Here is a 61486-nt window from a genome sequence, read left to right on the forward strand (position 1 = left end):
GGCGGGGGCGGGCAGGACGGCCCTGAGTGCCAGCGTCTGCTGGTCCTTCCTTTCTCCTTCTTTTCCTTTGTTTATATCTTTAAATATTTTTTTATTGATTTTTTACAGAGAGGAGGAGAGAGGGATAGAGAGCTAGAAATGTCGATGAGAGAGAAACATCGACCAGCTGCCTCCTGCACACCCCCTACTGGGGATGTGCCCGCAACCAATGTACATGCCCTTGACCGGAATCGAACCCGGGACCTTTCAGTCCGCAGACCGACGCTCTACCACTGAGCCAAACCGGCTTCGGCTTCCTTTGTTTATATTTTTAAATATTTTTTGTTGTTGTTGATTTCAGAGAGGAAGGGAGAGGAAGAAAGAGATAGAAACATCTATGATGAGAGAGAATCATCGATCGGCTGCCTCCTGCACCCACCCCACTGGCGACTGAGCCTGCAACCCGGGCCTGTGCCCTTGGCCGGAATCGAACCCGGGACCCTTCGGTCCTTAGGCCGACGCTCTATCCACTGAGCAAAACCAGCTAGGGCTTTTAAAATATCTTTGTATTGATTTCAGAGAGGAAAGGAGAGGGAGGGAGAGAGAGAGAGAAACATCGATGATGGGAGGGAATCATTGATCGGCTGCCTCCTTCACGCCCCCTACTGGGGATCAAGCCCACAACCCGGGCCTGTGCCCTTGACGGCAATGGAACCATGACCTACTGGTCCACAAGTTGATGCTCAACCACTGAGCCACGCTGGCTGGGCCCATTGGTAGCTTCTTGTATGTCCCTGATGCGGGATTGAACCCCAAACCTTGGCCTATTTGGAGGGAGGGAGGGGGCGCTCAAATCTACTAAGCTACCCAGCCAGGCCCCTTCATTGCCATCTGAACCTGGACTGCTTTGGTCCCACTCTGTCTTCTTATCAGCTAGTCCCCTAAACACTACACCCTGGCCCTAACTGGTGTGGCTCAGTGGATAGAGCATCCGCCTGCGGACTGAAGAGTCCCAGGTTCGATTCCGGTCAAGGGCATGGACCTTGGTTGCGGGCACATCCCCAGGGGGAGTATATAGGAGGCAGCTGGTCAATGTTTCTAACTCTCTATCCTTCTCCCTTCCTCTCTGTAAAAAATCAGTATATATTTAAAACCACACCCTGCCCTAGCCAGTTTGGCTCAGTGGATAGAGCATCAGCCTGTGGACTGAAGGGACTCGGGTTCGATTCCGGTCAAGGGCACAGGCCCGGGTTGTGGGCTCCATCCCCAGTGGGGGGCGTGCAGGCGGCAGCGATCCACGATTCTCTCTCATCATGGATGTTTCTCTCCTTCCCCCTTCCTCTCTGAAATCCATACAAATGTATGTTTTTAAAAAACGATACCGGCTCCCTGTGGAGAGAAGACTCAGGCCTCCGTCTCCGCAGGCTGGACAGCTGCGGCCTCACCGCCACAGCCTGCGGAGACCTGTCCGCCACGCTGGGCGTCAACCAGACGCTGCTGGAGCTCTACCTGACCCACAACGCGCTGGGCAGCGCGGGCGTGCGGCGCCTGTGCCGGCGGCTGCGGCACCCGGGCTGCCGGCTGCGGGTGCTCTGGTGAGCGGGGGCGGGGCGGGGCGGGGCGGGCTGCCGGCTGCGGGTGCTCTGGTGAGCGGGGCCGGGGCGGGGCGGGGCCGGGGGCGGGGCGGGGCCGGGGCGGGGCGGGCCCGGGGGCGGGGCGGGGGGGGGCGGGGCGGGGCGGGGCGGGGCGGGGCGGGGCGGGGGCGGGGGGGGGGCCGGGGCGGGGGGGGGCGGGCCCGGGGGCGGGAGGTGGGTGGGCAGGACCAGAGCATCGCTGAGCGGGATCCGGGTTCCATTCCCCAACGCAGGGGAGCAGGGGTGTGTGCTGGAGGCAGCTGATCAATAGTTCGCTCTCATCGTTGAGGTTTCTATCCCGTCCTCTCTGAAACCAATACAATTATATTTAAAACAGAAGAAAGAAGAGCCCGGGCCGGTTTGGCTCAGTGGGTAGCATGTTGGCCTGCGGACTGAAGGGTCCCAGGTTCGATTCCAGCCAAGGGCCCATGCCCAGGTTGTGGGCTCCATCCCCAGTAGGGGATCCAGGCCACACTCTGCCGGTCAGCCCCGCACTCTGACCAGCTGAGCCAGCGGCCAGACTGGAAGGGGATGGTTTCCATGGGCGGGAACCATGTTAGTTAGATCCGAGGTGGGGCCCAGTGCCCTGACCCGGTACCCCCTGTGCCCCCAGGCTGTTCGGGGTGCCCCTGTCCCCCAGGCTGTTCGGGGTGCCCCTGACCCGGTGTCCCCTGTCCCCCCAGGCTGTTCGGGGTGCCCCTGACCCGGTGTCCCTGTCCCCCCAGGCTGTTCGGGGTGCCCCTGAGCCCTGACCCGGTGCCCCCTGTCCCCCCAGGCTGTTTGGGGTGCCCCTGACCTGGTACCCCTGTCCCTCCAGGCTGTTCGGGGTGCCCCTGACCCGGTGCCCCTGTCCCCCCAGGCTGTTCGGGGTGCCCCTGACCCGGTGCTCCCTGTCCCCCCAGGCTGTTCGGGGTGCCCCTGACCCGGTGCCCCTGTCCCCCCAGGCTGTTCGGGGTGCCCCTGACCCGGTGCCCCCTGTCCCCCCAGGCTGTTCGGGGTGCCCCTGACCCGGTGCCCCCTGTCCCCCCAGGCTGTTCGGGGTGCCCCTGACCCGGTGCCCCCTGTCCCCCCAGGCTGTTCGGGGTGCCCCTGACCCGGTGCCCTCTGTCCCCCCAGGCTGTTCGGGGTGCCCCTGACCCGGTGCCCCCTGTCCCCCCAGGCTGTTCGGGGTGCCCCTGACCCGGTGCCCCTGTCCCCCCAGGCTGTTCGGGGTGCCCCTGACCCGGTGCCCCTGTCCCCTCAGGCTGTTCGGGGTGCCCCTGAGCTCGGCCACCCACAGAGAGCTGACCGCGCTCCGCTGGACCCGGCCCTCCCTGGACCTCGGCTGCTGACCGCGGTCCCTGCCCGGGCGTCCACACGGCCAGACTGTGTGTGTGTGTGTGTGTGTCCCCGAGAGACCCCGCGGGCAGAGCAGCGGGTGGTGCTCGGAGGGGAGGGCAGGGGGCTCTGGGTGTGGGGGTGTGGGCCCCGCCAGGAGGGGGGTGATGCCGCCACCCCCACCCTATCCCCCGGGGACGCTGGGCAGTGTCAGGAGGCCTCCCAATAGGAGGAAGCCAGGCGCTGCACCCACACCCGCCATCCACCGGCAGCCCCCCACACGGTGGAGCTGAACATGGGCCATGTGGCTCAATGGGCGGGACACGGGCAGCCTCACGGGCTCCCGGACGGGTCCCAGTTTGGGGCATGCACTGAGGCTTGGGGTGTCCTTCCCGCGTGCGCGTGAGGCCCAGAGGCGATGGGTGGACGTTTCCCTCAAACCAACTGGGACAATGAGGGGGAGGGAGGCCGGGCCCGGGTGGCTCAGTGGTGGAGCACCAGCCCCCTCCCCGTCAGCCACGCCCAGGTGCTGGGCGCACCAGACCCCGTCGGGGGCGTGCAGGGGGTGGCCAGCCCGTGGGCCCCTTCCCTGCATGGGTGTCTGTCCCTTCCTCTCTGAAGCCAATAAAAAACTCTTAAAAAACCCACAGGCTCCTCGGACCAGGTCTGGGAGAGGTTGGAGACCAGCCAGGGTCACTCTGGGGGACTTAAACGCCCAAACGTCAGCAGAGGGGGTCACAGCGGGAGACTCGACAGGGGGGAGGCGGGAGGGCCCATGGACTCCAAGCCCCACTCCCCACCCTAAGGCCAGGCAGAAGCCCCGGACCAGCTGCCCCAGTTCAGCCCCACGACCCCCCCCCAGGGGGACCCCTTGCAGCCCAGCTCCCTGAGCTGGAGGCGGTGGGGGATGGGGGGGCGGGGAACCCCGAGGTGTGCACCCACGTGCAGATCCTTCCCCAGGCCTGGGAGGTGGGGACCCACCCAAGGTCTTCCCTGGGGCTCAGGGACAGAAAATGGGAGCAGAGGCTGGCGGACCCCACCCTCCAAGGGGACTCCTCCTTGGAGGAGACCAGACACAAGGCGAGCGCGCGGCTAGAGGAACACACAGAAGCCAGGGCTGCAGAGCACACACGTCAATTTTTTAAATATATTTTATTGATTTTTTTTTTTTACAGAGGATGGGAGTGGGAGAGTCAGAAACATCGATGGGAGAGAAACATCCAACAAGCTGCCTCCTGCACACCCCACTGGGGATGTGCCCGCAACCAAGGCAATGCCCTTGACCGGAATCAAATCAGTCCCCAGGCCAACGCAGTTACGGCCTTTCTCGCACCACGATGCCCTGCACCCTGCCGGGCCACGCCCCGGGCCCCGATGGCGATGGCGGGGCCTCCAGGGCACACAATGCAGCGAGCTGTTACCGCCAAAAGGGTGCCAGGGGGCTCTGCGAGGACGATGGCAGGCGGTCGTCGCTGGGACGCCCGCACCAGCCCTCGGCGCCCTCAGGCCTGCAGCCCTGTCTCTCCCTCCACCCACACACCCCGCCCGGTGCTCCCCGCAGACGAGGAGGCTCGAAACGGGAGCACTTTCCTGTCTGAGCACGGCGAGTGCCCCCGTTCGGAGCCGCCCCGTCCGGGCTCAGGTCCGGGCCGGACGGCGATGGCAGATGGTCCACGAGAAGGTGCCGGAAGGTGCCACACAGGCCCGGCGCTGACCGCCCCGATGGGCTGGGGGCCCCGGCTGTGCCCCCCGGCGACACTCAAATGGAGCAGCACTTTCCGCCGGGCATCGGAGAGTGACTGCGCATTTGAGTGCCCCCGGCCGGGCCGTGCGGCCCCCGGGCCCTGGGCGGGTGCCGAGCCACCTCCGTCCGCAGCAGCAGCTGGTCCCGACCGGGGGACCTCAAACCGTGGCGGCACTTTGCCCTCGGCACAGAAAGTGCCCCCACAGTTTGAGTGCCCCAGGCTGGGCATCCTGGGTGTCAGCGCCCGACCAACCGACCGACCGACCGACCCACTCCCAGGGCCTGGCCCAGGGGGACCCGCTGGGAACCCAACGCATGCCGCATGCTTCGTCCTGTGCCCTCAGAAGGCACTGGGAGCAGTGGGGCTTTCAGAAAAAGCCTTCTCTTGTGGGGTGACCAGGGTTCCCACCCACAAGGAGCCTGTGGGACGAGGCACCCACCCACGTGGGTGCCGGTCCCGGGGCCCAGGCGGGAGGGAGGGCGGGCAGGAGAATGGGATCTGGGGAGGGCCGGATGAAGAGCCGCCAGTGGGTTCCGAAGCCCGTGGAGTGAGAGCCTCGTGGATGGGGTAAAACCTGCTGCAGGGCCAGCCGACCCTGGTCCTCAGTCTTCAGCTTCTGCCTCTGCCAGGAACCTGGAAGGTGAGGAGTGCGTTGTGGGGAGGGAAAGTAGGAGGAAGGTGGATGGAGGAGGGCCCGGGGGAACGGGGATGGGAGATCCCAGTGATACTCACAGGCCAGAGGCACGTAGTGTGGCAGCTTCTTTCCCCAAGGCCGAGGAGCCGGGCGCCGGGCCCTTAAATAAGGCAGGGAACCCAATCAGCGCCCCCGGCCGGGCCCCGGGGCCAGACCCCTCCCCTCCCTCCCGTCCCCGCCCAGGCCCACCCTGCCCCTCTACCCCCCGACGGGAGCGCCTCCCCATCCGATATGGCCCCGCCGAATCTTTAAACTTTTTCGCTTAAAACGCTTAGCCAGTTTTAAAGATGATCATGTTAAAAAATAAATAAAACATTGGAGTTGGTTGGCGGCCTGGATGGGGTCAATGGGCGGAAAAAGGGGACACGTGTCATCCTTTCTTCAATAAAGAAGGTTTAAAAATCATCCAAAAAATAAGTACATCCTTTTGCTTGATGGTTAAAAAAAATCCGAAAGAAAGAATAATTGAACAAACCCTATGGCTTGGTGGTTTAAAAAAAACACCAAAAATCCCATGTGGCTCGGTCGTTAAAAACAAATCTGTGCTGTTGACGGTGAGGCCGTAAATGCTTTTATCATTCCACCAGAGGGAACTGGTGGGGATCATCATGGCAAAGTGCAGGGGATGGCCCACTCGGACCTCACCTCCCGAGGGAGGGCTAAGGAATCGTGATATTTAAACACTTAGACATCATCATAAAAAAAATATTAAAAAAAGAAAGAAAAATAAATAAATACTTAGACATCAGCGCTGGCTCTATGGACCCGGCAACGGAGAGACCTGGCATTTAGCTACCCTGTTTCCCCGAAAATAAGACCTACCGCATGGAAAGATAAGACATCTCACCTGAAAATAAGACCTAGCGTCACTTTGGGAGAAAAAAAATTAATATAAGACACTGTCTTATTTTCGGGGAAACAGGGTAGGTCTGTTGGGTGACTGGGGCGGGGGTTTTGGGGTCCGGAGCAGACTTTCCATGGGGGAGGTGATTTTTTTTAATTTTATTTCCTGGATGGGAGACCCTGGGGCATTTTTTCCGCCCTCACACGTGCGGGTGGGGGAGGGACGGAGTGCCAGGGGCCAGGGCTGCGGGTTCACACCCAGGAGGTGGGACCCTCCCTGAGATAAAGTGTCTTCCCCAGGGCCTAGGCAGCCATCCCTGCTGAGGTATTAGGTTATAGGGAGGGAAGGGGGGAAATCTAATCTCTGCAGCAAGGTACTACGACAATTACATTGTACTGACTGTCTGCTGCGAGCGAGGTGGGCACTGAAAATGTAGGACAGGATTGTCCATCCCCTGAAACCAATACAAAGTAATGCACAACGTCTACTCCCAGTGAATGAAACAGAGGGTGGGGAGGCCGGGGAGAGATCCGTGGGGGGAAAAGGAGACGTATGTACTACTTTCAACAACGAAGAGTTTTTAAAAATGGGTTTTTAGAAATTTAAACCCCTCAACTCCAAAAACAACAACAACCCATAAGCACACGCACATATTAATGTACTCCACGTCTCTTTGTTTCTACCGAGGCATTTATATCGAGGACACACTCCTGCGCTTGAAACCTAAGAGGGTGGCCCTGACCGGTGTGGCTCAGTGGGCTGGAGGGTTCTGGGTTCGATTCCCGTCCAGGGCACAGGCCCGGGGTTGTTGTGGGCTCCGTCCCCAGGGAGAAGGCGTGCAGGGGGCAGCCGATCCGTGATTCTCTCTCGTCGTGGATGTTTCTCTCTCTCTCTCTCTCTCTCTCTCTCTCTCTCTCTCCTCTCTCTCTCTCTCTCTCTCTCTCTCCCTTCCTCTCTGCAATCGATGAAATAAAATAAAAATAGACTTAGAATAAATAAATCTACGAGTGCGCTACAAGCACCCACTCAGCCCGATGTGGGCGATGTCGCCACGTGACAGACTCAGTTGCCGGTTGTATGGAAAACTCGTGGTCACGGAAGGAAAGCACACGTGAGGACCAAGAAGATCTGGCGTGTTTCTCAGCCCCGTCACCCTGTCCTGGAGGGAGACACAGGGCCTGTCAGCCAGCCGGCTCCATCCCAGATCCGCTTCTGGGAATGCAGGTCCAGCTAAGTATTTCCTGGTGGAATTATTTCCCCCGACTCCCACCCCCACGCAGTAGCCTGCTAACCAGATAATGGGAGGGGTGTGTGTGTGTGTGAATGTCCTGCCTTCGGCCACCTGGACCCCCTCTAGCCTGCCCCCCCTTCCCAGGCCCTCACCGCCCCATAGATATTGGCCTCATCTGACGATCACACGTTATTTTTATATATTTCTTTTAATTCATTTTTCACAGAGAGGAAGAGAGAGGGATAGAGAGCTAGAAACATCGATGAGAGAGAAACATCCATCCGCTGCCTCCTGCACACCATCCACTGGGGATGTGCCCGCAACCAAAGTACATGCCCCTGACCGGAATCGAACCCGGGACCCTTCAGGCCGCAGGCCGACGCTCTATCCACTGAGCCACACCGGTTTCGGCCGGTCACACATTATTCATGAGACTGAATCTGAAGGAACATCAGAGGCCATACTCTCAAGGACATCGAAAGCCGAAGAGCCGGGGGCACGTCGATTCCCATGATCCCCAGCGCTGGGAGAGGGTGGCCCTGGGCTTGGCCGGGCTTGGCGGGCGAGGCCGGGTCACCTGTGTGTTTAAGGTCACGCGTTAACCCCCTCGGGGTCCTTCCAAAGTCCTTCTCCCCAGCATGCCTGGAGGAGGGCTGACGGGTTAACCATTGGCCTAAGTCACCAGCCAACGTCTTTGCTCTTTAACCAACCACCCTTTTTTGTTTTTAACCAACAATTCTATTTTTTAACCAAACGTTCTTTCACTTTTCATCATTCCTTCTGGTTGAAAGTATGACCTGTATCCCCTTTCCTTCCCCATTAGCCCCCCTCCAGCCTGTCCCTGCCCCCACCCCCACCCCCACCCTCTCACTCCACCCCCCACCCTCTCACCCTACCCCCACCCCCCACCCCTCACCCCGTGTCCTGGGGCCATTGTTATGTGCATATCAGGTCTTTCCAACTAATAATTCTCTTTTTCTTTTTCTTTTTCTTTTAATTAAGGTATTATATGTGCACGTTTTTTCCCATTTTTAATTAAGGTATTACAGGTGTACATTTCTCCCCCATTTTTAAACTTAAGGTATTATATGTGTACTTTTTTTTTTTTTTAATCAATACTAAGGTGACCAGATGTCCTGATTTCTAACAATTTATCCAGCGTCCCGCGGCGTTTTAAAAAAGTCCCAATTTTGGGGAAGATTCTTTGAAATCTTTTGGACTTTTTTTTTTTTTTTTTTAATGCCGTGGGACGCAGGACAAATTGTTAAAAATCGGGACTGTCCTGCCAAAAGCGAGACGTCTGGTCACCTTGATCAATACAAGCGTTGATTGAACAACAGTCCCATGTGGACATGGACGGGACTCCGTGTCGCAGTGACACAGGTGCTGTGGGGAGGGGACACGTGGACGCGGTCAGTACAGCCACTCCTCCTCCTCCTCCTCCCCCCCGGGGCTTCTCACGTGAGACCTGACTCCTCCTGTGACCACATTCCAGTCCCGTCTGCTGCCTCCAGCTGCCTCTCCACCTGCCACAGGTTCCTAAAGGGTTCAAATCCCAAAATATTCCCAGGACATGTCTGCCACCCTTTCATTCCTTTTCTCTTTTTAAATATCTTAATAAATCTTTATTGTCCAGATTATTACCATGGTCCCTCTTTCCCCTCCATGGTTCCCCTCCACCAGGTTCCCGCCACCCCACCCTCTGCCCTCTCCCCGCCCCACTGTCCTCACCCTCAGGGGCACAGTTTATGTTCAGGCTCTTCCCGCACCCCCTCTCCCCTTTTCCCCGAGAATCCTCGGTCCACTCCCCTCCCGCACCTCTGATCCTATTATGGTCACCCGCTAATGCGGTGCATCAGATTGTTTAATTCACCTGTGGATGGTTACGCACGTGCTGTTAATCATTTTTATCTTTATCTCCTTCCTCCTCTGAAAGAATACGTCTCAGCATTTCGTCTTTCCAGGATGCCTTCTTGCCCGCACATTTTTTTTTATAACCTGGGAGGGTGAGCTCAGAGACACTTGCAAATGGCACTCCCAGCCTCGAGGGCCCTCCCCTGTCCTTTTCTTCTGTTTCCCATTCCAACAAACAGCTCTGACATTTCATTTTTAAAAATATATATATTTTATTGATTTTGTACAGAGAGGAAGGGAGAGAGATAGTTAGAAACATTGATGAGAGAGAGTCATCGATCAGCTGCCTCTTGCACAACCCCTACTGGGGATATGTCTGCAACCAAGGTACACGCCCTTGACCGGAATCGAACCCGGGGCCCTTCAGTCCCCAAGCCAGCGCTCTATCCATTGAGCCAAACCGGTCTCGGCTGACATTTCATTTTTTAAAAATAAATCTTTACTGCTCAGATTATTAGAATGGTTCTCGGCCCCCCCCCCCCCCCGCCCCGGGCCAGCGCCCTGACACCCTCACATTTCACTTCATTTCTTTCTCCGAGGAGAGGAGAGGGCTCCAGCCGGAGCCCCTGACGGCGGTGGGCGGCCCGGACGGACAGCAGGAACCCGCCTCCCAGGACGTCTCCCCGCTGCTCGCACGCTGCAGGGCCTTCATTTGCAAATCACCGGCTCCCCCTCCCTCCCAGCCCCTCCGCGGGGCCAGCGAGGTTCCTCCCGCCGTCCGGGCCCCTGGCGCTGGGGTCCTCTCCTCGGAGAAAGAAATGAAGTGAAATGTGAGGGTGGCAGGGAGCTGGGGGGGGGGCGGGGAGAGGAGAAACCATTGTGATAATCTGAGCAATAAAGAGTTATTTTAAAAAACGAAATGGTAGAGTTGTTCGTTGGGATGGAAAAAAACAAATAAAAAAGCACAGGGGAGCGCCCTCGAGGCTGGGGTTCCGTTGGGAAGTGTCTCTGAGCCCGGTGGGCACCCCGAGCTCAGAGTTTAAAAAAATGACTTGGACAGGAAGTCATCCTGGAAAGACGAAATGCTGAGACGTATTCTTTCAGAGGAGGAAGGAGATAAAAATGATTAACAGCACGTGCGTAACCATCCACCCGTGAATCTAAAAAGCCAAGGGAATTAAACAATCTGGTGCACCGCATCAGCGGGTGAACATAATAGGATCAGAGGTGCGGGAGGGGAGTGGACGGAGGATTCTCGGGGAAAAGGGGAGAGAGGGTGCGGGAAGAGCCTGAACATAAACTGTGCCCCTGAGGGTGAGGACAGTGGGGGGGGGGGGGAGGCGGGGAAGGGCGGAGGGGGGGGGAACCTGGTGGAGGGGAGCCATGGAGGGAAAAGAGGGACCATGGTAATAATATAAACAATAAAGATTTATTTAAAAAGAGAAAAGGAATGAAAGGGTGGCAGACAGGGCCAGGGAATGTCACGGGGTTTGGTCCCGTTAGGAGCCTGTGGCAGGTGAAGGGGTGGAGAGGCAGCTGGAGGCAGCAGACAGGACTGGACTGCGGTCACAGGAGGATCAGTATCAGAAGCCTCAGAAGGAGGAGGAGGAACGGCTGTAGTGACTGCTCAGCTTCCTCGGGCCGGTCCCCATTCCAGCCAGAACCAGTTTCCTGGGTCCCAACTCGGCCGCCTCGAGGGTGGAATCTTTCCGGGGCGGCCCTCCCGCCCCCCATTCTGTGGGGCTCTTATCTGCCCCCCGGGGGCCGCGGGCCGATAACCCTGTCTCTGAAGCGGGAAGGGAATTCGTCCCTGTTATCTGCATCGGCTGCTGGGAGGGAGTCTGGGGGGAAGGGGGTGGGGGAGGGCTCTTCCCCCCATCGGCCGCCTCTGGGGGCACCTGGGGCCGGCGCCTCGGCGTGCTGGCGGCTGGCACCCCCAGTCAATCCACATGGGACGCCCGGGGCCGTCTGCGCCAGTTCCTGCAGGGCCTGCGTCCTCATTCCTGAGGGCTGGGCGGCCCGGTTAATGAGTAAAAAGACACCAAAGGGGAGAGGGGTGTGAGCTAGAAGGAGTCACTTTGAAAACTGTATTTTATTCTTATTTTTAAAAAACATGTTTTGTTGATTTTTTTACAGAGAGGAAGGGAGAAGAAGGATCGAGAGTTCGAAACATTGATGGGAGGGAAACATCTATCAGCCGCCTCCTGCACACCCCCTACTGGGGATGTGCCCGCAGCCAAGGCACAGGCCACACTGTGATTCCGCAAACCACGGCCGTGCCTGTGGTCTCAGGGCTGCCCCTGCCCCTGAGGGAGACTGTGTGGCACCCCCTTGCTCCCCAACTTCCTCAGGCTGCCCCCTCTCCACACACACACACACACACACACACACTCTCTCGTGCAACCCAGCTGAGCCTGAATCCAAGGCCAGTGAGCTGGAGAGAGGAGGCCTGGCTCCCCAAGGCCCGGGTCCCGAGACTAGCCCTCCCCCCCCGCCCCAGGCGTGGCCCCCAGGCTTGGAGGAGCAATAAACCTAAATGGTCCTAAATGCTTCATGGCCTGGCCCATTTTCTCCTGTCCGGAGGCGGTGGCCCGCCTGGCTGGCTGGGGCCCAGGGGGCAGGCTGTTTGCACAGCTGAGAATTTTGCTTTTGAAAATTGATGGGGCGGGGGGGTTGTAGGAGGGGAGATCCCAGAAGCGGGGTACACATTTCAGGACTGGTGACCCTGTTGGGGAAATTCACATTTCCATGTTCGTAAAGAAAGTGTTATCGGAGCCCTCACCGGTGTGGCTCAGTGGACTGAAGGGTCCCGGGTTCGATTCCGGTCAAGGGCCTGTGCCTTGGTTGAGGGCACATCCCCAGTGACGAGTGAGCAGGAGGCAGCTGATCGATGTTTCTAACTCTATCCCTCTCTCTTTCTCTCTGTAAAAAATCAATAAAAATATATTGGGGGGAAAAAGAAAGTGTTATCAGAACACAGGCACATGGAGCCGCCTCTGTGTCCGCCTGTGGCTGCCCCCGTGTGGCCTCGCAGAGCTGGGTGATGTGTGTGGCCCGTGGGCCCCAACCCTGAGACATTCGCTCTGCGGCCCCTGCACAGCGCCCGGCGGCCGGCCTGGGTGTGAGGGGGGCCGTGACTGGACTCGGGGGGCAGGGCCCTCTCCCTCGAGGGCCGCGGTGTCTAATCGAGGGGCTGAATGGAACGTAGGGCTGGATGTTAAGACCACAATAGGCCAAAACCGGTGTCGCTCAGTGGATGGAGCCTCAGCCTGCGGACTGAAGGGTCCCAGGTTCGATTCCGGTCAAGGGCAGGTACCTTGGTTGCTGGCACATCCTCAGTGGTGGGGGGGTGGGGGGTGGGGGTGCAGGAGGCAGCTGATGGATGCTTCTCTCTCATCGATGTTTCTAACTCTCTGTCCCTCTCCCTTCCTCTCTGTAAACAATAAATTATATATAATCATAATAATATATTATGATTTCAGAGGAGAAACATCCATGGTGAGAATCCCTGATGGGCCGCCCCGTCACGGGGACGGAGCCCGCGGTCCCGGGGTGCGCCTGCACTGGGAATCCCACCCTGACCTCCTGGGTCATAGGTCGACGCTCAGCCGCTGAGCCGCACCGGCCGGGCTCCTGTGCCTGTCCGTCTGCGGGGCGGTGGCCGCTGGGGGGGGCTGCTCCTAACTAACTCCTTCGGGGTCAGGCTGCCTGGAAGGGGGGCCGAGGGAGCTCAGCTCTCCATTAACGAGGAGGAATGCCTGTTTGCAGACAGAGAGGCGGGTGGAGGGGGCCCGTGGGCTGCGTTACCGAGACGCCGACGCCCAGAGGGTCCCCCTGGGCCGTCCTCCTCGCAGGATCCGAGCAAGAGGCAGGTCAAGGCCACGGGCAGAGCGGGCTGGAGGGGGAGGAATTTGATAGTGGGACTGAGCAGATAGGAAGGGTGGAGGGAACCATCTAGCTAAGCCTGGGCTGGGCAGGCCAGGGGCAAGGACGGGGAGAGGTTGAGCTGTGGGGTGGGGTGGGGGGTAGGGGTGGGGGTTTGGGAGAGAGCTGATGGGGTGGGGATGGGGTGAGGGGAACGGGAAATGGGGACCGGGCGGCCGGCATTCCGCCCTCCCCAGGACTCAGGAAAGACGCTTAGCCCCTCATTCAGGGGGAAGAATGGACTGGACGGGCCGCTGCTGAGAGGATGGGTGGGTGGGCTCCTTGGGGACAAAAGAGCTGGCTGCCCAGGCCCATAATGGCACATTCAAATGCGGCTGATGCCTGGGGCGGGGTGGGGGCGGGGGCACCCTCCCACTCACTGGATTTCTAAGAATTTTCAAGCCCCAAGGGAACGAGGGTTTTCCTTGTTTCAGGACTTGGGAGACCCAGGGATTTTATTATTTTGGAAGGTTTTATTACAACACAAAATTTCATTTTTTTTTAAAGTAAGTTCTAATTGACAGGAAAGCTACAGAGCTTCCATCAGACCTGTCAATCATTCGTGTCCTGTTCATGAATATGGTACGCTTGTTACAGATCATGAACCCATATTGTCATGAACTACAGCCCATACTTTATATATATTTTAAGGTGTTTTGTTTTTTAACCTAATGTCCTTTTTCTGCCCACCCAGGAGGCCACATTCAACTTAGTTGTCATGTTTCTTTCTTTTAAAAAAAAAATTATTGATTTCAGAGAGGGAGGGAGAGACAGAAACACCACTGATGAGAGAGAATCACTGATCTGCTGCCTCTTGCACACCCACCTGGGCCGTGGTTGGCAAACTGCGGCTCGAGAGCCACGTGTGGCTCTCGGGCCCCTGGAGTGTGGCTCTTCCACGAAATACCACTGCCTGGGCGAGTGTGTTTTGAAGAAGTGGCGTTAGAAGAAGTTTACGTTTAAAAAAAAGTTTGGCTCTCCAAAGAAATGTCCATCGTTGTCCTGTTGGTATTTGGCTCTGTTGACTAATGAGTTTACTGACCACGGCTTAAGGCATTACCCTTACCCAAGAGTTTGGACTTCAGGTTAAAGACATCAGAACATTATTAAAATGTTGTTTTTTTTAAGTTTTTCCCCCTAAGGCAGTGGCTGGCAAACTCATTAGTCAACAGAGCTGCAGTGTGCTGACCACTGCCCTGGGGGATCAAGCCCGCAACCCGGGCCTGTGCCCCTGGCCGCAATCAAACCCCAGACTCTTCAGTCTGCAGGCCGATGCTCTGTCCACTGAGCAACTGGCCAGGGCACCCTTTTTCTTTCAATTTAAATTTTTTTTAAATTGATTTGATAGAGAGAGATCCTGACTGGGATTGAACCTGCAACCCTGACATGTCAGGACGGACGATGCTCTAGGTAGGAACTGAGCTACCCGGGCAGGCCTCCCTCACCCTTTCTAACAAGCCTCCTGTGGACAGCTTTTCCTTTCATTGTTCATGAGCCTAGCTGTCAGAGTCCTACAGTTTATGCACATGTGTCAAACACATGTGCATAATCCGTCCCGCCAGGCCTTGCAATGTGGCCCGCACCGCGCTGTCATCATTGCACTCCGCTGCGTTTCCATCACAATGACAGTTTATGACTGTTCAGTAAACCATTCGGCCCGCGATTTAGGCTGGATTTTAGATTTTGGCCCCTTCTCTGATTGAGTTCGACACCCCTATGCTAAGGTCACAGGCTCAGGCATGTTTTACAGAAGGGGTACTTGTTTAAAAAACCCGAGAGTCTGTGAGGAGGGGGTGGGAGAGGGCCCTGGGGGAAGAGGGGAGGGGATATATATAATACTCTCAACAATAAAGATTTATTTTTTTTAAATATCCGAGAGCCCATGGCAAGAGGAAGCAGGGCAGAGAGCGGTGGGGGAGAGGGGCTGGCGGACTGGTCGGCGCTGGGAAGCTGCTCTCGGCCCAGCTGTCCGCCCTCTGCCTCCTCATCACCAGCCGGGTGTCTGGGAGGCAGGTCCCACGGAAAGGGCTAGAAAACACGATTCCACTCCAGGGCTGAGCCCACACTCCCAGCTTCTGGGGGGGAAATGTCAGGCTTCTCACTTCAAAGAATATGTTCTGATGGTTGTCTGCTTATTTTTTTTATTTTTTTTTATTGGTTTCCGAGAAGAAGGGACAAGGAGAGAGAGATAGAAACATCAAGGAGAAGGAGTCCATTGTTTGGCTGCCTCCCGCACACCCCACCCTGAGGATGGAGCCTGCAACCCAGCGTGTGCCCCGACCAGGAATCCAACTGTGACTTCCTGGTTTACAGGAAACGCTCGACCACTGAGCCAAAAGCTGATGTTTATGCCAATAGATTTTTTCTTTTTTCTTTTAAACATTAAGAATAAAGTTCTACTATTAAAACAATTGCAAACAATGCAAACACCAAACCGTGTACACGTTATCATTTTTAAACTTGAACGCCAAGAGCAAAACTCTGGCTATTAGATATTGACGAAAGTGCCAATGGAAAACGGCAATGAGAGAGAAATCAAAGCCACAGACATGCTCACGTTTTTAGCTACTAAATCAAAGTTTCTTTTGCTGCTTTATATGTACTCAGAGTTCTTCTTTTCTTTTCTTTTTTTTTACAGAGTAGTGACGGGAAATTTCTATTTCTGTAGAATCTAAAGATCGGGGGTGCTGTGTAATCTCAGGTTCTCTACCGAGTGTTTACGAGGCAGGATGGGACTGAGTGTATTTTTAATCTTGTTTTCCCTGTTTTTTTTTTTTGTTTTTTTTAATTCTCTCTCTGTGTCCTGATGCATTTACTTGTTGAGCAAGTATTAGTTGAAATCAAGCCTTTCCCGGGCCCCAATCCCACCAGTAGAATTCCTTAGTCCTGGGGGCCCAGGATACAAAGCTGGAACCGCTAAAGCCTTTGGCAGTTGTGACGTTGTGGGGTTGTATTTTGTGGGGTTTTGCGGTTGTGGGGAGGGGAGCCAGGCCGGGGCTAGCCCCCCCAAGATCTGGCGGGTCTTATGAAAGGAACCCTAAAGAAGACGTTGAAAGAAATAAATGTTCCTCTTCCAATTGGGGCCTGCCGGTCGGGGGCGGGGCGGGGAGCAGGGGCCCAGAATTAACTGACAATGCGCCGATTAACAGGAGAAAAGGCGCGGCCGGGGGGACCTCCGAGTCAATGGGGCCCGGACGAGCCGCCCGGGGGAGAGGATTTGGCCATCAGCCTAACAAAGGCGGGTGTGAGGCCTCCCGGGGCCGGGCCGGGCCCTGGGCCTTTGTGATGCTCCCGGCTCCGGGCAGTCTGCCGGCGCTGGCTCCCCAGGAAGCCAACTCGGAGGGGGGTGCAGCTGCTGGCTCTTGGGGGGCCTGCGGGGAGGGAGCCCCTGAAACCCCAGATCCTCATCTTCCACTTCCCCAAGGGAGAGATTTTTTATTAATTTAGATTAAGCAGGTGAGTGTTATTATCAAATGTAAGTCTCCTACAGAAACTCAGCAGTGTGGTAATATTACTTGCCTGTCATCGTCTTTCAGAGCTTTGGGGAGACAGCATCTTAAGGCAGCAGGTATGAGAACGCTTTTCTGATCTGCAGTGCCGGTCATCACCCACACCAAGGGAGAGACTGTGGGACGTTAACCGAGGTGGTGACATCTCCCGCCTGCTCCTGCACCAGGGAGAGGCCTCGGAGACTCCAGCAAAACCCAGCCGGAGGGGAGCCTGGAGGGAGAGGGAGAGAGCGGTAACCGCCCCAGAGGAGAGAAATGCAGGAAGGGAACAAGCCACAGAGGTAAAAAAAGAAAAAGAAAAAGAAAAAAAAGAGAGAGAGCCTTGGAGCTTAGGAAGGCAGGCACAGAAGGAACATTCCAGAAGGGAGACAGGCAGACAGCTACGATTCCTTCCTGCATCTCCTGTGGCCCAAATGGTTTGGGGATAAAGACGACAAAATGACCTTTAAAAAATACATAGTATTTCTTTCTCTTTTCAAGTGCTTATTCCAGTTATTCACTTTTAAAAATAGATATACTTTATTGAATTTTTTTTTTTTTTTTTTTACAGAGAGGAAGGGAGAGGGATAGAGAGTTAGAAACATCCATGAGAGAGAAACATGGACCAGCTGCCTCCTGCACCCCCCCCCCCCAACTGGGGATGTGCCCTCAACCAAGGTACATGCCCCTGACCAGAATCGAACCTGGGACCTCTTAGTCCGCAGGCCAACGCTCTATCTACTGAGCCAAACATACACACACACACACACACACACACACACACACACACACACATCTTTTATTGATTTCAGCGAGGAAGGGGGAGAAAGAGACAGGAACATCAATGATGAGAATCATGATCGGCTGCCTCCTGCACGTCCCCCCCTGGGCATTGCAGTTGGCCGGAATCGAACCCGGGACCCTTGACTCCGCAGGCCGATGCTCTCTCCACTGAGCCACACCGGGGAGGGCCACTTTGTTTTTTTATTACATTTCCCAGGATTCCCAAGACACAGGCCACTTGGAATAGTTGTAACGGGTTTTCTGTGGAGAGCTTGATTTCATTACAAAATAATCTTTGAAAACTAATTTTCAAGGAAAAAGAGAAACATCCATGTGTTTCGCCGTTTATTTATGCGTTCATTGGTTGGTTCTTATAAGTGAGCCGACCGGGAATCAAACCGGCAATTTTGTTGTGTTGTTTTATATATATTTTTTTTTAATTGATTTTTTTACAGAGAAGAAGGGGAAAAGATAGAGTTAGAAACATCCATCAGCCGCGCCCCGGCCTCCCCCCCTCCCCCCCCCCCCCCCCCCCGCACACCCTCCAATGGGGATGTGCCCTTGACTGTAACCGAACCTGGGACCTTTCAGTCCGCAGGCTGATGCTCCATCCACTGAGCCAAATTGGCCAGGGCTTTATTGATTGATTTTTGAGAGAAAAGGAAGAGAGAGAGAGAGAGAGAGAGAGAGAGATTGATTTCGTTGTTCTACTTATCTGCGCATTCATTGGTTGATTCTCGCATGTTCCCTGACCAGGGGATTGAACCTACAACCTTGGTGTTATCGGGATGATACTCCAACCCACGGGGCCACAAGGGCCAGAACGAGAATAATTCTTTTTTTCTTTTTTTTTTTAAATATATTTTATTGATTTTTGTACAGAGAGAAAGGGAGAGAGACAGAGAGTTAGAAACATCGATGAGAGAGAAACATCGACCAGCCGCCTCTTGCACACCCCCCACCGGGGATGTGCCCACAACCAAGGTACATGCCCTTGACCGGAATCGAACCCGAGACCTTTCAGTCCGCAGGCCGATGCTCTATCCACTGAGCCACACCGGTTTCGGCTTCATCACATTTTTAAATGGAAGTGGAGAATAAAAGAAATCCAAGGGGAAGTGTCGGAAACCTACATCCTCCTCCTGGGAGATTCCCAGGGCAGGGTTCGAGGAGGAGAAAAAATCCAAACCTGTGTGACTTCATTTTTCCCATTCTTTCCAGAAATCCTGCTCTTTCCCTTCCTCTGGCTGCGCTGGTCTGCTCGTCTGGACCTTACAGACAGCAACCCGAGCGGGGAGTTTCCAAGAAACGGGCATGTGATCGCCTGGGGCCAGCACACGCCAGCGCTGTCTTTAAGGTCATCGGTGTTTTTTTATTTTTTATTTTAAATATATTTGATTGATTTTTTTACAGAGAGGAAGGGAGAGAGAAGGATAGAGAGTTAGAAACATCGACGAGAGAGAAACACCGATCAGCTGCCTCCTGCACACCCCCCACTGGGGATGTGCCTGCAACCAAGGTACATGCCCCTGACCGGAATCGAACCCGGGACCTCTCAGTCTGCAGGCACACGCTCTATCCACTGAGCCAAACCGGTTTCAGCAGGTCATCGGTGTTTTAAAAAAAAACCCTCATATCTCAAGGGCATGTGCCTTGGTTGTGGGCACATCCCCAGTAGGAGGTGTGCAAGAGGCAGCTGATCAATGATTCTCTCTCATCGATGTTTCTAACTCTCTATCCCTCTCTCTTCCTCTCTGTAAAAGATCAATAAAAATATATTTAAAAAAAACCCTCATATTTATCCCACAACTTACCAGGGTTTGATTGGCCCATTTTATAAAAGGAGAAAACGAAGCATAGAAGATATTAAAGAAATGGGGGGGGGGGGAAAGGGAAAGAACTGGCTAAGTGGGGGTTTTGAACCCAGGACCCTGGCTCTGAGAGGATTCTCTACCTCCAGGTCCAGCCTTCGCAGCTCAGGTTTGGCTCCTCCCCCGGAAGAGGAAATGTTTGCAGACAGCGGGTCAGCTTCGCCGCAGACGGCCTTGCCCGGAGCGCCCCCTCGTGGCCGCCGTGGCAAAGCGCGCCTCTGGCTGATGCCGTTTTTGTGTTTGTGAAGTCCCTGGGGATGGAGGTCAAACTTGGTTTACCGACCTGCATCCGTAAGATCTTTTTTTATTTTTTTATTTTTTATTTTTTTAAACTCGATTGTTGAAAATGTTACATTGGTCCTCCTTTTCCCCGTTCACCTCTTCCCGCCCCTCCCGTCCTCCCTCCCCACCCCCACCCCCAGGCCCTCACCACCCCGTCTGTGTCCACGGCTTATGCATATACACCGAGTGGCCAGATGATGATGATCTCTGAACACATAATAACCTGGACACTCAGTGTCTATCCTGTATAATCAAAGGCTAATATGCAAATTGTCTCCTCAACCAGGAATTCGACCAGCAGGCAGGCTAACCAACCACCCATGTTCTCCCCCCTGGCCAGGCTGGCCAGATCCCACCCATGCATGAATTCATGCACTGGGCCTCTAAAACACACACACACACACACACACACACACACACACACACATATATGCCAGAATATTATGCGTTCAGAGATCATAATCTGGCCACTCAGTGTATACATATATTATTGATTTCAGAGAGGAAGGGAGAGGGAGAGAGATAGAAACATCCATGATGAGAATCCCTGATGGGCTGCCTCCTGCACGCTCCCCACTGGGGATCCAGCCTGCAACCTGGGCATGTGCCCTAGATCGGAAATCGAACCTGGGACCCTTCGGTCTTGCAGGCCGCCGATGCCCCATCCACTGAGCCACACTGTCCAGCTGTTCAAAGCTTTGGATGGGTGAGGGAACACAGATCGGAGACCTGACCTCCCCCTCTCCTTCCAGTCGGGGCCTGGGTGACTCCAGCAGTGTCTTCCAGGAAAGTGGAGAATGTGTGGTGGTTCAGGATGAGTCACCCCCAGCCATGCCTGTGGAATGCGGAATTTCCTTTTTTTTTTTCTTCCTTAGGTATGTTTCTCCATTGTCTTCAGAGAGGGAGGGGGCGGGCGGGGCGGGAAGGAGCCGGAGGAGAGAGAGAACATCTATGACACGTCCATTGGTTGCCCCCCTACACACACCCCTACCGGGATGGGGCACTGAACCTGCAGCCCAGGTGTGGGGCCCTTGACCGGGATCGAACCTGCGACCCTTCGGGAGGTGGGCCTTCCCACTGAGCCCACAGGCCCGGGGCGGTATGCAGAGTATGTAAGGCCCAGAGGCTGGCGATAGCCTTTGGCCTTTCCCACTTGCTGCCTAAAGGAATGTGAGATAGAGACCTACCTGCTTGGGGGCGGGAAGGAGATGTCCCTGTAGATGAGCGAAGTTTAGTGTAAAATCCTTCGGGTCCAAGTCCTCCCTGGCCCCTTTGTTCCAAGATGGGCCAGCAACCGGCTGAGAAATGTTAGCTCTTCAGCCCCTATCAGCGGCCTCAGTGCCTCTGGAGCCCAGGCCCCTGCCTTCCCCCTCCCCCTCCCCCGTCCAGAAGGACACACGCACCCGAGGGCCTTCCTGTTTTGGGAATCTTTTTTTATTTATTTAAAATTAAATATATTTGTATTGGTTTCCGAGAGGAAGGGAGAAGAGAGAGATGGAAACATCCACGATGAGAGAGAATCACGGATCGGCTGCCGCCTGCACGCCCCCTAATGGGGATCCAGCCCGCACCCCGGGCCTGTGCCCTTGACCGGAATCGAACCTGGGACCCTTCAGTCTGCAGGCCGACGCTCAATCCACTGAGCCACACCGGTTTTGACTCTCATTGATGTTTCTAACTCTCTATCCCTCTCCCTTCCTCTTTGTAAAAAAATCGATGAAAAAAGTATATAAAGAATTTTAGTGAGTTTATTTAAGCCAAACACATGCCGAGAAGCAGCACCTCAATGAACTGATAAAGCCCCGGAGAATGGCGGGCTATTTCATTGTCTGCATTCACACAGGCCATCGGGGGGGACACGGGGTGACGTGACACCCATGCGTGACGGGTTCAGGAGGGGGACAAAGTGCACCGCGGACACATGGAGCTGGAACCCACCTTCCTTCCCGCGGGGCCCGCTCTCTCTGGAGGGCCCGGGTGCTCTGGGGGGCCATGTCCTTCCTCCATGTCCTCCCTCCCCGGGGCCGGGGTGCCCTCTGGGGGGCCATGTCCTCCCTCTCCGGGGCCTGGGTGCTCTGGGGGGCCATGTCCTTCCTCCATGTCCTCCCTCCCCGGGGCCGGGGTGCCCTCTGGGGGGCCATGTCCTCCCGCCCCGGGGCCGGGTCCTCTCTGGGGCCATGTCCTCCCTCCCCGGGGCCGGGGTCCCATCTGCCTGGCGTGGGGAGCGCATCCCCACACCTGGCACCGTGTGCGCTCTGCGTCCCCGCCTCTCCATGGGGACAGGAGCCTGGCCCGGGGTCCCCCACCCCTAGAGAGGTCCCCCCACCCCAGGGAGGCCCCCCCCACCCCAGGGAGGCCCCCTCACCCCCGGGGAGGTCTGGGGCCCCCCTCATCCCCGGGGAGGCAGGGCCCGGGGACAGGAGATGCTCGGGGCCGGAGTCCGGGTCCCTAGAGCCGGGTCTGCGCCCGGGCGGCCTCCGCGCTGTGCCGGATCCCGTAGCCGAAGTAGATGGCGGCGCCTGGGGGACACGGCGGTGAGTGGGGACCCCGGAGATGGCTGGGGGGGAGAGGGGAGCTGGGGGAGGGAGGATCTGGGGTTCAGTCCCCCTCCTTTCCCCCCGGAGGCCACGTACCCATCGCCATCCAGACGCCGAACTGCGCCCAGGTGTGGGCGGGCATCTGCAGCATCAGGTACAGGTTCACGAAGATGCTGGCGAGGGGCAGCGCGGGCAGCGCGGGCACCTGGGGCGAAGGTCACCCCTGAGCGCCCGGAGGGAGACCCCGTCCCTGGGGGGGCGGGAGGAGCCCAGTCCCGGCAGGCCACGCCCTCCACGCCTGGTAGACGGGGTCTCCCAGCGCATGCCGCTGAGTGGAGTGTGGGTCAGCGTGGTCCTTTTATTTTATTTTATTTTATTTTATTTATATTATTTTATTCAGCTGCCTCCTGCACACACACACACACACACACCCACTGGGGATGTGCCCGCAACCAATGTGCATGCCCTTGACCGGAATCGAACCAGGGACCCTTGAGTCCGCAGGCCGACGCTCCATCCACTGAGCCAAACTGGCTTTGGCTATTTTATTCTTTTTTATAGTTCTGTGTTTGAGGAGGATTTTAGTTCATAAACAACTTCTGGTTGTTATTTGTTTCATAAGTTACGGAATCATGTCACTGTTGTTTAAGTTCTTAGCTTAATCATTAAAGTCTGTTTCATTTATAATGTATCTTAAGAACCTTAAGTACTGCCGAAACCAGTTTGGCTCAGTGGATAGAGCGTCGGCCTGCGGACTGAAGGGTCCCGGGTTCGATTCCGGTCAAGGGTATGTACCTCGGTTGCGGGCACATCCACAGTAGGGGGTGTGCAGGAGGCAGCTGATCGATGTTTCTCTCTCATCGATGTTTCTAGCTCTCTATCCCTCTCTCTTCCTCTCTGTACAAAATCAATAAAAATATATTTTTAAAGAATCTTAAGTACCATGTGTACCAATCTTTTTTTTCCTCTTCATTTCTTAATTGATTAAGGTATCACATATTTGTCCTCAACCGCCCATGCCCACCCCGCTGTTGTCCTCGACGCCTGGTTAGGCTCCTAGGTGTGCACACAAGTCCTTTGGTTGATCTCTCCCTCTTACCCCCACCCTCTCTCTGAGGTCCAGCCGTCTGACCCCTGGCTCCTGGTCTCTGCTCTGTTCCTGTCCATCCCTCCATGTTGTTCCGGTCCCTTCATGCCAGCCCTCCCCCTGCCTCCCCGTCCAGCGAGGTGGGCAGACTCCCCCCCCCCCCGGGGGTCACAGGTCACCCACCTTGAAGCGCAGAGCAGCGGGGTTCTGGGGCTGCCTCCAGAGGACGGCCGTGAGCCCCACCACCAGCAGCAGCAGCAGCCCCGTCACGGCAGCGGCCAGGGGGTCCCCCGAGGCCAGACGGCCGGGCCACTGGGCCAGGGCCAGGCTCAGGGCGGTCAGCAGCACGGCTGCCGGGGCGGGCGGGCGGGCGGGCGGGGGGAGAGCAGGTCAAGTTCAGAGGCCAAAGGTGTCGAGGGCTCGGGTCACATCCCACCTCAAACCGCCCACATCCACCTGGGCCTTCCTGCCCGGCCTGGGTAGCTCAGTGGTTAGAGCGCCGGCCCTGCACCTCAGGGTCACGGGTTCGATTCAGGGACATGCACCCGGGTGGCAGGTTCGACCCCTCGTGCGGGAGGCATCGGGTCTGTGTGTCTCCCTCACGTCAGTGTTTCTCTCCCACCCCCACCCCCAGGTCCACTCTCTCCAAACATCAATGGGATGCCCTGACCGGTGTGGCTCAATGGATAGAGCGTCGGCCTGCGGACTGAAGGGTCCCGGGTTCGATTCCTGTCAAGGGCATGTATGTTGGTTGCGGGCACATCCCCAGTAGAGGGTGTGCAGGAGGCAGCTGATGGATGTTTCTCTCTCATCGATGTTTCTAACTCTCCATCCTTTCCCCTTCCTCCCTGTAAAAATTCAATAAAAATATTTTTTATTTTTTAAACATATATTTTATTGATTTTTTTACAGAGAGGAAGGGAGAGGGATGGAGAGTCAGAAACATCGATGAGAGAGAGTCATTGATCAGCTGCCTCCTGCACACCCTCTACTGGGGATGTGCCTGCAACCCAGGCACATGCCCTTGGCCGGAATCGAACCCGGGACCCTTGAGTCTGCAGGCCGACGCTCTATCCACTGAGCCAAACCGGTCAGGGCAATAAAAATATATTTTAAAAAATAAAGTAAAAACCCATGGGATGACATCAGGAACAAAGCGATGGGCCCGCATCTGTCCAGGCACCCGCGCCCCCCCCTCCGGCCCCCCCCCCCCCCCCCCCCCGCTCACCCAGCGCCAAGGCGCAGCCGTAGACGGCGCGGCCGGACCGCGGGGTGGGCTCGGCGCTCCCGGGGCTCCACAGGCCTCGCAGGGCGCCCGCCGCGCCCGCCTCCGGCTCCGGGTCCGGCCCCCGCTGCACCTCCGTCATCTCCTCCCCCGGCTTCTCCTTCTCGCCCGGATGCTGGTCCGGCTGGTACCTGGTGAGACAGGCCTGCCGCCTTCACACGCCCCCCCACCTCCCCATCACAGGGCCCTTCCCTGCCCGCGTGGGCAGCACCCGAGGAGGCCGCTCGGAGGCAAGAGGGGAGCAGCTCCCCCATCAGGGCCCCGGGTTCGAGCCCTGGCGGGGGGCTCCGCCGGGCGAGCATCCTCCAGGGCAGCTGAGACCCCCGGTGCCATGTGTGGTCAGCGCGCGGGCCCAGCTGGGGGGTCGTCCCCAGTCGGGGTGCCTATGGGAGGCAACCACGATGTCTGTCTGTCTCCGTCTGTCTCTTCCTCAGGAGCCCAAGCCCGGGTGGCTCACGTGGTTGAGCGTGGATGACCCAAGAACCAGGAGGTCCCGGTTCGATCCCCAGTCAGGGCACACGCCCAGTCGGGGTGTCTATGGAAGGCAACCAAGATGTCCCCCTGTCTCTCTGTCTGTCTCTCTGTCTCTCTCAAATCAACAAAAACATCCCTCACCGGTGTGGCTCAGTGAATTAGAGTGTCGGCCTGCAGACTGAAGGGTCCCAGGTTCGATTCCGGTCCAGGGCATGTATTAATACTTGGTTGCAGGCACATTCCCGGTAGGGGGTGTGCAGGAGGCAGCTGATGGATGTTTCTCTCTCATCGGTGTTTCTAACTCTCTCTCCCTCTCTTCCCCTCTGTAAAAAAAAAAAAAAAAAAATCAATAAAACATTAAAAATAAAAAAAATTAAAAAGATGCCCATTGCTCCCAGTCCCCTCATTCGAGACTCAGTGGAGCCGAAGCCGCAGCGGCTCGGTTGCTGAGCGCCTACAGCCTGGGAGCCACGCACGAGGTCCTGGTTCGATTCCCGGTCGAGGGCACAGGCCCAGGTTGTAGGCACGGCCCCCGTCCCCCGAGGCCAGGCGTGCAGGAGGCAGCCGATCCGAGATTCCCTCTCATCGCGGATGTTTCTGTCTCTGCCTCCCCTCCCTTCCTCTCTGAGATCCATACAAAGAAATAAAAACAAACCTCGCGGGGCCTCACCTGAGAACCAGCACGGAGAAGGCCACCAGGGAATAGGCTAGCAGAGTCCCGATCAGCATGAGGTCCACCAGGTTGTTGAGCTCGAAGAGGAAGGCCATGAGGGCTGCACGGAGGGGGCAGACACGGGGGGTGTGGAGGGGAGCGGCAGACAGGGGGTAGGGGGGAGAGGAGAGGGCAGACACGGGCGGGGTGGGAAGGGAGCGGGTGAGGACCCACCGGGGACATCCCAGCGGAGGGAGTTGGATGGGAACAGGGATAGGTTTGGGGTTTGGCTTACTCACCTGTAAAAATCCCGGACACTACGGTGGCCACGATGGGGGTGTGAGTCCGGGGGTGGATCCGGGCCAGTGCCCGGAACAGGAGTCCGTCCTCGGCCATGGCCAGGATCACCCGGGGCACAGGGAACATGCCGCCCAGCAGGCTGGCGGAGGCAGGGGAAAGGAGTGTGGGTATGGCACCCATGACTGGCCCACACTCTGCCGTTCATCCTCCCCTGAGGATATTTTTCCATTGGGTTTTATTCTATTTTATTTTTTTTAAATATATTTTGATTTTTTTTTTTTTTCAGAGAGGAAGGGAGAGGGAGAGAGAGTTAGAAACATTGATGAGAGAGAATCATCCATCAGCTACCTCCTCCTGCACTCCCCGCACTGGGGATGTACCCGCAATCAATGTACGTGCCCTTGACTGGAATCGAACCTGGGACCTTTCAGTCCGCAGGCTGACGCTCTATCCACTGAGCCACGCTGGCTAGGGCTCCGTGGAGTTTTAGAGAGAGTGGGAGGGAGGAGGAGAGACACACACAGAGAAACATCAATGGGAGAGAGACCCATCGATGGATTGCCGCCTGCCCCTGCCCTGAACAAGACTGGGGATCGAACTTGCAACCAAGGCGCATGCCCTAGACCGGAACTAAACCTGTGAGCCTTTGGCCCACAGGCCGACGCCCGAGCCACTGAGCCACGAACTGCGGCTCACGAGCCACATGCGGCTCTTTGGCCCCTTGAGCTTTTAGCAGAGGCCGGCTTAGGCGTCCCCTCATTAAGTTAATGTACTTACCTGTACAGTGTAAGTTTAAAACATTTGGCTCTCCAAAGAAATGGATATCGTCGTCCTGCTGACGAATGAGTTTGCCCAACCCCGGGCTCCCGGTGTGTCTCCCTCGGTCCCTCCCCCGGGCGGGGCGGCTGGGCACGGGGAGGGGGGGGGGAGCGGGGAGGGGGCAGCCGCCGGCACTGACCTGGACGAGAGGGCGCAGAGGGTGCCGGCGGCCACCACGTAGCGGGCCCAGGGCCAGCCCACGTGCAGGAAGGCGTCGGGCAGGGGGCTGTGGGGGCTGAGCTGGTAGTAGGGCACCATGAGGGTGAGGGCGGCCGACACCCCGCAGTACGCCAGGAAGCAGATGGAGAGCGAGGCCACGGTGCCCAGCGGGATGGCCCGCTGCGGGTCCCGCGCTTCTTCCCCTGCGAGCGGGAGGGCGAGGGTCAGGGACACAGGCCGGCGGGGGCACAGAACCCTCCTCCTGGGGAACTCCCCGAAGCCGGGCCCCCCTCCACCAGCCCTGTGTCCCCTCCCACCAGCCCTGTGCCCCCTCCCACCAGCCCTGTGCCCCCTCCCACCAGCCCCGTGCCCCCCACCAGCCCCGTGCCCCCCCCACCAGCCCCGTTCCCCCCCCACCAGCCCCGTTCCCCCCCCACCAGCCCTGTGAGCCCCCCACCAGCCCCGTGTCCCCCTCCACCAGCCCCGTGCCCCCCCACCAGCCCCGTGCCCCCCTCCACCAGCCCCGTGCCCCCCCCACCAGCCCCGTGCCCCCCCACCAGCCCCGTACCCCCCTCACCAGCCCCGTGCCCCCCCACCAGCCCCGTACCCCCCTCACCAGCCCCGTACCCCCCCACCAGCCCCGTACCCCCTCACCAGCCCCGTGCCCCCCCACCAGCCCCGTGCCCCCCCACCAGCCTCATACCCCCTCCACCAGCCCCATACTCCCTCCACCAGCCCCGTGCCCCCCCCACCAGCCCCGTGCCCCCCCACCAGCCCCGTACCCCCCTCACCAGCCCCGTGCCCCCCCTACCAGCCCCGTGCCCCCTCCACCAGCCCCGTGCCCCCCCACCAGCCCCGTGCCCCCCCACCAGCCCTGTGCCCCCCCACCAGCCCCGTACCCCCCCCACCAGCCCCGTGCCCCCCCACCAGCCCCGTGCCCCCCCACCAGCCTCATACCCCCTCCACCAGCCCCATACTCCCTCCACCAGCCCCGTGCCCCCCCAACAGCCCCGTGTCTCCCCCCACCAGCCCCGTGCCCCCCCCACCAGCCCCGTGTACCCCCCACCAGCCCCGTGCCCCCCCCACCAGCCCCGTGTACCCCCCACCAGCCCCGTGCCCCCCCCACCAGCCCTGTGCCCCTCCACCAGCCCCATACCCCCTCCACCAGCCCCGTGCCCCCCCCCACCAGCCCCGTGCCCCTCCACCAGCCTCATACCCCCTCCACCAGCCCCATACTCCCTCCACCAGCCCCGTGCCCCCCCAACAGCCCCGTGTCTCCCCCCACCAGCCCCGTGCCCCCCCCACCAGCCCCGTGTACCCCCCACCAGCCCCGTGCCCCCCCACCAGCCCTGTGCCCCTCCACCAGCCCCATACCCCCTCCACCAGCCCCGTGCCCCCTCCACCAGCCCTGTGCCCCTCCACCAGCCCCGTGCCCCCCCACCAGCCCCGTGCCCCCCCCACCAGCCCCGTGCCCCCCACCAGCCCCGTGCCCCCCCCACCAGCCCCGTGCCCCCCACCAGCCCCGTGCCCCCCCCACCAGCCCCGTTCCCCCCCCACCAGCCCCGTGCCCCCTCCACCAGCCCTGTGCCCCCCCCCACCAGCCCCGTGCCCCCCACCAGCCCCGTGCCCCCCCCACCAGCCCCGTGTCCCCCCACCAGCCCCGTGCCCCCCTCCACCAGCCCCGTGCCCCCTCCACCAGCCCCGTGTCCCCCCCCACCAGCCCCGTGTCCCCCCACCAGCCCCGTGCCCCCCCCACCAGCCCCGTGTCCCCCCACCAGCCCCGTGTCCCCCCCCACCAGCCCCGTGCCCCCCTCCACCAGCCCCGTGCCCCCCCCACCAGCCCCGTGTCCCCCCCCACCAGCCCCGTGCCCCCTCCACCAGCCCCGTGACCCCCCCACCAGCCCCGTGTCCCCCCACCAGCCCCGTGCCCCCCTCCCCCAGCCCCGTGCCCCCTCCACCAGCCCCGTGCCCCCTCCACCAGCCCTGAGCCCCCCCACCAGCCCCGTGCCCCCTCACCAGCCCCGTGCCCCCCCACCAGCCCCGTGCCCCCCACCAGCCCCGTGCCCCCCCCACCAGCCCCGTGTACCCCCCACCAGCCCCGTGTCCCCCCACCAGCCCCGTGCCCCCCACCAGCCCCGTGCCCCCCCCACCAGCCCCGTGCCCCCCCCACCAGCCCCGTGCCCCCCCCACCAGCCCCGTGCCCCCCCCACCAGCCCCGTGCCCCCCCTACCAGCCCCGTGTCCCCTCCACCAGCCCCATACTCCCTCCACCAGCCCCGTACCCCCTACCACCAGCCCCGTACCCCCTCCACCAGCCCCCGATACCCCCCGGCAGCCGGACCCGGTACCTGCGGTGGAGATTCGGTCAAAACCCACGAAGGCGTAGAAGCAGGTGGCTGCCCCGCGGAGAACCCCCTGGAAGCCAAAAGGCACGAAGCCCCCGGCGCCCAGCGGGCCCAGGCTGTGGGGAGAGGAGGCAGGGGAGGAGGAGGGTGAGCAGCTGAGCCATCTCCCCGGGACCGCAGCCCTGGTCCACCCCCCACCCCACCCCCAGCCCATCCGCCCGCACCTGCCTCCCACCGCACTCCCAGCTCTGCACTCCCAGCTCCGCACTCCACACACGTCTGCGGCCAAGAGTGCCCTCCCCCCGGCCGGTGTGGCATTGACCTACCAGCCTAGAGGTCAAGGTTCAATTCCTGGCCGAGGGCACCTGCCCGGGTTATGGGGCTCACTGGATCCCCAGTGTGGGGCGTGCAGGAGGCAGCCGATTATTGGTTCTCTCTCATCATGGATGTTTCCCTCTCCCTCTCCCTTCCTCTCTGTAAAAGAACAATAAAATGTATTAAAAATAATTGCCCTCCTGACCTCACAGTGCCATTGGCCTCGGACTCGGCCAGCGCGTAGTCCTGCCCCGTGAGCTGCCAGTGGTGCAGGCGCCCCGTGAGGAAGCCGGAGAGAACGATGAAACTGAGCACCAGGAGGTTCACGCTGGTAAACACTTTGGTCACCAGGGCCGACTGGCGAGCTCCCAGGACCACGAGACCTGGGGGGAGATGGGACGGAAATCCAGACAGCAGGCCGAGGGGTGGTGCCCAGGGGCAGGCGGGGCGGGGGCTGCTCAATGATGCAGGTTTCCCCTGGAGGCCATGAAACTGTGCTGGAACTGTGCCTGGCCGGTGTGGCTCAGTGGATAGGGCGTCGGCCTGCGGACTGAAGGGTCCCAGGTTCGATTCCGGTCTCAAGGGCATGTACCTTGGTTGCGGGCACATCCCCGGTGGGGGGCGTGCAGGAGGCAGCTGATCCACTGAGCCTAAGCAGTGAGGGCAGATTTCTTTTCTTTGAAGAATTACTCTATTGGGCCCAGGCAGAGGGTTGCGTGTCGTCCTACAAACCGCCAGGTCACGGTTCGATTCCCAGTCAGGGCTCAGGCCTGGTGTGGGGGGTGGATCCCCAGTGTGGGGGCATGTAGGAAGCAGCTGATCGGTGATTCTCCCTCATCACTGATATTTCTAGCTCTCCCTCCCTTCTTCTCTGCAATAATTATATATATATATTAAAAAAACAAACAAATGAATTTTAAAAAATCTATAAAATAATAAAAGTATAATATGCTAATTATACTGGGCAGCCGAACGACCCCCTTTCTGGCCTTCCATCTCCCCACCCCTTCGCCCCAGCCAAGCCTCCCCCGCCCCGGCCGCTCCCCCCCACAATGCCCCAGCCCAGCCCACCCCCCGGCCGCCTCACCCGTGAGCAGCAGCACCAGGCCCAGCGCGAAGAAGTCCAGGGAGCCGGCCAGGAGGGGCAGGCGCAGGGGCACGCTCTCCTGCAGCGCCCGCGACATGTGCTGCCCGGTCAGGCTGTCAATGGTGGTGCTCCAGGCCCGGGCCACACTGGCGCTCCCTGCGGCCGGAGGGGACACGTTCACTCCCAGTGACCTGCCCCCTGCTGGGCGCCAGGGCGCAGGTTTGTGGGGAAACAGACAGGCAAGAGCCACCTCACAGAGTTTCACTTCTGCTTTCTCCCTTTTTAAAAACATTTTTTAATTTGTTATTTTAGAGAGAGGAAGGGGAGAGGGAGGAAGAGAGAGAGAGAGAGAGAGAGAGAGACCTCAAACCAGCAACCTTGGAGGATGAGAACTCTCTAATCAACTGAGCTCCCAGCCCAGGACTCTGCCTCCCCATGGGGCGGGGAGAGGAGACACAATGGTGTCAGGTGAAGTATGGGATTTGTTAGGAGTGCGCATTATGCAAAGAAAGAAAGCAGGGGAGCCAAGACCGGTGTGGCTCAGTGGATAGAGCACCAGTCTGTGGACTGAAGGGTCCCGGGTTCGATTCCTGTCAAGGGCATGTACATTGGTTGCGGGCACATCCCCAGTTGGGGGGGGGGGTGCAGGAGGCAGATGATTGATGTCTCTCTTTCATCAATGTTTCTAACTCTCTATCCCTCTCCTTCTTCTCTGTAAAAAATCAATAAAATATATTTAAAAAAAAAAAAAAAGAAAGAAAAGAAAGGGAGAAAGAAAGAAAGAAAGAAAGGGAGAAAGGGAGAGGGAAGGAAGGAAGGAAGGAAGGAAGGAAGGAAGGAAGGAAGGAAGGAAGGAAAGCAGGGGAGTAACCCCCGGAGGACTGGAAGGTGAGGGGTGAAATTTTAAATCGGGCCCAGCCGGTGTGGCCCAGTGGTTGAGCGTCAACCTATGAACCAGGAGGTCATAGTTCAATTCTGTTAGGGCACATGCCCGGGTTGCGGGCTTGATCCCCATTGTGGGGAGTGGGGGAGGCAGCCGATCATTGACTCTCTCGATGTTTCTGCCTCTCCCTCTCCCTTCCTCTCTAAAATCAATAACAATGCGTTCTTCTCTTCTGCCATGCTGTCGCCTGAGTGTGACAGAGCCCATGCTAGCATGGAAGAGGCTCTTTTGTTTATTGCATCGGACTCGACTCCCTGGTGATCCTTGGGGATCACGAAGTCTGGGTGTAACAAATCGCAACTAAGAATCAGTGAATAAAGTAAAAGTAGGTTCTACTTTTGTTCCATTTTCTGTCCAGTTATGTCTCCCAGTTTAGCCTTCTACAACTTAATATTCTATATTATAAAATTTGTACTGCGTAATTTATTAAATGGTTTAAGAAATCAAAAAAAAATAAATAAATAACAATGCGTTCTATTTAAAAGAAATATGAAATCAGGTGGTCGGGGGGTTGGGGGGGTCTCCTGAAGCCAGCGGCAGCCGAGCAGAGCCCTCATCTTAGAGAGGCATGAGCCTTGGGCCACGTCTCTCACCCAGGGGACCCTTCCCTGGTGCCTGCCCTCCCACTGCTTCCTGGTCCTGGTTCGGTGATTTAAAGAAAGCAGCCCAGAGTCAGGTAGAATCAAGTTTGGGTTTTTGTTGTTGTTATTTTATAATAGACTAGAGGCCCGTCGCACAAAGATTTGTGCAAAAATAGGCCTTCCTGTCAAAACTGGATTGGCTCAGTGGATGGAGCGTCGGCCTGCGGACTGAAGGGTCCCAGGTTCGATTCTGGTCAAGGGCATGTACCTTGGTTGCAGGCACATCCCAAGTAGGGGGTGTGCAAGAGGCAGCTGATGGATGTTTCTCTTTCATCGATGTTTCTGGCTTTCTATCCCTCTCTCTTCCTCTCTGTAAAAACTCAATAAAATATATTTTTTAAAAAAAATAATAGACCTTCCTTCCCCTGGCTTTGCTCCAGGCCGCCCGGGAGCCTGAGTCCCCGCTCCCGGCTGGGGTGCCGCTCCTGTAGCTCCCTCCACCCCACCACTGCCCTCCCTGTCATACAGGAGTCCCGCCCCACCCTCTGCTCTGCTCCTGCGTATGCAAATTAACCCAACAGTCTTTGTTGGGTTAATTTGCATGTCAACTCCTGATTGGCTGGTGGGCACCACGGATGCATGGTCAATTTGCATATATCTCTTTTTATTAGTGCCGGTTTTGTTGATTTTACAGAGAGGAAGAGAGAGGGGTAGAGAGTGAGAAACATTGATGAGAGAGAAGCATCCATCAGCTGCCTCCTGCCCACCACCCACTGGGGATGTACCTGCAACCGAGGTACATGCCCCTGACCGGAATCGAACCTGGGACCCTTCAGTCTGCAGGCGGAAGCTCTAGCCACTGAGCCAAACTGGCCAGGGCAACCGTGTGGGGGTTTTCCTCACCGTTACCCACTTCCCCTCACAACCTGGACCTCGAAGTGCTCATGACTGAGGACACAGACCCCAGCCCCCCTCCCGCGGTCCCCCCGGCAGCCCCACTCTCACCGATGACGTAGGAGAGGATGAGGTTCCAGCCGGTGACGAAGGCGCACAGCTGCCCCATGGTGACGTAGCTGTAGAGGTAGGCGGACCCCGAGCAGGGCACCCGCGCCCCGAACTCGGCGTAGCACAGCCCCGACAGCACGGAGGTCACGGCGGCCACCAGGAAGCACAGCACGATGGCCGGGCCCGCCTGGTCCCGGGCCACCTCCCCGGCCAGGACGTACACGCCCGCCCCCAGGGTGCTGCCCACCCCCAGGGCCACCAGGTCCAGGGTGCTCAGGCACCGGGCCAGGCCGCCTCCGGAGCCCTCCTTCCACTCCAGGGGCCGCCTGCGCACCAGCTTCTGGCCAAACCGGGCGAGGGCTTCGCACCGCATCTCGGTGGAGCCGAGTCAGAGGCGGGATCTGCAGGGAAACAAGACAGGAAGCCGTCATCGGGAATGTCCGCCCAGCCCAGCTGGCCTGGCTCCGTGGCTGAACATCAGCCTATGAACCAGGAGGTCACAGTGTGATTCCTACTCAGGGCTCATGCCTGGGTTGTGGGTTTTATTCCCACTGGGGGGGAGGGGGGGGTGCAGGAGGCAGCCGACCAATAATTCCCTCTAATCACTGATGTTTCTCTCTCCCTCTCCCTTCCTCCCTGAAATCAATAAAAGGATATTAAAAATTAGAAAAACAAACCAACATCGAAGTGAGAGAGACACATGGATGGGTGGCCTCCTGCACGGTCGCACCCTGACTGGGGCCAGGGATGGAGCCTGCAGCCGAGGCTCCATGCCCTTCACTGGGGATCGGACCCGGGACCCTCCTTCATCCACAGGCTGATGCTCCCACCAGGGAGGCAGACCTGCGAGGGCGTTTCTGTTTCTGTTTTCAAAGCGAAATGTTCTCAGAATGCGCACCTGGGGCCGGAGCGGGAGAAGATGGGACCTGCAGGGAGAGATTCCAGCCCAGATCACAGGAAGCCAGGAGCAGGCATGGCCTCCAGTGGCCTGGAGGGAGAGAGACAGAGAGGGAGGGAGGAAGAGAGGGAAGGAGAGAGGGAGAGATAGAGAGGGAGGGAGGGAGGGAGAGAGGGAAGGAGAGAGGGAGAGAGGGAGGGAAAGAGAAAGAAGGAGGGAGAAAGAGAGGGAGGGAGGGAGAGAGAGAGAGCGGAAGGGAGGGAGGGAGGGAGGGAAGGAGAGAGGGAGAGAGAGGGAGGGAAGGAGAGAGGGAGAGAGAGGGAGGGAAAGAGAAAGAAGGAGGGAGAAAGAGAGAGAGAGAGGAAGGGAGGGAAGGAAGGAGAGAGGGAGAGAGGGAGAGAGAGGGGGAGGCAGGGAGGGAGAGAGGGAGAGAGAGAGAGGGAGGCAGGGAGGGAGGACAGGCCACCCTTCGCTCCAGACCAGAAAAGACCGGGCAGTTTCCCAGGCCCCTGGGACCAGACGTGTCCTGGCTACATCTCCCTGAAGGAACAGCAACAAAAGCCTTGAAAAGGAAGCGGGTTTGGACCCCAGCCACCACAGGAATGAGCCTGAGGACCTAGGCTGAGTGAAACGGGCCGGTCACCAGGAGACAGGCCCTGTGTGAGTCCACTTCTGAGAAGCCCCCAGAGCCCTGGCTGGGTGGTTCAGTGGATAGAGCGTCGGCCTGCGGACTGAAGGGTCCCGGGTTCAATTCCGGTCAAGGGCATGAACCTTGGTGGCAGGCACATCCCCAGTGCGGACTGTGCAAGAGGCAGCTGATTCGATGTTTCTGGCTCTCTAGCCCTCTCCCTTCCTCTCTGTAAAAATATTTTGAAAAATAATAAAACTCAATCTCCTTCATATATAGATAGATAGATAGATAGATATAGATATAAATATAGATATAGATATAGATATAGATATAGATATATTATTGATTTCTTACAGAGAGGAAGAGAGAGGGATAGGTAGAAACATCGATGAGAGAGAATCATCAATTAGCTGCCTCTTGCACACCCCCTACTTGGGATGTGCCCTCAACCAAGGTACATGCCCTTGATCAGAATCGAACCTGGGACTTTTCAGTCCGCAGGCTGACGCTCTATCCACTGAGCCACACCTGATACACCAAGGTTGTAGCTTCAATCCCCAGTCAGGGTCCGTACCAGAAGCAGCCCATGCATGCAGGTGTGAGCGGAACCACAAATCTCTCTCAAATAACAAAACAAACAGCCCCAGCCAGTTGTTCAGTGGTTACAGCCAGTGGTTCAGTGGTTCAGTGGCCCATGGGCCGAACGGTCTGGGTTTGAGTCTCTCTCACATCGATGTTTTTCTCTCTGCCTCTCCCTCTCCCTCCCACTCTCTCTAAAAAAGTATATGAGAACCAGCTGGCAAGGCTCAGGGGTTGAGTGTCGACCTATGAACCAGGTTCGACTCCCCGGCAGGGCCCATGCCCACCAGGTTGTGGGCTTGATCGCCAGTGAGGGGCGTGCGGGAGGCAGAGGACTCACGATTCTCTCTCCTCATGGATGTTCCTATCTCCCCCTCCCCCTTCCTCTCTGAAATCAATGTTCTTTGTTTGTTTGTTTTTAACATATTTTATTTATTTTTCACAGAGAGTAAGAGAGGGGGATAGAGAGTTAGAAACATCGATCAGCTGCTTCTTGCACACCCCCTACTGGGAATGTGCCCACAACCAAGGTACATGCCCTTGACCGGAATCGAACCTGGGGCCCTTGAGTCCGCAGGCCGACGCTCTATCCTAGGGGTGTCGAACTCAATCAGAGAAGGGGCCAAAATCTAAAATCCAGCCTAAATCGCGGGCCGAATGGTTTACTGAACAGTCATAAACTGTCATTGTGATGGAAACGCAGCGGAGTGCAGTGATGACAGCGCGGTGCAGGCCACATTGCAAGGCCTGGCGGGACGGATTTGGCCCGCGGGCCTTGTGTTTGACACATGTGCTCCACTGAGCCAAACCGGTTTCAGCTAAAATCAATATGTTAAAAAAAAAAAAAAGGCCCCCGGGCCCCCAGATACACAGCTGCTCACCTGCAGCTCTCACCAGCTCCTCTCAGCTCACCCCACCCTCACCTGCTCCTCTTAGCTCACCCCCAGCCCTCACCTATAAAATAAAAAATAATAAATAAATAAATAAATAAATAAATAAATAAATAAAATCTATGGGGAAAAATATATCCTCACATGAGGATTCATAAAATAAATAAACAGTAAAAATCAGAAACCAAAAACACCAGCCTCAGGGCCTGTGGACACACATCCAACCTCCCCCACTCCACCCCACCCCTCCTCTGGCACACAGCTGCCAGCTCCTGCTTTCCCCTGGGAAATGGGCCTTTTCCAGCCTCGGAATGGAGCCGGGCCGACATCCCGCTGCCCGCTCAGGCCCCCAGGCCCCTGGGGATGTCTGAACCCACAGCCCCGTCTCCTGCCCAGGAGGGTCAGGCGCCCGGACCTACCGGACGGACAGACAGACTGCGGCTGGACCTGCTCCTCGACGGTCAGTGAGGGTGAGCAGAAGCCCGGAGCTGGAGCCAATGAAGATAAAATCTCTACCTCAGCGCTGGAAACGCCCAAGCCCACCCCCACCTGGCTGGCGGGGGCGGGCGGGCGGGCCAGGAGGGGTGGGGCCTACGGCAGCAGCATTTCTGTGGAGGGAAGGGACCCCATGCTGACTTGATAAGCTCGGGGCGGCCTGCACAGCGGGCTTGCAAACTCAGAGACCTAAAGTCCCCACCAAGGACGGTCTGAAATGAAACTTCATTTTTTATTTTTTAAAGATATATTTTATTCCCGAGACCGGTTTGGCTCAATGGATAGAGCGTCGGCTTGGGGATTGAAGGGACCCGGGTTCGATTCCGGTCAAGGGCATGTACCTTGGTTGCGGGCATATCCCCAGTAGGGGGTGTGCAAGAGGCAGCTGATCGATGACTCTCTCTCATTGATGTTTCTAGCTTTCTATCTCTCTCCCTTCCTCTCTGTACAAAATCAATAAAATATATTTTAAAAATATATATTAATTTTTAAAAAAAGATATATTTTATTGATTTTGTACAGAGAGGAAGAGAGGGATAGAGAGTTAGAAACATTGCTGAGAGAGAAACACTGACTAGCTGCCTCTTGCACATTCCCTACACCCCCTACAGGGGATGTGCCCGCAACCAAGGTACATGCCCTTGACCGGAATCAAACCCGGGACCTTTCAGTCCGCAGTCCGACGCTCTATCCACTGAGCCAAACCAGTTTCGGCTGAAATGAAACTTTAATTAAACGCCATGATGGTGGCAGTCACCTCCTATGCACCTTCCCCTTCCCTGAGCCCACCGGTCTGTTTGCACCTGTGATGACACACCCCTGAAATATCTGGGTCACGTGTAACCTCCCCTTTCTGGAGCCCCTGGGGCCCACCCTAACGGGCTGGGAGCCGGGACAGACGCCGCAAATTCCTTCATTATCATGTTAATTGTCCCTGCACCCACCTGGGTGTGTGTCCGTCATTTCACTTTTTATCCAGCCCCAGGGGGTCCCCCCCACCCCCACTTTGCTTCCTCCCACCTCTGGTCTATCACCAATGGACTTCAAACAGCCCATCTGCATCCCTTTCTTACTTTTTTAAAATATATTTTATTGATTTTTTCCAGGGAGGGAGGGAGAGGGACAGAGAGTTAGAAACATCCATGAGAGAGAAACACCGATCAGCTGCCTCCTGCACACCCCCAACTGGGGATGTGCCCGCAACCAAGGTACATGCCCTTGACCGGAATCGAACCCGGGACCCTTCAGTTCGCAGGCCGACACTCTGTCCCCTGAGCCACACCGGTTTCGGCCGCATCCCTTTCATTGATGGCAGGTATAGCCCGCCATTCTCAGGAGCATCAGCTCAGTCCGGTGAGGCCCTGCTTCCCAGCCTGTGCTAACAGGCCAGCCGTTCGGCTCGGATGAGCTCAGACATTCCTTGCAGGTCTCCGTGCCTTTTTACGTTCAAACCACGGGCAGGAGGCGGCTGGGCTCGCCCGCAGGGCACTGCTCCAAGATGCTTCTCTAGTTGGAGTGAAATGCTCCTGACGTGACCGGTTCCACCTGAGCCGTGTGGAACGGTCCCGGGGGGCGGTGGTACTGCCTGCCCCTGGCGGCGCCCTCGTGCCCGGGAATTCTCCTCACCTCGCACAACCCGGGCCCTGTCCCCGCCAGACACTGACCCCCGCTCCCGTCCTGCCAGCCTCTGCCCCCGCCGCCCACCTCCTTCTGTCTCTCCGGCTGGGACCACTCTCCATACTGCAGGGAGTGGGAGCAGAGCCTGGCCAGTGTGGCTCAGTGGTTGAGCATCAACCTATGAACCAAGGGGTTGCATTTTGATGCCTGGTCAGGGCACACGCCCAGGTTGTGGGCTCCATCCCCAGTGTGGGGACTGTGGGAGGCAGCCGATCCATGATTCTCTCTCATCATTGACGTCTCCTCTCTCTCTCCTCTCCTCTTCTCTCTCTCTCTCTCTCTCTCTCTCTCTCTCTCTCTCTCTCTCTCTCTCTCTCTCTCTCCCACTTCATCTCTGAAATGAATAAAAATATATTAAAAGCTTAAGTGACTCTCACAATCGAAACAACCAAATGGATGACTGAACAGGCTGCATAGAGTGATCAGGCTGGCGGGGGTGGAGGGGGCGTGGAGAGCAGTTGGGGATGATCAGGTCAGCAGCGGGGGAAGTTAGGGGCTATCAGGCAGGCAGGCAGGTGAGCAGTTAGGAGCCAGGGGTCCCGGATTGTGAGAGGTGATAAATCCTCCCTTCCCCCAACTGATGGATGGAGAATGAAGAATGATGTAAACTCCACCTGCAGCATGGACATTCCTGAGCCCCTAACCAGGCACCTGACATGGACTGTACATTGAACCACCCATCAGCACCTGCCAAGTACCCTAAGCCCTCGATTCCTAAGTCCTTAGGTCCCTAATCATGTGCCTTACATGAAGCCACCAATCAGTGTGTGCTGAGTGCCCTAAGCCCCACCCCTTCCCATCCCTCCCCTCAAAAGGCGTGTCTATCCCTGACTGGTGTGGCTCAGTGGATAGAGCGTTGGCCTGCGGACTAAAAGGTCCCAGGTTCTATTCCAGTCAAGGGCATGCACCTTGGTTGCAGGCACATCCCCAGTGTGTGTGTGTGGGGGGGGGTGGGGTGCAGGAGATAGCTGATCAATGTCTCTCTCATCGATGTTTCTAATTCTCTATCCCTTTCCCTTCCTCTCTGTAAAAAATCAATAAAATATATATTTTTTAAAAAAGGCGTCTTCACCCCAGCTCTTTTCCCTCTGGGAGGCAGCCCGGCAGGGGTCTTCTCTCCAATAAAGCCTGTGTCCTGGCCCTGGTCTCGGCCCTCTGTCTCATCTTTCATTATCCTCCAAGGGGTCCCGGGTTTGAGAGGGTGCAGGCAGGGCTGAAGGGACCCCCCCCACACACACACACACCCCATGCACGAATTTTGTGCACCAGGCCTTTAGTATTAAAAACATAAAAGTTGCAGCAGAATGCATGGGAGAATAGTCAGCCAACATTCTAAAGGAGGGAAGTGTAACCTTTATTCCTCAGGTCTGCTAGTCCAGGGGAATTCTGGACCCAAAGCCTGAAGTGAACTGTGGGGAGGCTCTGACCCATAGATCTTCCCCGGGAGAAAGACAGGGTCCCGCTCAATTCCTCTCTGTGTAAAATCAATAAAATATATTAAAAATAAAAAAAATATGTTTTATTGATTTTTTACAGAGAGGAAGAGAGAGGTAGAAACATCGATGAGAGAGAATCATCGACCAGCTGCCACTTGCACACCCCCTACTGGAGATGTGTCTGCAACCAAGGTACATGCCCTTGCCGGGAATCAAACCTGGGATCTTTCAGTCCGCAGGCTGACGCTCTATCCACTGAGCCAAACCGGTCCCGGCTCATCATGGATGTTTCTATCTCTCTCTATCCCTCTCCTTTGCCCTCTAAAATAAAATAAAAAAAATTTTTTTTTAAATTAAGATCAGCGGAGACCTGTTTGGCTCAGTGGATAGAGCATTGGCTTGGGGACTGAAGGGTCCCGGGTTCGATTCTAGTCAAGGGCATGTACCTTGGTTGTGGGCACATCCTCAGTAGGGTTGTGCAAGAGGCAGCTGATCAATGATTCTCTCTCATCGATGTTTCTAACTCTCTATCCCTCTCTCTTCCTCTCTGTAAAAAAAAAAAAAAAAATCAATAAAATATATATAAAAAAATTAAGATCAGATCTGGAATAACAATTAAAAAAAAACAAAAAAAACAGAAAGCTATCAGGTTTCAGGCAGAGAAACCGGTGGCCCGTGAGCTCCCTTATCGCGCAGGCGAGGACAGGGAGGACATGATGACAGAGATTTCCCTGTTCGGCAGCGGAGGGAGACAGAGCGAGGTCTGTGCGGCCTCGGGCGGCTGAGGCGCCTCACCAGCTGAGCCAGGCCGGCCGGGCTGGGGGACATTCTCATTTCGTTGTACTTAAGTTCTCACCGAAGGATATTTTCTTCCATTGATTTGAAGGGAAACGTGGAAGGTGAGAGAGAGAGAGAAACAGCCTGGGAGCGAGACACATTGATTGGCCGCCTCCTGTGCCAGGGATTGAACCTGCAAGCAAGGTACATGCCCTTGACCGGAATCGAACCCGGGACCTTTCAGTCCCTAAGCCGACGTTCTATCACTGAGCCACACCGGTTTCGGCCAGAAGTAAAACTCTGTGAGGTGGCTCTTGTCTGTCTGTTTCCCCCAAAACCTGTGCCCTGGCGCCCGGCAGGGGGCGGGTCCCTGGGGGTGAACCTGCCTCCTCCGGCCGCAGGGAGCGCCAGTGTGGCCCGGGCCTGGAGCGCCACCATCGACAGCCTGACCGGGCAGCACATGTCGCGGGCGCTGCAGGAGAGCGTGCCCCTGCGCCTGCCCCTCCTGGCCGGCTCCCCGGACTCCTTCGCGCTGGGCCTGGTGCTGGTGCTCCCGGGTGAGGCGGCCGGGGGGTGGGGGGGGGGCATTGTGGGGGGGGCGGCGGGGGGGGGCATTGTGGGGGGAGCGGCGGGGGGGGGCATTGTGGGGGGAGCGGCGGGGGGGGCATTGTGGGGGGGGGCTGCTGGGGGGGGATGGGGTGGGGCATTGTGGGGGGAGCGGCGGGGGGGGTGGGCTGGGGGGCAATGTTGGGGGAGCGGCGGGGGGGGTGGGCTGGGGGGGCATTGTGGGGGGGGCTGCTGGGGGGGGATGGGGTGGGGCATTGTGGGGGGAGCGGCTGGGGGGATGGGGTGGGGCATTGGGGGGGAGCGGCCGGGGAGGGGCTGGGGTGGGGCATTGTGAGGGGAGCGGCCGGGGGGGGGGGGCTGGGGGGGCATTGTGGGGGGAGCGGTGGAGGGGGGGGGATGGGGGGGCGTTGTGGGGGCAGCCAGGCGGTGGGATGGGCTGGGGCATTGTGGGGGGAGCGGGCTGGGGGATGGGATGGGGATGGGGCATTGGGGGGGGGTGGGGGGGTGGGATGGGGGGGCATTGTGGGGGGGTGGGGGGGATGGGGTGGGGCATTGTGGGGGAGAGGCTGGGGGGATGGGATGGGGTGGGGCATTGTGGGGGGGTGGGGGGGTGGGATGGGGTGGGGCATTGTGGGGGGGTGGGGGGGTGGGATGGGGTGGGGCATTGTGGGGGAGAGGCTGGGGGGATGGGATGGGGATGGGGCATTGTAGGGGGGGTGGGCTGGGATGGGGCATTGTGGGGGGGGTGGGATGGGGTGGGGCATTGTGGGTGGAGCCGGGCGGGTGGGATGGGGCGGGGGAGGCTTGTCTGGGGGGATGGGGGGGGGATGTGAGGCCAGAAAAGGGGATTTCCCGTGGGAGAAGCAGAGAACAATGTAGACATTGTTCCCACCCTCAGAACTCATTTTGAGCTGGACCTTTTATTTATTATTATTTTTTTAAAATTTATTTTAAAAAATTATATATGTATATAATTGATTTTGTTACAGGGAGGAAGGGAGAGGGATAGAGAGCTGGAAGCATCGATGAGAGAATCATCGACCAGCTGCCTCCTGCACGCCCCCTACCGGGGATGTGCCCGCCCTTGGTCCATGCCGCTGACCGGAATCGAACCCGGGACCCTTCAGTCCGCAGGCTGATGCTCTATCCGCTGAGCCACACGGTTAAGGCTACTTTCCTCTTTGAGGTCAATAGGAATAGGGACCGGTTTGGCTCAGCGGATAAGGCGTTGGCCTGCAGACTGAGGTCAATAGAAATGCTCCAAACCCGCCCGCGAGGCGGCGCTGGGACGCCTGGAGCCCCAGCCGGACAAGCACGCCCCTGGCGGCGGCTCCTCCGCAGCGCAGCGCAGCGCAGCGCAGCGCCCACCCCGCCGGGCAGGGCCCTCTCCCCCAGGGGGCGCCCCCCAGGCCCAGGGGGCGGGCGGCGGGGTCCCGGGCCCTCTCCCCCAGGGGGCGCCCCCAGGCCCAGGGGGCGGGCGGCGGGGTCCCGGGCCTTCTCCCCCAGGGGGCGCCCCCCTGGCCCAGGGGGAGGGCGGCGGGCTCCGGCCCGGGGTGAGCCCTGAGCTCCCGAAGCTCCAGGAGGGGCCGAGGCCCCCTCAGGGCCGGGGACCAGCTGCCCCGCGTCCCCGCTCCCGACGCTGCTCCGGACACAGCGGCCCCGCGGCCCCCTGGGCGCCCGGCCCCCCAGCCCCTGACCCTGTGCGGCCCCAGACGCCCCAGCCCCGACTCAGCCTGCTGCTCCTCCAGCCCCTCCTCCTGGTCCCTCACGGGACCTTCCTTCGTGGCACAGTGGGACCGCTGTTGTACATTCCGATCGATCGGGGATGAGCATCGCCATTTAATTACCAATATTATTGAATGCCGTAGAGGAGCCCTGCAGAGCCTGACAGAAAAGTTCTGTTCCAGCCTCCCCTCCCCCCCAAAAATAAGAAAAAGAAAAACGCCAAAACCGGTTTGGCTCAGTGGATAGAGCGACGGTCTGCGGACTGAAGGGTCCCGGGTTCGATTCCGGTCAAGGGCATGTACCTTGGTTGCGGGCACATCCCCAGTGGGGGGTGTGCAAGAGGCAGCTGATCGATGATTCTCTCTCATCAATGTTTCTAACTCCTATCCCTCTCCCTTCCTCTCTGTAAAAAATCAATAAAATATTAAAAAATAAAAACAAAAAAAAAGAAAAAGAAATCAATAGAAATACATCTACACTAATAAAAGAGAAATATGCAAATTTCTGTCACTTCACAATGCCCACCAGCCAATCAGGAGTGAGTATGCAAATTAATCTGACAAAGATGGAGGCCCCATCCCCAGTGGCTCCAGGCCTCTGGGCAGCATGCATGCAGGTGCATAGTGGCTGGGCTGGGCAGGGTGGCATGACTGCTCTGAAGGGGGCAGAGGGAGCTGCAGGAGCGATGCTCCAGCTGGAGCAAAGACTGAAACCCCCGCTGGAGTGCAGATGGAAGGCGGTGGCCAAGTGAAGGCCTGGGTCCCAGGTGCTGGAGGTAAACCGGTGCCCGCAGCCAGGGGAAGGAAGGCCTAGTACAGGAATCTTCATGCAACGGGTCTCTGATAGATGATAGATAGATAGATTCTTACTTTGTCGTTGGTGTTTGCCAATTTAATTTAAAAAATAAAAATAAAAAAAGGGTCCCGGCTGGTTTGGCTCAGTGGATGGAGCATCAGCCTGCAGGTTCGATTCCAGTCAAGGGGCACATGCAGGAAGCAGCCAATGAATATTCTCTGTCGTCATTGATGTTTTTATCCCTGTCTCTCCCTCTCCCTTCCTCTCTAAAATCAATAAAATATATTTTAAAAAAAAAAAAACAAACAAGGAAGGAGATTCTGCTCTAGCCAGTTTGGCTCAGTAGAAAGAGTGTCGGCTGGCAGACTGAATGATTTTGGGTTCGATTCCGGTCAAGGGCACGTACCTCAGTTGCAGACTTTATCCCTGAGGCAACCAGTTGATGCATTTCTCTCCCATATATGTTTTTCTCTCTCTCCCTCCCTTCCATGCTCTCTAAAAAAACAGTGGAAAAATATCCTGGGGTGAGGATTACACACACACACACACACACACACACACACACATTATGCTGAGGGGAAATAAGCCAAATATTGTATGCTCCCACTTCTACTCCCCTCCTCCTCCCCCCCGGCCCTGGATATATGATATTTTTTTCTGACCCGCAGTTTTCTTTAAAAAAATTCCAACCTATTTGGGTTAAAAGAATAAATATCATACATACATATATCCAGGGCAAACCCTACTTCTACTTTTATTTGTTTTTTATTTTATTGATTTCAGAGAGGAAAGAAGAGGGAGAAAGGGAGAGAGATAGAAGCATCAATGATGAGAATCATGGATCGGCTGCCTCCTGCACGCCCCCTACTGGGAATGGAGCCCACAAGCTGGGCATGTGCCCTGACCGGGCATCAAACTGCCACCTCTTGGTTCATAGGTTGGCACTCAACCACTGAGCCACACCGGTCGAACTCTGCTCCCACTTCCCTGAAGTATAAGGTGACCAGACGTCCCGCTTTTGGCGGGACAGTCCCGATTTTTAACAGTTTGTCCCACGTCCCACGGCATTTTAAAAAAGTCCTGGTCGAAACTGGTTTGGCTCAATGGATAGAGCGTCGGCTTGGGGACTGAAGGGACCCAGGTTCGATTCTGGTCAAGGGCATGTACCTTGGTTGCGGGCACATCCCCAGTAGGAGGTGTGCAAGAGGCAGCTGATCGATGACTCTCTCTCATCGATGTTTCTAACTCTCTATCTCTCTCCCTTCCTCTCTGTACAAAATCAATAAAATATATAGAAAAAAGTCCTGAATTTTGGCGAGAATGCAAGACAAGCTAGGGAACAGCGGGAGAACGGAAAGGGAATATATGGTTTTCGGTGACCGTGTGGCTGTTTAGCCAGGATATGAGTTTTATATTATTTTTGTTAATTTTATAATGTCCAACTTTAATAGTAACAAATAATTGTGGAGAACTGATTATCGAGAACTGCTTATCAACGTTCGCATTGTTGATCAGTTGTTAGAATTCACTCAAATGAGAAATATGCCAAAGAATAAAATAAGACTATACATAATTTTTTAATTAATATTTGTCAATTGTACTTACATTGAAATTTTTAAAAAAATATATTACAATACTATTTTTGCATTCTATGAAAATTTTTGTTGCTCCAAAATATAGACCAAATGTTTAATCAAGAACTCCTCCCCACCCCCATTGGTGTCCCGCTTTACCAAGGTTAAAATCTGATCGCCTTCAGTTAGAAACATCCATGAAAGAGAAACATCGATCAGCTGCCTCCTGCATACCTGCCACTGGGGATGTGCCCACAACCAAGGTACATGCCCTTGACTGGAATCGAACCCGGGACCCTTCAGTCCGCAGGCCTATGCTCTATCCGGTCAGGGCGGGATTCAGTGTTTGGGGAGGACAGAGTGTCTGGGCTTGGGAGCCTGAGTGTGCAATGGCAGGAAATTCCGGGCGTTTTCATGTGGTTGTTGGGTCACGGGTATTTTCCTTCAATACAAGGAGCGCCTTCAAGCGGTGCCTCAGGGCAAGCACAGCAGCCTCCTTCCTGGAGCGTCACTGCAGGCTGGGCCACCCAGCCCTGCCCAGCCCAGCCCACCCGGTGGGGGAGGTGGGCCTGGGTGTGTCCAGCTCCACGTGGAGAGATTGTATCAGCCCTTCCTCACCGGACTTCCTCTAACTCACAGACTGCGGCCAGGAGTGCGGTCCCACAGCCTGCAGTCCGGGGGGGTAAGTCCGGGGGCCTGGCCCTCCTCGGGAGGAGACAGGGCGTGAGGGCTCAGAGACATCCTGGGGCCTGGGCGATCGGCCTGTGGCGGGATGGATGCTCAGCCCGGCTCCATTCATTCCAAGGCTGGGATAGACCCATTTTCCAGAGGAAAGCCGGAGCTGGGAGCTGTGTGTGTTAGAGGAGGGGAGGGGGTGGAGGTGGGGGAGGCTGGTGTTTTTGGGGTTTTGATGATTTTAAAAAAATAACATGTTATTGATTTTTCACAGAGAGGAAGAGAGAGGGATAGAGAGTTAGAAACATCGATGAGCGAGAATCATCGATCAGCTGCCTCTTGCACACCCCCTACTGGGCATGTGCCCACCACCGCCACCACGGTATCGAACCTGGGACCTTTCCGTCTGCAGTCCGCCGCTCTAGCCACGGAGCCCAACCGGTTTCGGCTGGTTTTTGATTTTTATTTCTGTTAGGAAATCCCCGCTTGAGGATATCGTTCCCCCGACAGATTTTTAGAGAGAGGTGGAGTGAGAAAAGAAAGATTGGTCTTAGATACATGGGTTGCCTCCCGCCTGTGCCTAGACAGGGGCTTGGGATGAGCCTGCATCCGAGGTAGGTGTTCTGGGCCGGAATCAAACCCGGGGCCCTTCAGTCCATGTGATGAGGGGACGCTCTGAGCCAGGGGTCCTCAAACTTTTTAAAGTGGGGGCCAGATCACGGTCCCTCAGAGAGCTGGAGGGCCGGACTATATGAACTACTAATTCCTACTGTAACCCCTCGGCTGCGCTCACTGCCCAAAAAACCTGGCGGGCCGGATCAGACTCCTCTGCGGGCCGCATGTGGCCCGCGGGCCGTAGTTTGAAGACGCCTGCAACCGCTGAGCGACCGGCTAGCACTATTTACTAATTATTATTTTAATTAAAAAAAATAGATTTTAATAAATTTTTTATAGAGAGGAAGGGAGAGTTAGAAACATCGATGAGAGAGAAACATTGATTAGCTGTCTCTGCACACACACACACACACACACACACACCCCGACTGGGAATGTGCCCGAAACCAAGGCACATACCCTTGACCAGAATGGAACCTGGGACCCTTCAGCCCACAGGCCGACGCTCTATCCACTGAGCCAAACTGGTTAGGTCTATATGTCATGTTCTATCCATGATGAGAGAGGATCATGGTGCGTGGGCTGCCCTTCGGCAAGTCCCCCTCTGAGGATTGAGGGCACAACCTGGGCTGGAATCGAACCCGGGACCCTTCCGTCAGGGCTGAAACCCTTTCCCTCAAGGCTTTGATTGTGGCTGTTCCTTCAGGGAGGGGTGGCCAGGAGACATCCCCCGCCCCAGGGGCGGGACACAGCCCTGTCTTTTCTCCTCTGGAATGAAGAGGAGCCCTCCCTGCCCCACTTCCTCCTTCCCTCCCTCTTTCCCTTTCTCCTCCCTGCAGGCCCCTGGGAGGCCGTTCTGGGTGGTGCTTCCTGTGGGCGGGGCTGGATTCGGTCCCTGCCAAGCCCATCACTTTTTCACCAGGGCTCCAAATTCCAAGTCCGTTTCACTTGGAAAACAGAAACAGAAACGCCCTCGCTGGTCTGCCTCCCTGGTGGGAGCATCAGCCTGTGGATGAAGGAGGGTCCCGGGTCCGATCCCCAGTGAAGGGCATGGAGCCTCGGCTGCAGGCTCCATCCCTGGCCCCCGTCAGGGTGCGACCGTGCAGGAGGCCGCCCATCCATGTGTCTCTCTCACTTCGATGTTTGTTTTTTTAAAATTTTTAATATACTTTTGTTGATTTCAGAGAGGAAGGGAGAGAGAGAGAGAGAAACAACGATGAGAGAGAATCATTGATCAGCCGCTGCCTGCACGCCCCCTACTGGAGATCGAGCCCGGAAACCCGGGCCTGTGCCCTTGACAGGAATCAGACCTGGGACCCTTCCGTCTGCAGGCCCATGCTCTATCCACTGAGCCAAACCAGCTAGGGTTCACAGCGATGTTTTTCTGACTCTCCCCCTCCCTTTCACTCTCTCTAAAAAATCAACGGGAACACATATCCTTGGGTCAGGATTAACAAAATAAATAGGTAAATAGAAGTAAAGCTCAGCCCTAGCCATTTTGCCTCAGTGGATAGAGCTTGGGCCTGTGGACAGGGTCCTGGGTTCGATTCTGGTCAAGGGCACATTCCTGGGTTGCCTGCTCGATCCCCAGTAGGGGGTGTGCAGGAGGCAGCTGATCAATGATTCTCTCATCATTGATGTTTCTTTTTTTTTTAATATATTTTATTGATATTTCACAGAGAGGAAGAGAGAGGGATAGAGTGTTAGAAACATCAATGAGAGAGAATCATCGACCAGCTGCCTCCTGCTCACCCCCTACTGGGGATGTGCCCGCAACCAAGGTACATGCCCTTGACCGGAATCGAACCTGGGACCTTTCAGTCCGCAGGCTGACTGCTCTATCCGCTGAGCCAAACCGGTCCCGGCTCATCATGGATGTTTCTCTCTCTCTCTATCCCTCTCCTTTGCCCTCTAAAATCAATAAAAACAATTTTTAAAAAAATTAAGATCAGCCGAAACTGGTTTGGCTCAGTGGATAAAGCGTCGGCCTTTGGACTCAGGGGACCCGGGTTCGACTCCGGTCAAGGGCATGTTCTCTGGTTGCGGGCACATCCCCAGTAGAGGGTGTGCAGGGGGCGGCTGATCAATGTTTCTGACTTTCTGTCCCTTTCCCTTCCTCTCTGTAAAAAAAAATCAATAAAATATAGATATATAAAAAAATTAAGATCAGATCTGAAAAAACAATAAAAAAACACACAAAAAAACAGAAAGCTATCAGGTTTCAGGCAGAGAAACCGGTGGCCCGTGAGCTCCCTTATCGCGCAGGCGAGGACAGCGAGGACATGATGACAGAGATTTCCCTGTTGGGCAGCGGAGGGAGGACAGAGCGAGGTCTGTGCGGCCTCGGGCGGCTGAGGCGCCTCACCAGCTGAGCCAGGCCGGCCGGGCTGGGGGACATTCTCATTTCGTTGTACTTAAGTTCTCACCGAAGGATATTTTCTTCCATTGATTTGAAGGGAAACGTGGAAGGTGAGAGAGAGAGAGAAACAGCCTGGGAGCGAGACACATTGATTGGTCGCCTCCTGGGCCAGGGATTGAACCTGCAAGCAAGGTAGGTGCCCTGGACCAGGAATCGAACCCGGGCCGGAGCCCCGTGGGTCCGCAGGCTCTGACCGCCTAGCCACATTGCCGGAAGGGCTGGGGACATTGTTATTTTATTTTATTCAAATTCTCACCAAAGGATATTTTCTCCCATTGATTTGTAGGGGAAAAGTGGAAGGGAGGAGAAGGAGGGAGGAAGAGAGAGAGAGAGAGAGGAACAGCCTGTGAGAGAGATACATTGATTGGTCGCCTCCCAGGCCAGGGATTGAGCCTGCAAGCAAGGTAGGTGCCCCTGACCACTGAGCCACACGGCCGGCCTGACGGCTTCCTGACTGGCTTTCCCTGTAGATTCCCGCCTCTGACTCTGCTCCACCCAAGATGCGGTGCGAAGCCCTCGCCCGGTTTGGCCAGAAGCTGGTGCGCAGGCGGCCCCTGGAGTGGAAGGAGGGCTCCGGAGGCGGCCTGGCCCGGTGCCTGAGCACCCTGGACCTGGTGGCCCTGGGGGTGGGCAGCACCCTGGGGGCGGGCGTGTACGTCCTGGCCGGGGAGGTGGCCCGGGACCAGGCGGGCCCGGCCATCGTGCTGTGCTTCCTGGTGGCCGCCGTGACCTCCGTGCTGTCGGGGCTGTGCTACGCCGAGTTCGGGGCGCGGGTGCCCTGCTCGGGGTCCGCCTACCTCTACAGCTACGTCACCGTGGGGGAGCTGTGCGCCTTCGTCACCGGCTGGAACCTCATCCTCTCCTACGTCATCGGTGAGAGCGGGGCTGCCGGGGGGACCGCGGGAGGGGGGCTGGGGTCTGCGTCCTCTTTCGTCGTCGTCTTCTTCTTCTTCTTCTTCTTCTTCGTCGTCGTCGTCCTCTTTCTCCTCTTCCTCCTCCTCCTCCTCCTCCTTCTTCTTCTTCTCCTTTTTAATATATTTTATTGATTTTTTTACAGAGAGGAAGGGAGAGATAGAGAGTTAGAAACATCAATGAGAGAGAAACATCGATCAGCTGCCTCCTGCACACTCCCTATTGGGGATGTGCCCGCAACCAAGGTCCATGCCCTTGCCCGGAATCGAACCCGGGACCTTTCAGTCCGCAGACCGACGCTCTACCCACTGAGCCAGACCGGTTTCTGCATTCACCCTCATTCTTGAACACTTCGGGGTCCAGCTTGTGAGGGGCGGTGGGTAACAGGGAGGAAAAAACCCCCAGTGTTGCCCTACTAGCCATAGTCAGCAAACTGCGGCTCGCGAGCCACATGCGGCTCTTTGGCCCCTTGAGTGTGGCTCTTCCTCAAAATACCACGGCCTGGGCCAGTCTATTTGGAAGAAGTGGCGTTAGAAGTTTAAGAAATGTGGCTCTCCAGAGAAATTCCAATCATTGTCCTGTTGATCTTTGGCTCTGTTGACCAGTGAGTTTGCCGACCACTGGCCAGTTTGGCTCCGTGGCTAGAGCTTCGGCTTGAGGACTGAAGGGTCCCGGGTTTGATTCTGGCCGAGGGGATGTCCCTCAGGTGCAGGCTCCTTCCCCCATAGGAAGGAGGCAGCTGATGGATGCTTCTCTCTCATCGATGTTTCTGGCTCTCTATCCCGCTCTCTTCCTCTCTGTAAAAAATCAATAAAATATATATTAAAAAAAGGAGGGGAAAAGGAGAAGTGAAACTTTTTTTTTTTTAATCTAATATATTTTATTGATTTTGTACAGAGAGGAAGGGAGAGAGATAGATAGTTAGAAACATCAATGAGAGAGAGTCATCGATCAGCTGCCTCTTGCACACTCCCTACTGGGGATGTGCCCGAACCAACGTATTATACATGCCCTTGACCGGAATCGAACCCGGGACCTTTCAGTCCCTAAGCCGACGTTCTATCCACTGAGCCAAACCGGTTTCGGCCAGAAGTGAAACTCTGTGAGGTGGCTCTTGTCTATCTGTTTCCCCCAAAACCTGTGCCCTGGCGCCCGGCAGGGGGCGGGTCCCTGGGGGTGAACCTGCCTCCTCCGGCCGCAGGGAGCGCCAGTGTGGCCCGGGCCTTGAGCGCCACCATCGACAGCCTGACCGGGCAGCACATGTCGCGGGCGCTGCAGGAGAGCGTGCCCCTGCGCCTGCCCCTCCTGGCCAGCTCCCTGGACTTCTTCGCGCTGGGCCTGGTGCTGCTGCTCACGGGTGAGGCGGCCGGGGGTGGGCTGGGGTGGGGCACTGTGGGGGGGAGCGGCGGGGGGGGGGGGGCGGGATGGGGTGGGGCACTGTGGGGGGAGCGGCTGGGGCGGGGGGAGGCTTGGCTGGGGGGATGGGGTGGGGGATGTGAGTCCAGAAAAGGGAATTTCCCGTGGGAGAAACAGGAAGGCAGGATGTAGACATTGTTCCCACCCTCGGAACTCATTTTAAGCTGGACCTTTTATTTTTATTTTTTTTAATTTATTAAAATATATATATATATATATATATATATATATATATATATATTATTGAATTTTTTACAGAGAGGAAGGCAGAGGGATAGAGAGCTGGAAACATGAGAGAGAAACATTGACCAGCTGCCTCCTGCACACCCTCTACCGGGGATGTGCCCGCAACCCAGGTACATGCCCTTGACCAGAATTGAACCTGGGACCTTTCAGTCCTCAGGTTGATGCTCTATCCACTGAGCCAGACTCATTTCGGCTAGACCTTTTATTTTTAAAATATATTCTTATTGATTTCAGAGAGAGAGAGAGAGAGAGAGAGAGACATCAATGATGAGAATCACGGATCAGCTGCCTCCTGCACACCCCCTACTGGGGATGTGCCCGCAACCAAGGTACATGCCCTTGACCGGAATCGAACCTGGGACCCTTCAGTCTGCAGGCCGACGCCCTATCCACTGAGCCACACTGGTCAGCACATCTTCATTGCCTCCCGGGGAAACCTGCACCCTTCAGCAGCCCCCGCCCCGCCCCTGGGGATCACTCTTGGCCTGCTGTCTAAATTTCCATTCCATCTTCTCACAGGTGTGCTGGTCCTGGGAGCCCGTGAGTCGGCCCTGGTGACCAAGATATTCACGGGCGTGAACCTCCTGGTGCTCAGCTTCGTCATCCTGTCCGGCTTCCTCACGGGGCGCCTGCACCACTGGCAGCTCACGGGGCAGGACTACGCGCTGGCCCAGTCCGAGGCCAATGGCACCGATAGGTCCGGAGGCTCTTTATTTTTAATACATTTTATTGTTCTTTTACAGAGAGGAAGGGAGAGGGAGAGAGAGCCAGAAACATCGATGAGAGAGAAACACCGACCAGCCGCCTCCTGCACTCCCCCTCCCGGGGATGTGCCCGCAATCAAGGCACATGCTCTTGACCGGAATCGAACCCGGGACCCTTCAGTCCTCAGGCCGACGCTCTATCCACTGAGCCACACCTGTTTTGGCCATTTTTTTTTTATTAAATATATTTTTAAATTGATGATTGCAGAAAGGAAGGGAGAGGGAGAGGGAAACATCCATGATGAGAGAGAATCAATAATCGGCTGCCTCCTGCACGCCCCACACTGGGGATCCAGTGAGCCCCATAATCCGGGCCTGTGCCCTCGACAGGGAATTGAACCTTGACCTCTAGGTTGGTAGGTCAATGCTCAACCACTGAGCCACACCGGCCGGGGGGAGGGCACTCTTGGCCGCAGACGTGTGTGGAGTGCGGAGCTGGGAGTGCAGAGCTGGGAGTGCGGTGGGAGGCAGGTGCGGGCGGATGGGCTGGGGGTGGGGTGGGGGGTGGACCAGGGCTGCGGTCCCGGGGAGATGGCTCAGCTGCTCACCCTCCTCCTCCCCTGCCTCCTCTCCCCACAGCCTGGGCCCGCTGGGCGCCGGGGGCTTCGTGCCTTTTGGCTTCCAGGGGGTTCTCCGCGGGGCAGCCACCTGCTTCTACGCCTTCGTGGGTTTTGACTGCATCGCCACCGCAGGTACCGGGTCCGGCTGCCGGGGGTGTGGGGGGCTGGTGGGGGGGGCTCAGGGCTGGTGGAGGGGGGCACAGGGCTGGTGGAGGGGGCACGGGGCTGGTGGGGGGGGCACAGGGCTGGTGGAGGGGGGCACAGGGCTGGTGGAGGGGGCACGGGGCTGGTGGAGGGGGCACGGGGCTGGTGGAGGGGGCACGGGGCTGGTGGGGGGGCACGGGGCTGGTGAGGGGGGCACGGGGCTGGTGGAGGGGGGCACAGGGCTGGTGGGGGGGGCCCGGCTTCGGGGAGTTCCCCAGGAAGAGGGTTCTGTGCCCCCCCCCGGCCTGTGTCCCTGACCCTCGCCCTCCCACTCGCAGGGGAAGAAGTGCGGGACCCGCAGCGGGCCATCCCGCTGGGCACCGTGGCCTCGCTCTCCATCTGCTTCCTGGCGTACTGCGGGGTGTCGGCCGCCCTCACCCTCATGGTGCCCTACTACCAGCTCAGCCCCCACAGCCCCCTGCCTGACGCCTTCCTGCACGTGGGCTGGCCCTGGGCCCGCTACGTGGTGGCCGCCGGCACCCTCTGCGCCCTCTCGTCCAGGTCAGTGCCGGCTGCTGCCCCCTCCCCGCTCCCCCCCCCCCTCTGCTCCCTGTCCCCAGCCGTCCCGCCCAGGGGGAGGGACCGAGGGAGACACACCGGACACAACGGGAACCATGCAGATACCCAAGCCCGGGGTTGGCAAACTCATTAGTCAGCAGAGCCACATACCAACAGTGCAGTGATTGACATTTCTTTTGAAAGCCAATTGTTTTAAACTTAAACTATTCAGGTAGGTACATTGTTATTAACTTAGAGGCCCAGTGCACGAAATTCGCGCATGGAGGGGGAAAGGGGAGGGTGTTCCTCAGCCCAGCCTGCACCCTCTCCAGTCTGGGACCCCTCAAGGGATGTCCAACTGCCTGGTGGGATAGTGTCTAAACAGGCAGACATACCTCTCACAATCCAGGACTGCTGGCTCCCAACTGCTCGCCTGCCTGCCAGCCTGATCACCCCCTAACCACTCCCATGCCAGCCTGATTGATGTCCAACTGCTCCCCTGCCAGCCTGTTTGCCCCCAACTTCCCTCCTCTGCTGACCTGGTCACCCCTAACTGCCCTCCCCTGCAGGGTTGATTGTCTCTAACTGCCCTCCCCTGCAGGCTTGATCGCCTCCAACTGCCCTCCCTTGCAAGCCTGGTGCCTCTCAACTGCCCTCCCCTGCTGGCCATCTTGTGGTGGCCATCTTGTATGCACATGGGGGCAGGATCTTTGACCACATGGGGGCAGCCATCTTGTGTGTTGGAGTGATGGTCAATCTGCATATTACTCTTTTATTAGGTAGGACTAGGGGACTCCTAAGCCGGCCTCTGCTAAAAGCTCAAGGGGCCAAAGAGCCGCATGTGGCTCGTGAGCCGCAGTTTGCCAAGCACTGCTCGGCCTTCGTGGCTCAGTGGCTAGGGCGTCGGCCTGTGGACTCAGGCTCCCGGGTTCCGTTCCGGTCAAGGGCATGTGCCTCGGTTGCAGGTTCGATTCCCAGACTTGTTCAGGGCAAGGGTGGGAGGCGATCCATCGATGTGTCTCTCTCATGTTGATGTGTCTCTCTCGGTCTCTCTCCTTCCCTTCCACTCCCACTAACACTCAATGGAAAAATACCCTCAGGTGAGGATGAATGACAGCATGTGGGCCAGACGGGCAGCCCAGGCCTGCCTGCCTGTGATCGCCACACACGTCTCTCCTCCCTCCGCCAGCCTCCTGGGCGCCATGTTCCCCATGCCGCGGGTGATCCTGGCCATGGCGGAGGACGGACTCCTGTTCCGGGCACTGGCCCGGATCCACCCCCGCACTCACACCCCCATCGTGGCCACCGTAGTGTCTGGGATTTTTGCAGGTGAGTAAGCCAAACCCCAAACCTATCCCTGTTCCCATCCAACTCCCTCCGCTGGGATGTCCCCAGTGGGTCCTCACCCGCTCCCTTCCCACCCCGCCCGTGTCTGCCCCCTCCGTGCAGCCCTCATGGCCTTCCTCTTCGAGCTCAGCAACCTGGTGGACCTCATGTCGATCGGGACTCTGCTAGCCTACTCCCTGGTGGCCTTCTCCGTGCTGGTTCTCAGGTGAGGCCCCGCGAGGTTTGTTTTTATCTGTTTTTATAGATTTCAGAGAGGAAGGGAGGAGAGGCAGAGGCAGAAACAACTGTCCTGAGAATCTCTGATCGGCTGCCTCCTGCACGCCCCCCACTGGGCACCAAGCCCACTGTCTGGGCGTGTGCCCTGACTGGGGATCGAACCGGGACCTCCTGGTTCTTGGGTCATCCGCGCTCAACCACGTGAGCCACCCGGGCTTGGGCTCCTGAGGAAGAGACAGACGGAGACAGACAGACATCGTGGTTGCCTCCCATAGGCACCCCGACTGGGGACGGCCCCCCAGCTGGGCCCGCGCCCTGACCACACACGGCACCGGGGGTCTCAGCTGCCCTGGAGGATGCTCGCCCGGCGGAGCCCCCCGCCAGGGCTCGAACCCGGGGCCCTGATGGGGGAGCTGCTCCCCTCTTGCCTCCGAGCGGCCTCCTCGGGTGCTGCCCACGCGGGCGGGAAGGGCCGTGTGACGGGGAGGTGGGGGGACGTGTGAAGGCGGCAGGCCTGTCTCACCAGGTACCAGCCGGACCAGCACCCGGGCGAGAAGGAGAAGCCGGGGGAGGAGATGACGGAGGTGCAGCGCGGGCCGGACGCCGGCCCCCGGGGCCCGGAGCCGGAGGCGGGCGCGGCGGGCGCCCTGCGAGGCCTGTGGAGCCCCGGGAGCGCCGTGCCCACCCCGCGGTCCGGCCGCGCCGTCTACGGCTGCGCCTTGGTGCTGGGTGAGCGGAGGGGGGGGGGGGGGGGGGCCGGAGGGGCCGGAGGAGGGGGCGCGGGTGCCTGGACAGATGAGGGCCCATCGCTTTGTTCCTGATGTCATCCCATGGGTCTTTACTTTATTTTTTAAAATGTATTTTTATTGCCCTGACCGGTTTGGCTCAGTGGATAGAGCGTCAGCCTGCAGACTAAGGGTCCCGGGTTTGATTCCGGCCAAGGGCATGTGCCTGGGTTTGCGGGCACATCCCCAGTAGAGGGTGTGCAGGAGGCAGCTGATCGATGACTCTCTCTCATCGATGTTTCTGACTCTCCATCCTTCTCCCTTCGTCTCTGAAAAAAAAATCAATAAAATATATGTTTAAAAAATAAAAAAATATATTTTTATTGAATTTTTACAGGGAGGAAGGGAAAAGGATAGAGAGTTAGAAACATCAATAAGAAAGAAACATCCATCAGCTGCCTCCTGCACACCCCAGACTGGGGATGTGCCCACAACCAACGTACATGCCCTTGACAGGAATCGAACCCGGGACCCTTCAGTCCGCAGGCCGACGCTCTATCCATTGAGCCACACCGGTCAGGGCATCCCATTGATGTTTGGAGAGAGTGGACCTGGGGGTGGGGGTGGGAGAGAAACACTGACGTGAGGGAGACATACAGACCCGATGCCTCCCGCACGAGGGGTCGAACCTGCCACCCGGGTGCATGTCCCTGAATCGAACCCGTGACCCTGAGGTGCAGGGCCGGCGTTCTCACCACTGAGCTACCCAGGCCGGGCAGGAAGGCCCAGGTGGATGTGGGCGGTTTGAGGTGGGATGTGACCCGAGCCCTCGATACCTTTGGCCTCTGAACTTGACCTGCTCTCCCCCCGCCCGTCCGCCCGCCCTGGCAGCCGTGCTGCTGACCGCCCTGAGCCTGGCCCTGGCCCAGTGGCCCCGCCGCCTGGCCTCCGGGGACCCCCTGGCCGCCGCCGTGACGGGGCTGCTGCTGCTGCTGGTGGTGGGGCTCACGGCCGTCCTCTGGAGGCAGCCCCAGAACCCCGCTGCTCTGCGCTTCAAGGTGGGTGACCTGTGACCCCGGGGGGGGGGGTCTGCCCGCCTCGCTGGGCGGGGAGGCAGGGGGAGGGCTGGCATGAAGGGACCGGAACAACATGGAGGGATGGACAGGAACAGACCAGAGACCAGGAGCCAGGGGTCAGACGGCTAGACCTCAGAGGGAGGGTGGGGGTGAGAGGGAGAGATCAACCAAAGGACTTGTGTGCACACCTAGGAGCCTAAGCAGGCGTCGAGGACAATAGGGGGGTGGGGGCATGAGTGTAGGGTAGGGAGGGGGATTGGGGGATGGGAATGGGGGGTTGAGGACAAATATGGGATACCTTAATCAATAGAGAAATTTAAAAAACAATAAGATTGGTACCCATGGTCCTTAAGATTCTTAAGATACATTATAAATGAAACAGGCTTTAATGATTAAGCTAAGAACCTGAACAGCAGTGACATGATTTTGTAATGTATGAAACAAATAACAACCAGAAGTTGTTTATGAAATAAAATCCTCTTCAAACACACGACTATAAAATAAAATTAAAAATAGAATAGAATAGAATAGAATAGAATAGAATAGAATAGAATAGAATAGAATAGAATAGAATAGAATAGAATAGAATAAAATGAATGGACCACCCCAACCCACACTCCACTCAGAGGCATGCGCTGGGAGACCTCATCTACCAGGTGTGGAGGGCGTGGCCTGACGGGACTGGGCTCCTCCCGCCCCCCCAGGGACGGGGTCTCCCTCCGGGCCCTCAGGGGTGACCTTCGCCCCAGGTGCCCGCGCTGCCCGCGCTGCCCCTCGCCAGCATCTTCGTGAACCTGTACCTGATGCTGCAGATGCCCGCCCACACCTGGGCCCAGTTCGGCGTCTGGATGGCGATGGGTACGTGGCCTCCGGGGGAGGGAAGGGGGGGAGACTGAACCCCAGATCCTCCCTCCCCCAGCTCCCCTCTCCCCCCCAGCCATCTCCGGGGTCCCCGCTCACCGCCGTGTCCCCCAGGCGCCGCCATCTACTTCGGCTACGGGATCCGGCACAGCGCGGAGGCCGCCCCCGCGCAGACCCGGCTCTAGGGACCCGGACTCCGGCCCCGAGCGTCTCCTGTCCCCGGGCCCTGCCTCCCCGGGGATGAGGGGGGCCCCGGGCCTCTCCCGGGGATGAGGGGGCGCCCCGGGGCCCCGGTTCCGTGTCCCGGTGGAGAGGCGGAGATGCGCGCAGAGCGCACAGGGTGCGGGGCGCAGGGATGCGCTCTCACCACAACGGGCAGACAGGGAGCCCATCCCAGCAACCGGAAGAGGAAATGAACTTCCAGAGAGAGCAGATTGCCCCAGGGGAAGAAAAGTCCTGTTTCAACTCTGTGGTGTCCACAGTGCACACTTTTTTTGGGTAATTTTTCATTAAAAAAATGTTTTTTTCTCAATTACAGTTGGCATTCAGTCCTCTGTTCGTGTCAGATAGTCAGCACCGCGGTGAGATGTTTGTGTAATGTGTGAAGTGCTCCCCCTGACACTGTAATATTTATTAGAATACGGACTGCGTGCCTGTGTGGTACATGAATCCTGTGACTGCTCTGTAGTACCAGTCTGTACCCCTCACCCCTCCACCCTTGTTACCCAGCGGCCCCCTGTCACGCTCCCATCTGGCCATGTTCGGTTTGTTCTCTTCGTCTGTGTCTGTTTTTGCCCATTTGGTTATTTTGGCTTTCCAGGGTCCGCATATATAAGCGAGATCTTGTGGTGTTTGTCTTTCTCTGTCTGACTTTACTTAGCAATAACACCCTCTAGATCCATCCATGTAGTGCACATGTGTCAAACACAAGGCCCGCGGGCCAAATCCGTCCCGCCAGGCCTTGCAATGTGGCCCGCACCGCGCTGTCATCACTGCACTCCGCTGCGTTTCCATCACAATGACAGTTTATGACTGTTCAGTAAACCATTCGGCCCGCGATTTAGGCTGGATTTTAGATTTTGGCCCCTTCTCTGATTGAGTTCGACACCCCTAATAGTGGGAACATTCTTTGGGTCAAAGAGTTGCCCTTGAAATATTGGGACACAAATAAGTTGGAAATAAAAGGAAGGGGGGGAAAATGGATCATACAAACAGTGCCCTGACCGCTGTGGCTCAGTTGGTTGGAGTGTTGGTCTAGACTAGGGGTGTCGAACTCAATCAGAGAAGGGGCCAAAATCTAAAATCCAGCCTAAATCGCGGGCCGAATGGTTTACTGAACAGTCATAAACTGTCATTGTGATGGAAACGCAGCGGAGTGCAATGATGACAGCGCGGTGCGGGCCACATTGCAAGGCCTGGCGGGACGGATTTGGCCCTCGGGCCTTGTGTTTGACACATGTGGTCTAGACCAGTGGTCGGCAAACTCATGAGTCCACAGAGCCAAACGTCAACAGGACAGCGATTGAAATTTCTTTTGAGAGCCATGTTTTTTAAAAACTTCTAACACCACATCTTCCAAATAGACTCGCTCAGGCCGTGGTATTTTGTGGAAGAGCCACACTCAAGGGGCCAAAGAGCCACATGTGGCTCTGAGAGCCGCAGTTTGCTGACCACAGGTCTTGTAGACCAAAAGGTGGCAAGTTTGATAACCGGTCAGGGCAGGTGTGGGAAGCAATTGATGTTTTTCTGCCCCTGTTCATCATCTCTAATACCAGTTAAAAATGTAAATAGATCTGCCGAAACCGGTTTGGCTCAATGGAGAGAGCGTCAACTTGGGGACTGAAAGGTCCTGGGTTCGATTCCCGTCAAGGGCATGTACCTTGGTTGCAGGCATATCCCCAGTAGGGGGCGTGCAAGAGGCAGCTGATCGATGACTCTCATCGATGTTTCTAACTCTATCTCTCTCCCTTCCTCTCTGTACAAAATCAATAAAATATATTAAAATAAATAAATATAAGAAATATAAATAGATCTGGCATAACTGTATTGATATTGGACAAGGTAGGTTTTCATTTCATACTGTTAGAGATAAATGATCACGTTTACTTCCCCCCAACTTTATTGAGATAAAATTGACATGTAACATCGTGTCAATGACCATTTTCCAGACCCCCCTTTTTTTAGTTCATATTTTATGTTGTTACTCCTCACTGGGGATATTTTTTCCACCGGTTTCTAGAGTGGGGCGGAGGGGGAGAGAGAGACCATAGATGTGAGGAATAATTGCCTCCTGTACTTGCCCCCACCTGGACCCGGTAGCCAACCTGAAACCCAGGTGCATGCCCTTGACTGGGAATAGATCCATGGGCAGCTATATGCTCTGGCCACTGACCACATCAGCTACTTTTAATTTTTTGGTTGATTAGAGAGGGAGAGGAAGAGAGAAATATTGATGTGAGAGGGAAACGGCGATCATTTGCTTCTTGTATGCACACCGGCCAGGGCCCATATTACTGGGGATAAAAGACTCATTCAGAGTGACAACCCAGTGGACGGGAGCTCTTCACTGGAAAATAGCGGTGCCAGAGGCAGGGGTGGGGCGTGAGAAGTGGGGAGCTTGTTACTGGTGACAGTTTTGGGTGGAGCTAGACGTTAGACTGGAAAGACAACAGGATGATGTCACTGCAGAACAGAAGCGAAGCCTGACTTTAAGGTTTATGGGCGTTGAAGGTGGTGAGAAAGCAGAGGATTATTGTGGGAACAAAACACTGCGGTAGAGCGAAGGATGGACCCCTTGGAGGGACGAGGGTCCAGAAAGGGAGTTGCAGAGTTGTTAGGTGGATTTAAAGGAGTTGGACTAACAGACGAAGGGGCCCTGATGAAATGACAGGGTTAGAAAACGGTAATTAAAGGGGAATGAATCTTCAGGCGGCCGTTTGATGGGAAAGGGCCATCACCGGATTCGTATCCTTAGCAGTCCGTGTGGAACAGCTCCATGGCGCTGTAGCAGGCCACGCAGAACACTGCCCACAAAACACTTTCCATGTTGAATCACGATCAACTAATGGGCTCATAGAAGACGAGGGACAATTACTTGACACAAAAACACGACCTGTCAAACCTACAGTGTGGGTGATTCAGCAAAAAGAATGATGTGCTTCCTGTAACAAATGATAAGGCCCAAACGCAGCCTAAATAGTTACTAAAAACAAGGGACAAGACCTACTATGTGCAGCCTCTACATAAAAACAAGTTAAGCCGAAACCGGTTTAGCTTAGTAGACAGAGCGTCGGCCTGCGGACTGAAAGGTCCCGGGTTCGATTCCGGTCAAGGGCACGTACCTTGGTTGGGGGCACATCCCCAGTTGGGGGGTGTGCAAGAGGCAGCTGGTCAATGTATCTCTCTCATCAACATTTCTAACTCTCTATCCCTCTCAACTCCTGTGTAAAAATCAATAAAATATATATATATAAAAAAACAAGTTAAAAAAGCAGAGCCAGCCGAAACCAGTTTGGCTCAATGGATAGAGCGTTGGCTTGGGGACTGAAGGGTCCCGGGTTCGATTCCGGTCAAGGGCATGTACCTTGGTTGCCGGCATATCCCCAGTAGGGGATGTGCAAGAGGCAGCTGATCGATGACGCTCTCTCATCGATGTTTCTAACTCTCTATCTCTT

General features: G+C 56.9%; 3 protein-coding genes across 3 annotated transcripts in view; 2 read left to right on the forward strand and 1 right to left on the reverse strand.

The window, feature by feature from the left end:
* Positions 1-1578, forward strand: part of NLRP12 (NLR family pyrin domain containing 12) — a gene marked incomplete at its 5' end in the record, with an annotated part of 10577 nt that extends 8999 nt beyond the window's left edge. Inside the window, one exon of the mRNA XM_045576011.1 lies at positions 1404-1578. Coding sequence (XP_045431967.1) covers positions 1404-1578 — 175 coding nt within the window. The remainder of the gene's footprint in view (positions 1-1403) is intronic.
* A 20506-nt stretch (positions 1579-22084) lies between these two features.
* LOC118710276 (cationic amino acid transporter 3-like) lies at positions 22085-33607 on the reverse strand. Its single transcript, XM_036422732.2, has 11 exons — positions 33235-33607; positions 30706-30861; positions 29824-30001; positions 29307-29419; positions 26940-27162; positions 25981-26120; positions 25700-25802; positions 24499-24686; positions 23454-23620; positions 22280-22388; positions 22085-22165 (listed from the first exon to the last, which is right to left on the reverse strand). The coding sequence occupies exons 1-11, from the start codon at positions 33605-33607 to the stop codon at positions 22095-22097; spliced, it is 1821 nt and encodes a 606-aa protein (XP_036278625.1). The 3' UTR covers positions 22085-22094.
* Positions 33608-49487: 15880 nt separating this feature from the next.
* Positions 49488-58035, forward strand: LOC118710277 (cationic amino acid transporter 3-like). The gene is made up of 11 exons (XM_036422733.2): positions 49488-49860; positions 51101-51256; positions 52081-52258; positions 52905-53017; positions 53368-53590; positions 54777-54916; positions 55037-55139; positions 55677-55879; positions 56767-56933; positions 57701-57809; positions 57927-58035. Exons 1-11 carry the CDS (start codon positions 49488-49490, stop codon positions 57995-57997), a joined length of 1836 nt encoding a protein of 611 aa, XP_036278626.1. The 3' UTR covers positions 57998-58035.
* The last annotated feature ends 3451 nt before the right edge of the window (positions 58036-61486 follow it).

The sequence above is a fragment of the Pipistrellus kuhlii genome, unplaced genomic scaffold, assembly GCF_014108245.1.
Source record: "Pipistrellus kuhlii isolate mPipKuh1 unplaced genomic scaffold, mPipKuh1.p scaffold_m20_p_71, whole genome shotgun sequence".
Classification (NCBI taxonomy): Eukaryota; Metazoa; Chordata; class Mammalia; order Chiroptera; family Vespertilionidae; genus Pipistrellus; species Pipistrellus kuhlii.

Bases quoted from the DNA above. Each gene is read 5' to 3' on its own strand.
- LOC118710276 (XM_036422732.2), bottom strand. From the start codon at position 33,607: ATGCGGTGCGAAGCCCTCGCCCGGTTTGGCCAGAAGCTGGTGCGCAGG. The intron at 30,862-33,234 runs GTGAGAGTGGGG...CTCCGGCCGCAG, and splicing joins CATCCTCTCCTACGTCATCG to GGAGCGCCAGTGTGGCCCGG. The intron at 23,621-24,498 runs GTGAGCGGGGGG...CCGCCCCGGCAG, and splicing joins CGGCTGCGCCTTGGCGCTGG to CCGTGCTGCTGACCGCCCTG.
- LOC118710277 (XM_036422733.2), top strand. From the start codon at position 49,488: ATGCGGTGCGAAGCCCTCGCCCGGTTTGGCCAGAAGCTGGTGCGCAGG. The intron at 49,861-51,100 runs GTGAGAGCGGGG...CTCCGGCCGCAG, and splicing joins CATCCTCTCCTACGTCATCG to GGAGCGCCAGTGTGGCCCGG. The intron at 57,810-57,926 runs GTACGTGGCCTC...CGTGTCCCCCAG, and splicing joins CGGCGTCTGGATGGCGATGG to GCGCCGCCATCTACTTCGGC.